The 71,811-nt window shown below is 48.6% G+C and overlaps 1 protein-coding gene across 1 annotated transcript; it reads left to right on the forward strand.

The window, feature by feature from the left end:
• Positions 1 to 14,531: 14,531 nt before the first annotated feature.
• Positions 14,532 to 57,519, forward strand: MUC5AC (mucin 5AC, oligomeric mucus/gel-forming). The gene is given in 47 exon segments (XM_074231622.1): positions 14,532 to 14,619; positions 16,902 to 16,967; positions 17,592 to 17,856; positions 18,378 to 18,492; positions 19,200 to 19,290; positions 19,646 to 19,755; positions 19,900 to 20,113; positions 20,229 to 20,354; positions 21,082 to 21,199; positions 21,734 to 21,872; positions 22,783 to 22,893; positions 23,349 to 23,418; positions 23,558 to 23,695; positions 23,783 to 23,947; positions 25,208 to 25,302; positions 26,471 to 26,597; positions 27,084 to 27,339; positions 27,537 to 27,589; positions 27,983 to 28,083; positions 29,183 to 29,334; positions 29,890 to 30,028; positions 30,554 to 30,667; positions 30,871 to 31,053; positions 31,845 to 32,084; positions 32,501 to 32,657; positions 33,076 to 33,204; positions 34,155 to 34,299; positions 35,058 to 35,101; positions 35,201 to 35,386; positions 36,136 to 37,255; positions 37,394 to 41,002; positions 41,152 to 45,980; positions 47,372 to 47,520; positions 48,236 to 48,485; positions 49,148 to 49,398; positions 49,937 to 50,120; positions 50,540 to 50,744; positions 51,288 to 51,466; positions 52,292 to 52,391; positions 52,634 to 52,746; positions 53,056 to 53,090; positions 54,225 to 54,347; positions 54,448 to 54,546; positions 55,280 to 55,399; positions 55,764 to 55,818; positions 56,109 to 56,226; positions 56,560 to 57,519. Coding segments are annotated over 47 exon segments (15,771 nt in total). The 3' UTR covers positions 56,855 to 57,519.
• Positions 57,520 to 71,811: the final 14,292 nt, after the last annotated feature.

Here is a 71,811-nt window from a genome sequence, read left to right on the forward strand (position 1 = left end):
TGGAGGGAGGGAGAGCTTCCCATCATCGAAGGACTTCAAGCAGAGGCTTGGGGACCATTTGTCCAGGGTGATATAGACAGACTTCTGGGGTCCCATCCAGATCAGAGATTCTCTTGAATCCTGGTCATGTCTCTACTTCCCAGAGCTGGTTGGGAGTTTGAGATTTTCTTGAGCTGAGGTCAGCTAATCTTCTCCCTGGTAGGGACTGTGTAGTGAGATCCCCGGTGAGATGATGACGGAGGGGAGGGGTGGAGTGCTGGATCCTTTGTTTGCACACACATTCCTTCTTTGGCTTTCTCAGGGCTGTGTGAGCATGTGTTAGAGAGTGGCATGGGGTGGGGGGAGTCTATTTGTCAAGGAGGGGCTCACGTCATTCGCTTCTCCTTTAACACCGTGACTTCCTGAAGCCTTCACACTTCACACCCTAAATGTGACTTGGGAAAAAGGAGGAGAGAAGGGCTTAGGGGTCAGGTCTAATCAACTCTCAGTACCATACTCTGTAATGGCTATTCAGTCATGGGGGCCCTCCCCTGGCAGGGAAGGGAGCCGCAACCACTGAGTTGGTTCAAATTCTTAACACTTCTCTGACTATACTCATAATACCCTCATAGGTGCCCTCCTTGCTTCTCAATCACCCATTCTAATATTCTTTGCTTAAGGCATGTCTGACTGCCTTATTTCCCTGCTCACAAGCCTTTCCTGGCTCTCTTAACATCTAGAATAAAATATGTCTTCCTCTACAATCTGCTTCTAGCCTGACTTTCCAGGCAGGTTCCATAGGACTCTGTTTTATGAATGTTGCATCCCCTTCCAACTTGTTTTGCTCTTCTCTTGATGTTCTCCATAAAGGGGCTCCATCTTCCACCTTCTACCTGACCCTGTAGCTCTTACCCTAAGGTTCTTTTCTCCTGATTGCCTAACCATTCCTCAACTCACCAGAGTTCACCTAAGCCACCTTCCTGCCCTGCTGTCTCTCTCCTTCCTGCTCCAGTTTCTTGTTCAAGAGTAGTAATCAAATTTACATTGTCATGGCTCCTAGGTAAGACCATGCTGATCAGGTGCCCATAGGCTCCACTCACATCTCAATGTCTTCCCAGACCAGACCATCCATCCCTCCTTGGCAATTCATCTATCCTGCCATCCACTCACACATCCACCCCTCCATCCATCCATCCATCTACCTACTTCTTCATCCATCATTTGCCCACCTACCTATTTATCCATGCATCCTTTTACTTACAATTAACTTATTCATCCACTCATTCACTCACTTACCCTTCCATCCATCCATCCATCCATCTGCCCACAATTCACCCATTTGGCATTCATTCATCCATCATTCTCCACCCACCCATTAACCCATACATCCATTTACTCACAACCCACCTATTCATGCACTCATTCACTCACTTATCCTTCCATCCATCCATTTATCATCCATCCATCCATTCTTCTATCCACCCTCCCATCCAACCACCCATCTACCTACAACTCACCTATCCAGCCAGCCAACCAGTCTTCCTTCCATCCATACCACAGAGTGTCCCTCATGCCAAGAATGCATTACCCTTTCAACTTGACACCTCTCAGAATTTCTAGCTAATTTGAAGCTCGGCTCAAATGCCATCTCCTCCCTAAGCTTTCTGTCTCAGGGTCCATAGCTCACTTAAGAATTAAATGATCTTATTTCTATTTTAGGAGTGCTAGTCTTGTTTCCATCATCTTGGCTGTGAGTTCCTCTTCCGCTCCTGTTCCTTTTTCTCACCCAACCTCCAGTACCAGGCTGAGCCTGCACAGGATTAGGGAAAGTCAGTGATTAATGATGGAGTCTGCTTCAGGGGATGGAGGAACTGATCTGAGGTTCCAGACTGTAATACTCTCTGCCCTGGCCAAACCATTGCTTTAGCCTTGAGCAGCCAAGGGTCTCCTAGTACCCAGAGCACCACACCAGGAGTCAGGGAAGACTTGAGTTCAAAAATGACCTCAGACACTTACTAGTAATTTGACTCTGGGCAAGATATTTCACCACTATCTACTTCACTTTCCTCATCTGTAAAATGGCAATAATAATAGCACCTACCTCCCAGGGTTGTTGTGACCTAGAATACAGTAGGTGCTTAATAAATGCATGCTCCTCTTCTCAACTTTATATTTTTTAAATTTTTTTTAGGTTTTTTGCAAGGCAAATGGGGTTAAGTGGCTTGCCCAAGGCCACACAGCTAGGTAATTATTAAGTGTCTGAGACCAGATTTGAACTCAGGTACTCCTGACTCCAGGGCTGGTGCTTTATCCACTGTGCCACCTAGCCGCCTGCATGCTCCTCTTCTCATCTGTGTTATGTGAGCACTGAATTAGAAGACTGTCTCTTCTAGAAGACCCCATCTCTGAGGGATCAGAAGAGTTTAGGAACTAAACAAAACACTCACTAGGCAGCCTACTTTGTGTCCAGTTCTAGGATAGGAAAAGGATAGAAGTATACAATCTAGTTGGGGTGGTGTCTTAAAAAAGCCTAAAGAGCCTCTTGGGACTTATGGGCAGAATTAAGGTTCAAGACAAGTACAGATAAGATTGGGAAGTCTCCTCAGTTATAAGTGAGGAGAATAGATTGCAAGGGTCCAAGGAGTGGAGACTTTCCAGGAAGGCTGAAGGGTGAAGGTAAGAGCAGTTAATTAGCATTTTATTAAGCACTTCTGCATTAAGGGCTGAGGATACAAAGAAAGGCAAAAAGATAGTCCTATTCTTGAGAAGCCCTCAGGCTGACAGGGAAAACCATGGGTAGATAAAAGCACTAGATTGGACAAATTGAAAAAAGAAAGCCAAATGCAGGTCTTCCCTGGCTGTTTCTCTGAGTATTTTCAAGTCACTGTCAAGGACACCATCCTCCACCAAGAAAGAAGGCTCTAAGATTAAGGAGGATGTGGGAGAGGATTTCTGGAGAAGGAGGGATTTCAGTTGAGATCATGAGGAAGCCAGGGAAACCAGGGGGCAGAGATGATGAGAGAGAGAGAGAGAATTTCAGTGTGGGAGATGGAAAATAAGAAGGCAGGAAACAGGAAGTGGCAGATGGTGAAGGGCTTTAAAAGTCAAATAAAAGATTTTATATTTTATCTTGGAGGTTATAAATTGTCACTGGAGTTTATGGACTAAGGAAGATGGTAGAAAGTCCTATTAAACAATTAAATGGAGAATAGATTGGAGTAGAGAGAGACCTGAGGCAGCTATTGCTATAGTCCAGGCATGAGGTGATGATGGTCTGCAATGGGTGGGGCAGTCTCAGAGGAAGGAAGGGGGCATTTGAGAGAGGCCGAGGAGGTGAGATCCACCAGAGAGGCTGGAGGAGAAATGGACAGAGAGGCCAGAGGAGAAACAGATAGAGAGGCCAGAGGAGAAACAGACAGAGAGGCCAGAGGAGAAAGGGACAGAGAGGCTGCAGAGGAGAAATGGACAGAGAGACTTTGGAAGAGAAACAGACAGAGAGGCCAGAGGAGAAATGGTCCAGAGATGTGCAGAGGTGAAATTGGCAGGCCTTGGTGCCATACTAGATCTGGGTGATGAGAGAATGAGGAATTCAGACTGACTCCTACATCGGGAGCTGAGGGACTTTGACGAGGCTGGTGTCCTTGACAGTAACTTGAAAATAGACTGGAAAACGACATGGGAAGACAGATAATGAGTCCTGTTTTATACACATTGAGTTTAAGTCTATAGGACATCCAGTTTTAGATGTCTATTGAGACAGATTATTTGAGGAAGGGTTCACAGTCTTGCAGCTGACTTAGACTAGGGAAGAAAGAAGTGGAAGATGCTACCAATAGGACTTTGAGAGGCCTTATCTTCCAGAGACATCTGGCCCAGTTGGGAAGGTTTGGATGCCTATATGGGAAACAGGTCAACCTACAGGAAGACTTTAACTAAGAACTCCTTGACTTGCAATGACCTGATGCTGAGCAAGATGAGCAGAATCAAAAAAACACTGTACACCCTAACAGCAACATGGGGGTGATGATGAACCTTGATGGACTTGCTCATTCCATCAGTGCAACAATCAGGGACAATTTTAGGGTATCTGCGACAGAGAGAATACCATCTGTATCCAGGGAAAGAACTGTGGAGTTTAAATAGAGACTAAAGACTGCTTCCTTCAATTTTTTTAAAACAAGTTTTCTTATGTACTACATAATTTTGCTATCTCTAATATTTTATTTTTTCCTCAAGGATATGATTTCTCTCTCAATACATTCAATTTTGATCAATATATAGCATGGAAATAATGTAAAGATGATCAGACTGCCTTCTGTGTGGGGGAGGGGGTTGAGGGGAGGGAAGGGAACTTGAGGGAAAAATTGTAAAATTCAAAACCTTACAGAAAAATGATAGGTAGAAACTACTATTGTATATAATTGGAAAATAAATAAAATATTTATTTAAAAAAAAAAGAATTCCGTGACATGGGGAAAGGGTCCATAGCAGAGAGCTGAATCTTGGGAGAAAGGTAATAAATTGGAATCAGAGAAGGCAGGCCAGGTAACTAGTAGCTAAATGGGTAAAATGAGTGATCAATAAAATATAGCAAGGAAAGTGTTATTGTCTGGATGTTGACAAGGAGTTGCTCTCTCTCCCTAGGGGCACAGGACAAGAGAGAAGTCATATCCACCACAACTAATAGTCTTGGGTACTAAGAAGGGTCCTGAGTAGGACCCAGCAGAGAATGGGAGCTCCCTGGTCATTTGTAGTCCTTTATTCTTTCCCATGAAGATGGCACAGGCCACCACCTTCACCGTGGGACTCACTGTTTTGTTTCTGGACAAGAGGCTGACACAGACTGAACCAGGCCCCAAAGTGATACAGATGGGAAGGCAGGAAGACACACTGGAGATGTTTCAGGAGATGGATCACTCTAGCATAACTTTACATAAAGAAAAGTTTTCACCACAGAGTTTAGAGAGCAAGAGAGTGGGTTTCCCAGGGTCTTGTGGCTTGTGTGACTTGAGGAGGTCACACCTCCAGGATCCAATTTCTGAATCCATTCCAGGCCTTGAAAGGAATTCTGTTTGCTATATGATTCAAAGAAAATACTTGCGTGTACAAGGGTGTTTCAAATCAGTGAGACCCCACCAGAAAGTTAAATTTACTCTATTTATTCTCCCTACACTGAAGCAAGGAGCCCAGTACTTTGGGAGATTCTGCATTAATCACCACACCTCCCTCCCCATGGCCGAGATCAAGACTGTCTTGTCCTAGACAGCTCTCCCTCTCCCTGGGCCCTGACCCCCTGATCCCTTAGTGACTCCCAGTAACCCTGTGGGGAACAATGGGGAAATATGAGCCACCTGTGTGTTTATCAAGGAAGTGGGTGAAGTGATAAGATCCACAGGCCAGTCCTGCCCCTTCTGTCAATATTAATCTGTGATAATTCCCGTGAGACTTGTCAGCCACACAATGCTGCTGTCCCCGTGGGACTTCATCTCCAGCCTCCAGCTATTTCCTTCTTTAGAACTGAGGATCATAGTGTGACTTCCATATGATGTTCAAATGTGCAAATTCACTGTTATTTTCAACAATGAAAACCTAGTCATCCCCAATATTGAATGATGGCTATAGAGGAGTGTGCTGGTCCTTGACAGACACATGGGCCCAAGTGGAATATTCTGCATAGTGAAGCAATGAGAACAGAGGGGCTCTTGGTCAGCAAGAGGTTAGCCTGGAGGGTTTTGTTCAATGAGTGGATCAAACCAAATCACAGCTTCTGTTCCTCAGCAGACTTTGTGGGCCTGGGACAATGGGGAGGGATGGCACCACTCCCAGCTTCCCCTTTTAAAGGAGAAGAATTGGAAGTGGCTGACTTCTGCCCTGCTCCACTCTGTCCTAGGGCTCTCCTGAAAAGCCATGGGCTTTCCTTCCCCTCTGATCATGCTGTCAGAGGCTGAGGACAGGGTGAGGGCTCAGCAATGCTCCCGGAAGAAGAGCTGGGTTTACATGGTCTAGACCAAAGTTGACACTGCCAACAAGGGTGGACCTTCAGAGGAGAGACATCAGGGCCAAATGTCTCTCCTTCCCAGCTGCCAGGAATGAAGCCAGGTTTGTGTGCCATCTCCAAATGTTTGCGTGTAAATGTGCATTTTCACCACTGACTCCTCTGAGAGATCTGGGCTAAAAGGGTTTTATTTAGGTCCCTGACCTGGCACAGCACCTTAGGAGGGGGGGAGCACCTGGTTGACTGAAGAACAGGATACCAAGAGTCTCCCCTGGTTTTAACTAGGGTCAGAGGTACACACTTGGGTCTCCCTCTTGATCTTTTGTAGTTACCAGACCTTCAGCCAGGAACTCATTTCCAATCTGAGACCCCCAAAGGCTGACGGCTTTTCCCAGAGTTTCCTGGGCTATGTCCAGAGCCAGCTCTCCCTCCTCTTCTTCCTTGCTCCAAAGATATATACACTTACACAAGCTTGCATGCACTATACGTGCTCTCCAATGCTCACACTTTCCCTTATACACCCATGTAGATTCCTTCACACGCAGACACACTCATTTATACATGGTCTAATCCATTCATCTGTTAGAAGATACAGTTCTTGAATAATCTGCAGAAGAAATGGAGACAAAGAAATTCATTAGTTCATGAATGTGGGTAGCAGAGCAGAGGAAGGGAAGAAGTCATCAACCCCAAGACTTGAACACAAGTCCCAATGGATTGATTCATCCCACTTGGGCCAAGGTAGGACAGTTTGCCTATGACCCATAGTCCTGGGTATGTAGCTGTTTTGTAAATAATCCTGGGCTAATTCCATTTTAAGAGAGAGTTGGAAGGAAGCAGGCCCTCCAGTTTCTGTCAAACAGATCCAGAGTTCCCCCTACCCTCTGCCATGGTGTCCTATCTTTCCAGCCCCAATATGTTCCTATAGAGAACATCCATAGCCCCCCATTAAATGCCTGGACATTAATCTCAGATCTAGAAACTGTTTAAATTCAGGAGAGGTGCTTCAGTCTGAAGAGGGTCTTGACTTCAGATGGGGCCCCTCTCTCCAACTACAACAGCAACTGACACTTTCTGAGTCAGATGGTTAAATTTTGAATGACTGGAAAGCAGGAGGGAGAGTGATGGTCAGAATGTAGTCTTTCTATTTTCCTTTGGACAAATTTTTCAGTGAATCTATTCAGGAGTCCTGGGAGCATGCAGACTGAAGGGTTAGGATGAACTCAGAATCGAGAGTGAGAAGACCCTGAGTTCAAATTCCAGTGTGGTTGCTTACTTCCTACTTCAGGTCCTCTCTGAGTCTCAGGATCCTCCTCAATACCATGAGAGAATTGTGATGAATTCTGAGCTCTTTTCAGCATTGTGTCAATCCCTGATCCTTTTAGGGTCACATTGGCAAGGAAAGGCCTGTTTGAACAAATGCCGAACACTTGATGGTTTCTCCAGATCACCATCAATCTCCAAGATAGCCAAAGAACAGAAATGAATGAATCAAAATAAGAACTCCATTCCCTAAGACATAAAGGTTCAAAGAGGAAATTTTCAAAAGAGGAAATGCAAGCGATCAACAGCCAAATGAAAAATGATCACATGTCACTAGTAAATGGAGAAATGCAAATTAAAGTCCCTCTGAGGATCCACTTCGCATTCATCCAACTGGCAAAGATTATGAAAGAGGAAATGCTGTATGTTGGAGAGGATATGGAAAGACAGGCACTTCATGGAGCTGTGTAGTGGTCTAGTTATTGTAGAAAACAATTCAGAACTAGGCCCCCAAAGGCTAATGCACCCTAAAACACACCTGATGGATTTGATTCCTGTGTCAGTACTGGGAAAAATCACAGAATATAGAACAAGATGTGACCTGGCTCAACCTCATCCTTTTACAGAGGGAGAAATTGAAATCAGGGAAAGGGAATGGGAAGGTCTGGGTTATAAAGGTGATAAATATAAGGAATAGTTGAAGGAACTATAGATAGTTTTGCCAGAGAAGAGGAGATAAGTAAGAGAGGAGAAGAGATGAAGATAGTGATATAAGGACACACACACACACACACACACACACACACACACACAGACAAAGAGAAAGAGACAGTGACACACACACACACACACACACACACACACACACACACAGAGAGAGAGAGAGAGAGAGAGAGAGAGAGAGAGAGAGAGAGAGAGAGTTCATTTTGCTTGGTGCTTAAAGAAGAATTTAAAAGAGGCAAATTTAGACTTAAGATCAGGAAAAAAACTGATCCAAACCCTAAAGCTGGCACTGTCCAAATATAGCGAGTGTGGACTCCCTCTTCCGGGTCTGAGTGGATGCTGTAAGGAACATCTGGCAGGGATATCTGGCAGGTCTGGGCTTCACTGGAGGCACAGGGCCAACATATGAAACCTGACCTCCTGATCCTCAGACCATTGTTCTGCCCTTTGCCCACTCTGCTTCCTAATTCCATGGTAACTTATTAACCTTGCCACCTTAGTCCATCCATTCAGGAGTCACAGGTCAGCTAGCCATAGTGTTGAGCATCTAGAGCTTGAAAAGGCTCCCTGAAGTCAGAACCCCTTCCTTGATCACAGTGCAAAAAGTGATAGCTCATGTTGTTGAAGCCTATCTAACCCAGATTCCCAAAGTTCCCTGGAGAAAGGGTGGGCTCTGTGGTCTAAGGCCCTGGGCTTGAATCTCAGATTTCCCCCTCTTTTCCTGGAAGTCAGACTCAGCCCCAGTAATTCTGGAATGTCACTGCTCAGTCTTGTTTGGCCTTGATCTCAGGCCCATTACACCACTTTCCAGTGATCTCCAGCCCCTGCAAGAACCTCCAATCCCTCCTTGCCCCACTTCACCCTTTCCCATCTCTGGTGAGATATGGTGTCTTCTGCCAGCAGAATGGGGCCCTTAGAAAACTGGAGCAGCTCTAATTCTGGACTTGTAGCCCTAGGGCTGTTGGCACATTTGTTCTATTATTTCAGCTATGTCCAACCCTCAGTGACCCTTTTTGAGGTTTTCTTGGCAGAGATTCTGGAGTCATTTGCCATTTTATTCTCTAGCTCATTTTACAGATGAGGGAACTGAGGCAAAGTCATACAACTAGGAAGTATCTGAAGCTGTATTTGAACTTAGGTCTTCATAACTCCAGGTCCAAAGGCACTTTATCCACTGTGGTGCCAACATGTAAGACCACCACCATCACCATGTACAGATGCATGTAAAAAATATATACATATATATGCAAATGTATATAGTGCATACAACATAGGTATCCACACAGCCATATCTAAGAAGCCAGGCCCAAGGAGAAGGGTGTGGTCCATAGGAATCCCTCAATTCAGGGTTTGTTTCCTTTTTTGTTAATTTTTCCATTTATTTGTCCATGGGCACGTGAGTGTTCCTGGGCCTCAGTTGCCCTGGGAGCACCCAGCAGACTCAGACCAGGGCAGGTCAGCCTCCAATGCTCTGATTCAGCAGTAACTTCTGGCATCCTAGACCCCCCAGAGCTGAATCGGGGGAAGAAGCCCCTGCTTGTGGGGTGGGAGGGTTGGAGCACCATGGGGCCCTGGCACAGGGCCTGACCCAGTCTTTCTGGCTCTGGTTTCTCCAACTGCTCATTATGTCCAGCCTCCTTCAGAGTCCCACTAGTGTCACCCTCCGCCAGCATTATGACCAGAAGCCACTGGTGGAGGATTGATGATGCCCTTCCACCCCAAGATGTCTTTGTTTTCCAACCAGAAAATTCTTGCCTCTTAACAGATATACCAGAATAAGTGATGGAGCCCTCGGAGCCCGGGGAAAGAGAATCACAGCAGTTTCTGGGACAATAATTAGTTATTCAATTAATCACCAAGAACTGATCTGTGCCAGGAAATAGGAATACAAAAATGAAGTCTTCCTGCTCATCCTGGAGTGGGGTGATGATCTGACCACAGGTAAGGAAAGAACAAACATCTGGAAGGCTGGGCTTCTTGGAGGAGGCATCACCTAAGCTGAGGCAGAAGAACAGGATCCTTTGAGGCAGAAATGTGGACTCCTCTGTGAAGTCTGGGAGGGGCCTCAGTGGCCATCAGCATCTATCTCTGCCTTGTGTTCTATCTCCAAGAGGGGTCTCTGCTGGACACTGCCCAGGGAGAGGGGAGGCAGCTCATTTTTCTGAGAGATATGATATGGTCCAGATGTCCGGAAGCTTTCCTGAGCAGCAGCTCCTGTTCTGCTCCCTGGCTCATGCCTCTCGCAGGTGACAGTCTGTCTCATTCCCCCTCCTCCCAAGTCTTCTCTTCTTCTCGGGTCCTGTAAACGAGCCTTGTGGGACATGGCCTCCTGATCATTGTCTTCCATGATATCCCTTCTCTGGAAACTCTTCAGGGTTTGCTAGAACTGAGTCTGCTCCTCCTTGGGTGACTAGATCAAGGCAAAGGACAATAGAACTGTTTCCTCCCAAGGGCTCTGTGGTTTCTCACTGCAGAACCATTCTGTATTAGATCCTCTGCATAGCATGGCCTCTGGTGGGCTTGCAGTCCCCTCCCCCTCCTCCATCTGTGGTCTGGCACACTGCCTTCTCCTTTGGGCATATGGGGCAGTTTCCTTTTTTGTCCAAGACTAAGACTTCCTATTGGTCCCTCTTCAGTTCCATCCCATTAGGTCCAGTTTGACAGACTGGCCCATCAAGATCTTTGTGGGTTACTCTCCCAGTCATCTCCAGTTTTAGCTCTGTTCCTCACATGGGGACATTCACAAATATGATGAACTGCCTTTATTTAGGAATTGATAAAATCACTTCCCAACCAGGGGCTGAGATCAGACCCTTAGCACTTCCTACTGGAGAGCTTTTCTTCCCACCACTGACTACTCTTTGACTGTGGCTGCTAAGCCAGGCTCAAATTCCCCCCAAGTGGATTGCCCTGTCCATCTTTTTCTGATGTTTTCACAAGAAGAATATTCATTTATTCATTGACAAATAATTTATTAAACACCTACTATGAATCAGTCACCTTGCTACTGTGGACAGAGACAAAAGCGAACCCTTCTGTAAGCTTTAGTAAATGTTTGGCTCCTATATGGGAAATCAATCAGGACACAAATGACCAAGCATTAATAAAGCACTTACTGTTTTCAAGGCAGCGGATGTAGGAAGAGAATAAAAAGAGAAAATAGAAGCAGTCCCTGCCCCATCAGAAGAGCTTCTGATGTAATGAGGAGATGGCATGCAAACATGGGGGGACATGGGGAAGGTAACCTCAGAGAGGAAGGCACTAGCAATTGGGGACCTGAAGGGCCTTCTGGGGAGGAAGGCTGGAGCTGAGCCTTGAAGGAGGCCAGAACGTGGAGGTGAAGAAGAGCATGGGGAGGGAGTGCCTGGAAATGAGCTGAGTCTTGACTGTTGCTTCTCTTTTCAACTGTTTGCTCACCATCCCTTTAGTCACACTTTGTCCACTTAGGAGGGAGCAGACACTTGGGGTTTTGGCACAATCCATTTTTCTCACCAACCAGGCTTTTGACAAGGGTTCATCTGGGAATGGTGTGTGTGTGTGTGGGGGGGTGTATGTGTGGAGTTAGACCTCATTGATGTGTCCCTGGTTGGCAAGATAGAAAAGTGGAAAGGCATTACTTTGGATAAATCCTTTCCTTACTATAATAGAGATTTGAATCCTGAATCACTGATCTTACCATGTGCTGAGCAAAGTCCTCTGGGGACCTCAGGATAGACCAGAAAGGACATCTTCTGGTTTAATGAATGTCAGGAAAAAACATGCAATTTCTCAGCCCCAGATTTTGAGACCTGTTGAATCAGAGGCTCAGGGACAGCCTCTGGCATCACTGGAATTGCCATTCCTTATGTCCCAGACCACAAGCAAAGGACCCTAAAAGGAAGATGGTTTCCCAGGGGGCCCAGAAAAGACCCTTCAGAGGAAAAGACTCATTCACTCATCTCTCAGAGACCTTTGGCTTTGGGACTGGAAGTCGCTCTGAGGATGATCGAGTTTGACATCTCTTGTATTGCTGAGGAAGCTGAAATCATCCAAGAAGAATTGGGCTTTGGTCAAAGTCTTGCAGAGAGTGCGTGGTGGAGCCAGGATGGGAACCCAGGTTTTCTGACTCCACGGTTATTTCTTTCTCCTTTGACCTTGGGCCACTCTCTGAACCTCCCCAAGGTCAGTCACCCTAGGTCTCCATGGCCCCTCCTCAAATGTTTGGTTGAAAACCTCTTGGCAATCTCGAGACTGGAGGACCCCTGCTCTTGGCAACCTGTGGACCGCCATGAAGGAGTCAAGCTTTCTTGGGCAGGCATCAGCCAAAGGGAAAGACGTTGTCTCAAGTAACAAGGGGGCGTTGCCTGGAGATTATCAGTGTTGCCCCAACTCTCCAGGGTTGTATCTACTCCCGTTCAACCCGGATCAAGCGGGCCCTGATAGTGACTCAGGGGCCAAGCCCCTGATCCCCATGGCATGGAGCCAGTGGGCCAGGGACACTTGGCAAGCCCCTTAGGTCTGTGTTGCACCCCTGCCAGGTAGCTCAACTGTGCAGCCTTGCAGTATTGAGTGCAGGGATAGAAAGGAGCCTCATGGGCCTCAAGTGGGGCCTAGACATGAGCTGAGCTATGGTCTCCTTTAGTTCCAAGAGCGTCTTCCCCCCATGTAGCCCATACCTCCATCTCCTGCACCTCTCCTGGTTCCCTGGGCAGGAAGTTGCTCTCCCTTGGAGTTGCTCCCCCATCAGAAATTCAGAGGGGCAGAAGAAGACCCCTCCCAGGATCCCTGGCAGGAGACATCCCAGGAAGCCTCTGGACCAGCATACCCTTGGCAACATCCCTCATAAAGACTCTCCAGAGCTGGAGAACTGAAGCCCTCCTAAGACAGCTAGTTATGGAGCCCTGGGAGGAAGGGTTCCCCATTATTCCATTGAAGAAAACCCCCCAAGTCTTCCCCTTATTCTCCTAACTCTCCACAGCCTGCATAGCTCTCATTCTGCCTGAGTCTAACAATGGCCTCCAATTCCTTCCACAGATCCTTATCTCCAGTCCTTTCTCCTGGCCAAGCTGCCCTCTTCAGGAAACTCAAATTTAGCCATTTCTTTCCTAATCTGTGGTGCCCAGAGTTGAGTCTGGTCCTCTAGAGGGAGTCTCCCTGGGAGTGTCCTTGGTCTTTGCTGCCTCTATGAATGCACCTTCTGATTCTATTCACTTCCGTAATAATCACTCCACTGATTTATCTTGAGTTTGTGGTCCACTACAGCCCCCAGATCCTCTTCTCCAGAACTATAGGGAGGATGTTTGGACTGAACCTCAGGTGAGAGCACATGTATCCCAGATTCCATTTGGTCCAAAATCAGAAAACTCATTGAAATAGGATGGACTACTTGGAGTGAAGGCAACGAGACAACAAAACCCCTTGACTTGGGTCAGAAAGCCACAGCTTTCACTCCTGCCCCATGGGGAAGTCTGGTCCCCCTCTGTGCCTCAGTGGTCTGGTGGACTTACTCTGCTGCCCTGGGCTAGTCCCTACTGACTGAGGTAAGATAGGTCATGTTATATAGGAATTCTCCCCCACTCCCACCCTCACCCCTACTGTGGAATGTGAGCTCTCTAGGGTCAAGAGAAGCCTATATCATCTTGGTATCCCTAGGTCTCAGCTCAGGGCCTGGCATCCAGAGGTGCCAGCTAAGTCTGTTTGTCCTCAAGGGATAGATAGCATGGAACCAGAGCAGACTGCCCAGGAATGAATGACTCAAGGGAGAGTTTGGGGGGATGGGAGGGGGAGCTGACTGAAGGCAGGGCTGCTTGGCTAACAGGAGGGTGGCTGGACTGGGGGGCTGGACTGTGACAGCTCCTAGAGGAGCAGCCTTGGCCAGGTGCCAAGCCTTTGTTTCCCTGATCATGGTGCTCACTACCACTTGGAGCCTCTTTCCTTGGCCTGATTCAAGGACAGACCAATTGAAGGCTTTATCTTTTTTTGTGGCTGGGCCTGTAGACACCCCAAACCAAGAATGGAGAGAGAGGAGCAGGAGTTGGGGTGGCCCAGTGAGGACAGATGGGCCCAGGGCTTACAGACTCCCTGCCAGGCCCTTGTCTTTCCTTGGGGCTGAGGTGTTGAAGGCAAGACCCTTTGCTGGAGAGTGGAAGGCGTTGCTGCCCCTTCTGAGGTCTCTCAGGCTTGCACTGGAGCAGTCAGCCACTGGGGTAACCCCCAGGCCCCCCAAGGCTGGTGCTTGGGTGTAGCCAGAATTGTTTCCAGGAGCTGAAGGGCCAGGGTGAGGGATTGGATGAGAGATGCTCCACCTGGGGGGAGTGAGGGAAGGGAAAATGGAGGGGGGAGCCCTTTCAGTCAGCTTTGGACCCTCCTCCCAGTATGCAAACATGCCTGGACACCCCCCTGCACCCCCCCCCAGCATCCACTGTTTGCTGGAGGGAGGGGCAGAGGGGCAGGCCCCACCTTCTCCTTGCCCTCCCAGTCCACGTGAACTGGGCTCAAGCCAGCAGGTGCTCCTGGGCCTACATAAGGTTCTTCCTGGGGCAGCCTCTGTTGCAGAGGCCAGTCCTTCTCACGGTGGTGGAGCTCAGCCACCATGGGTGCTGGCAGGTGGCAAGCTCTGCCCCTCTGGGCCCTCCTCCTGCTTGCCACCTCCTCCTCCGGGCAGCAGCATCCACAGACAGGTAGGGCTCTCCCCACCTGGGGCATCTCCTCCTGAGCCACCATTCACACAACCTTGAGGGATGTGGCTCCTTTGGGAGGTAGGCCAGTCCTCCACCCAGGTGATCCTTGTCAGTGCTCTCATGGTCTGGAGGTCCCGTGGCAAGCCTGGGTCCCAGAGCTGGGCGTGCCAAGCCTCCCAGGTCTCCTCAGATGACCTCAGGGACATGGCAGGCTGCTCCCGTCAGGATGGGGAGTATAGAGGATTGAGATGAGAAGCAGATGGAAGCCCCTCATTCCTCCACCCCAGCCAGAACTCTGCTCCATCCTGATGGTTGTGGGTAGGAACCAGGCCCCTGGAAAGTGGAAAGGTGGACCATCTAAGTCCCCTGATCCTTCTACTCCATTGATTGCATCTGTCCCTGGGAAGGGTCCAAGGCACCCAGATATTGGAGTCAGAAGGGGCCCTCCTGCCTCAGCTGAGCAGGCTCTTGTGCCACCTGTGTGACCGCCTGTGTGTGTGTGTATGTGTGTGTGTAGCCTTTCCCATCAGATGCAGACCCAGATCAGGGAGCTTTGGAGGTGGTGCAGCAGGTCAGACTTTGGGGGTCATGTCCCCCATCCCATCAGTGGCCCCTTCATGCCCTAGCCTAGGGACCTTCCTCCCTGGACTTGTTCTAGCCCAGTCCCCAGCCCTCTCCTCTCTGTCCAGCCCAGGGGACACCTGGCCAATCTAACTCATCCATCTCAGCTTGGTCACAACCCCAGCTTTCTCTGCTCTGGATGGAGACTCCAACCTCCCAGACTAAGCCCAAGGGAATGGTCCTCCCCAGCCTTGGGACACCAGAACTGCTCTGGCAATGACTGCCAACAGGCTGGAATGCTGGGCATTGCTCCTTACTGTCCCTCCTTTGGGACCTCAGCATCCTTTCATGGACTAGTTGGTAGGGTTTGGGGGGGTCATTCCTGGTCCAGGCACTGCCTCCCCTCCTGGATCAGAATCAGTCCTGACTCCAGGTCTGTACTAACCTCCTACCACTCCTGGAAAGGGGTGGCTAAGTGCCTCCTCTTCCCCAGGGCCCAGGTGGCAAATGTCCCAGACAGGTTTCTTAGCCTGGTCAGAAATGCGGTGGGACTGGGTCAATGAGACAGAAGGAGAAAGGCAGGGAGGGGCTCACACATCTGCTTGCTCTCATTCTCACAAGGTCAAAAGACCCCAGGGAGGCAAGGCTCAGTTTTTCCTTGTGAAACCAAGAAGGGGTTCTTGGCCTGGTGGGAGAAGGCCAGGGGCAGGAGCAGTGAAGTGAGGGTGAAGCTGCAGAATCATACTGTCCTAGCCTGGGAAGGTGGTGAGCTCCCCGTCTTTGGAGGGATTACCAGGCAAAGATTAGAAGATCTCCAGGAAGTAAGAGGATGTGGGATCTACAGCATTCTGGCTCACTTTCCATCTCGGAAAAATAGCAGGTTGCCCATGATGATTTGATTCTATAAAGTCCCCCACAGAGCTCTTGGAGTTGCCTGGGTTTCCCTGCATGTTGGGGAGTAGGCCCAGAGCCCCAGGACCCAAGAAGGTCAGAGGTCAGCCTGTGGAGCTTCCACTCTTCAGGTAGCCCATGGCACACCACCTCTCCATGGCTACTTTGGTGCTCCAGGGACCAGTCCATGGTGCTGCAGTGGCATCATGGCAGACTGGGGAGGGTGGTACTAAGCACTTGACAAATAGCTTCGCATCTGGTCTCCCTCTAAGGAAGGACTAGAACATAGAAGAGAGCCAGAGCTGGGAGAATATAAACCTAGAACAGAGAATGTCAGAGCTGAGAAGGACCTTAGAACAAAGAATCTAGGGAGGAGAAGGCCATCCAGGGGCATGTGGGCATCTAGCTCTACATCAGTCCTTGGTGGAGGCCCATGAGAGTCAGGATCCTGGCTCACGTGTTTCTAGGCTCTCGTTTTTCACAGAGCCAGGGCTCATGCCCTTTGAAGGAGCAGTGAGAAGGCTGGACAGGTCAGGCTTGCAGAGTGGCCTCTGCCCTCTTGGAGAGGGTCCTCACTGCATACTTGCGGCATGTGTTCTGGCTTGGGGGGAGGTAGTTATCTAGGCTATCCAGGCAGAGTTGGAGATGGGCTAGGAGGAGGGGGTAAAACCCAATCTTTATGACACATGTAATCTTGGCCAAATCACTCATGTCTTGGGTCAGTTTCCCCTCCAGAAGATGAGGGCATGAACTCCCAAGGACCCTCTGACTCTCTTTCCCCTCCCCCTGGAAACCCATTGAAGGAAAGTCCTCACCTCTTTGGGCTCTAGGGCAGGCTCAGTATGACACATCTGGAGTTCTGATTGACCCCCAGGCTGCTCTTCAGGAGCAGGATGGTGAATGACTGGGGGATCTCAACAGGCCATGTCCAGTGTCTGGCCCTGAAGACCCCCTCTCCTATCTCCACTGCTTGCTGCCTGGAGGAATGGGGGTTAAGGGAGGCCAGGAGGGAGGCAGTGGGGTCTCAGCTGTGTCATCTGGGAATGCCAGCTGACAGCTCCCCCAGAGATGCCTTCAGGGCCATCAGCTTGGCTGGACCCCTTTGCAGAGATAGCAAATTCAGGTCAACAAGTGTCCAGGATGAGTTGAGGGGGCCTGGGGAGACCCGATGACTGCCAGAGATGTCAGTAGAAGGTCCAGCTGTGTGGGAGTCACATGACAGGTGTGTGTGATGTATGGTGTGTGTGCCTGTGCACACAGGAGCCCATGGGGGCACCCAGGCAGACAGGAGTTCTCTCTCCCCAGCTTTCTCAAGTGGCCTGCACCAGATGACCACCATGCCACCTATAAAGGGTGAGTGGGGCCCTAGGGACAGGGTGGCTCACAAGGGTGGCTGAGGGTCCAGTTGGTGGGCTGGTCCTGGGTGTGGGCTAGACCCAGGGTGATGCAGGACAGATAAGGAGTGGGCAGTCAAGCATCTGGGCAGGGCCAGGGCCTCATGGTCTGTGTGGCCCCCACAGCTTACAACCATTCACACAATGGCCGAGTATGCAGTACGTGGGGTGATTTTCACTACAAGACTTTCGATGGAGACATCTTCCACTTTCCCGGCGTCTGCAACTACATCTTCTCCTCCCACTGCAAGTCGGCCTATGAAGACTTCAACATCCAGATCCGGCGCTCTGTGGGACCCAACGCCACCACAGCTGTGAACCACATCACCCTGAAGCTTGATGGCACTGTGGTGGAAATGAGCCCGGATGCCATTTTGGTCAATGGCAAACCGTGAGTGGTTGCCCATCTGGGGTGCTGTCTTATGACTCATGGGTGGAGACCAGGCTCCAACCTACCCTGAGAGCCCTGTGACTTTGGGCAAGCCCCTTGTCCCCCCAGCCTTGGCCTCTGGTTAGATCAGATGACCTTTAGGCTCATATACTCTTTCCCCTCTCTTGGCCTGTTTCCTCCTCTGTAAAAAACCAAGGTTAGGTTAGATGATCTCTAAGTCTTGGTCTACTCCCTGTAAAGGCAAATGAGGTTGGGGAGGGGGCAGATGCAGAGGAAGAGTTGATACCCACGATTTCCTGTAGGAGTGAAGGCTTTGTCTGCCCTGACTATGGGTCTGGGTTCAGGCAGCTCTTGCTGGCAGAGAGGCCCCTCCCCAGGACAGCTCCTGAAGAGGCTTCGACAGGGCTGCTTCTCCCTGGGAGTCTAATCCTTCCCCACCCCCTGCCCCCTATCCCCTGCCCCATGCTCCCTGCCCCCTGCCTCCTGCTCTCTGCCTCCTGTAGCTGATGGTTTCTCGACAGGGTTCGGCTGCCTTTCAGCCAAGCAGGTATCCTGGTGGAGAAGAGTAGCACCTACGTGAAAATCATAGCCAAGCTGGGCCTGGTGTTCATGTGGAATCAAGATGACGGGCTCCTGGTAAGGGCTACTCTGCTGGTCCCAAGACCCCTCCTCACAGGGGTGCCCCTTATCTTCCTCCACTACCTCCCCATTCAGTTTAGTGAAGGGCTGTTCCCCAGAAAGGGCAGGAATGCTTCCCTTGGGAATGTGTAGGGACATGAGATGAGCTGGGATGCTCAAAGAAGGGCTCCTCTGTTTTGGGGAAGGGTCTGCCCTGGGAGGACATGTTGGAGGCCCTGGGGAGGCTAAACCTGGAAAAGAGAAGACTAGGGCAGGCATGGAGAGAGATTATCCTTACATTGCTTGGTCTCACTGGGTAGAACCATGGCCAGGCTGAAAAGGGCCCAAGAAGCCTAGATTGGACCTGTAGAGGCAGACTCTTCAGGTACAGAGAGCTAGCTGTCTCTGAAGTTGGGGGGGGGGCGCTGCCTGAGTGGGGTGGTGGTGGGAAGCTCTCCTTAGGAGGCTTTCCCATGGAGGGGCAGGTGCCCACCTGTCAGGGAGAGTGGGGAGGGCATTGAGTATGAGAGGCATTCTCAGGTCAGGACCAGAGACAGAGCCCAGGCTCTGGTCCTCCCTGAGGAAGTCTAGTCCCAGCCCTTTGGTCAGCCTCCACTCTCTCTTCCCACCCTGGGCCGCGGGCCTCTCTGGCTTCCTCTCTGAGGCAGGACCAAGGCAGGATGCCTGTCAGCCTCAACCACATCCTCCTACTCCCTTTGTTGTAGCTGGAACTAGATGCCAAGTATGCCAATCAGACCTGTGGCCTTTGCGGGGACTTCAACGGCATTCCCACCTACAATGAGTTCTTTTCCAACAGTAAGAGAGTCTCTGGCCCCAAGGCCTCTGTCACAGGGAGGACTGGGAAGGAAGGGGCTGCATCTTTGCTCCAAAAAAGCAGGGCGAGAAGGACCATCCCAAGCTAACACCCAGCCATGTATATGGGTCTGGGTCTGGGTATGGGGGTGAGTGTGTGCGATCCCACCTGAGAAATGGGCAGACAGGGCCCAGTGTCCTGGCCTGCTGAGCATCTCATAGGTGCCTTATGTGGCCTGGAGAACATTATAGGTGATGGCTATTTTGTCTGGGGGATTGGCCTGGGTGGCCAGTACCTCAGCATTGCTCAGAACACTCCTTGCAGAAATTGAAGCTGAGCTTTGTTTTCTTCTCGCAGATGTCAAACTAACAGCATACCAGTATGGGACCATGCAGAAGATGGATGGGCCCACGGAACAATGCCAGGACCCCTTGCCCACAGTCAGGAACAACTGTACAGCAGCCTTTGTAAGCACCATACCCACCCTCTGGGGCCTGCCTGGCTCCTGTGGGTCAGATGAGGGAGGGGGGGGCCACAAGATGGGACTGACTGATGAACAGAGCAGCAAAGGATGGGGCTCTCACCAGGGGGGTGGACTTCCTGTTCCCCAGGATATCTGTGAGAAAGTCCTCAACAGCGCCCCCTTCTTCGCCTGCCATGCCCTGGTAGATGTCAGCAGCTACGTGGAGGCCTGCCGACAGGACTTGTGCCTCTGCCAGGAAGCGCACCAAGCCTCCTGTGTCTGTAGCACCTTTGCGGAGTATTCCCGTCAGTGTGCCCATGCCGGTGGGCTGCCCACCAACTGGAGGGCCCCAGACTTGTGCCGTGAGTATCTCTCCCCCCGGCCCTGGGGTCCCAAGGTCTCATGCTTAACTGTTCCTGCCCCTCAGGAAGAGGGGTCAGCTGAGAAACTTCTGACTCTTTCTCCATCTTGCTCCAGCCAAGACCTGCCAATGGAATATGCAATACCATGAATGTGGCTCCCCTTGCATGGACACATGCTCCAATCCTGAGCAGTCACCGATCTGTGAAGAACATTGTATGGATGGCTGCTTCTGCCCCCAAGGTGAGGCCCACCCCGAGGACACCAGCGAAGCCCTCTGTTTCCTGCACCCAGCAAGGTCTGGGGCTGCTCCACAGTGTCTTGGCAAGAACCAGAGTTGGCTGTGGTCTGTGGGGTCCTTTGCTCAGGCCAGGCCCCAGGAGAGTAATGCCTCTTCAGGAAGAAGCTGAAGTTGGACCCTCTCCTGACCACTGTTTGGGCAGTTTTTGCTTGGAGACCTCCAAGATGGGAGCCCACCACCTCCTGAGGCAGTCCATCCTATGCTGGGAGAGCTCTGTTTGTGGGGAAATTTTCCCTGATGTTTGATTCATTTTACCTTTGTTTAGGAGTGAGATCCTGAAAGAGTCAGAGACACTAAGAGAGAGACAAGGAGACATACAGAGACAGGGATATGCAGACATGGGCACAGACATAGACATGGAGATAGAGAGAGACAGAGAGAACACCTTGATCCAGGGCTTGATACAGAGTGTTAGTCACCTTCCTGATGGCCTACTCTGGATGGGTCAGTGGTTGCACTGAATTGAATCCAAGGATGGATGCTGTGGGAACCTGGCCTCGTGTAGAGGACAGGGTGATGGAGGTTGGCTGGATGTGTTTGGGTCCATTAGGAACCAAGTGGCCTGGCCTGATGCCAGCTCCAGACACTGGCCCAGGAAGAGTGGAAGCCAGAGGGCCAGGCAGCAGGGTCCAAGGGTTCCCAAAACATCACTCTCTTGGATGTTTTTAGGAACCATCTTTGACGACATCAGTGACCAAGGCTGTGTCCCGGTGAATGAATGCTTCTGTACATACAATGGACAATCTTATGCCCCTGGAACTTTCTACTCCACTGATTGCACCAAATGGTGAGGGAATGAATGCATCCCATGGCCACACCAGAGTTCACTAAAGTGGAAGTTGAGCCTCAAGTTCAAACCCCACTACAGACGCTGACCAGCCATGTAACCATAGTCTCAGTATCTCCTTGGATTCAGAGATAATAGGGCCTCCAAGGCATTTAGCTCAGCCCCATCCTTTGACAAAGGGGACCACTAGAGTCAAGCTTCAACCTGGGGCCCTTTGATCCATGCCCCTGTCTTGTCTCTGCTTCCCCATCTATCAAATGAGCACCTTGAAGGACCCTGGAGATGAACATGCTCAGTGAACTTTTGAGTGCCTTGGACCTGGAAGGTGGGACTGTTTCCTAGTCCCCCATCCTTGTTGGGATCACTGCGACCCATGGCAAGTTCTCAGAAGTTCCAAGGCTGTGACTTTCAGGCTGCTTGACTCCTCACAGAAGGTCCTGGGGGGGGGAGGGGATTGGCCTCTTGTGGGGAGCTGGCAAGGGTGCCTCTCCTCAGGATGCATTGGGATCCTGAAAATCTCTCTTGTCTTTTTAGCACCTGCTCTGGAGGCCAGTGGAACTGCCAGGATCTCCCTTGCCCGGGCACCTGCTCTGTGACTGGTGGCTCTCACTTCTCCACCTTTGATGAGAAGCATTACACAGTCCATGGGGACTGCAACTATGTTCTGGTCAAGGTAAATGCCCTTGGGGGTAGACACCAGGAGCGTCAGGGCATGGAGGAAGTACCCTTGGCCCAAACCAGAGGGCCTGGCAGGAAAGTGCTGGGTAGAGCTTGAGGCACTGCAGAAATGTGGGCTCTTGTAGTTGGATGAATCCCTTCATCTCTCTGAGTCTCAGTTTCCTCACTAGCATAATGAAGGACTCAGACTGGTTTCTAGAACTATCTCACATCCTGGGCTTCTGTAAGGGAGTGGCATTAGGAAAGATGGTCAGCTTGTCAAAAATGATAATGACAATGAACTGGGAGGACTAGTTAAAATGTGGGGCAACTAAGTCAGGGTCCCCAAAGATCTGAGCAAGCTCCAGCCTGGGCTGAAATGTGGAAAGGTGAAATCCACTAGGGAGAAATGTAAAGTCTGACATTTGGGTTCAAGTAATCAGTCCCACAAGATCTAGGTAGCCAGTATCTGAGGAGCATCTTGGACAATAGTGAATCCTTTGAGCTTCACCTTGACACCCAACCTGGGACAAACTCAAAGGAAGGGTCCCACAATGCATGGGCAGCTTGCACTTCCCCCCTCTATGGTGCTCTTCCTTGGGAGGCAGTCAGGCAAGCTTCCTTAAGCCCACATTGGCTATTCCCAAGAATAGCTCTTTTCTCCTGCAACTTTGGTCTTAGGCAAGTTGAAGTCCATTTTGTCTAAGGTGTAAGAGTTGGGTCAAGCAACATTGGAGGACCTGGGATGGTTTCTGCTCAGAAACCTCATAAAGTGGTGCTGATGTGGGGCATGAGGCATCCCCTGGGGTTAGCTGGGGTTGGGAAAGTGAGACTCAGAGGCTAGCCAGGAGGGTCAGCTTTGTTGCTCAGGGCTTGAGTCCAGAAAGGTTTTCATGGGCTGTTCTGGGGACCTTTCCATCCTGCAGCCCTGTGATGACAAGGCCTTTACCGTTGTGACGGAGCTACGCAAGTGTGGATTGACTGACAGTGAGACCTGTCTCAAGAGTGTGTCCCTCAGTGTTGGTAATGGACAGACAGTAAGTGCACCCCAAGTCTAGGAGAGATGAGGGGGGAGGATGAGGAAGGAAGTGTGGGTGCACCTACTCTGGGGAAGATGAGGGGAAAGGATGATGAGGGAGACACTCCTATTCTAGAGAAGGCAAGGAGGAAGGAGGTGCAGATGCACCTAGTCTGGAGGAGTGAGTCCCCCAAGCCGGCTCTCCTCTTTAACCTTCATTCCTACAGCATTGATTGCCTGAAGGTTAACTACTCCTGCCATGATCCATTTAATTAGTCAACCATCAGCATTTCTTAATCCAACCAATGTGCTGAGAGGTTGACTGGCAGGTCCCTGGAGAGAGAGGGTTCTTGTGATCTGGGGAGGTATCCATCTGAAGGGATCTATCAGAACCCCATGCAGAGGACCAAATGTCTGCCTGTGGACCTCATGGTCAGCCCTCAGCACCGCATCCCTGCTTCCTCTCCTGCCCAGGTGATTGTGGTCAAGTCCACTGGGGAGGTGTTTGTGAACTGGATTTATACCCAGCTGCCTGTCTCAGCAGGTGAGTAAGGTTTCCTTCTCTGAGCTGTCTTGGCAGCTTCTCAGGAGACCCACCCATGACTGTCATGGCATAGGAGAACGTGGGCTGGGTGGTAGGTGAGGAGACTTTCCTCCATTTCAATCATGTTCTCTGTCCACAGGCAATGTCACCCTCTTCAGGCCTTCCTCCTCCTTCATCATTGCTCAGACTAACCTAGGTCTCCAGCTGACCATCCAACTCAGCCCCACCATGCAAGTTTTTGTAAGACTGGATCCATCGCTGCGGGGGCAGACCTGCGGTAGGTGGAGGGCCCTCTCCTCTGAATCCTTCTGGTTGCTCTGGCAGATGGATGGCCTCATGCTCACTAGATAGCTGCTTCCTTCAGGTCTCTGTGGGAATTTCAACAATATCCAGTCCGATGACTTCAAGACCAGGAGTGGAGTGGTGGAAGGTACAGCTGCTGCCTTTATCAACACCTACAAGACGCAAGCTGACTGTCCCAACATCAAGAATCACTTTGAGGACCCATGCATGCTCAGTGTGGAGAATGGTAAGTGGAGGGTGGGAGGAACTCACAGACCTCACACTGAAGAGCAGGTGGGGAATGGGCAAAATTGGGAGCTGCCAGGTCAGGAAAGACCCCTTCTCAATGTGGGTTGGCACATTCTTGATGAGGGCCCGTCATTGCCTTGCCCTGCATGAGTCAGAGGAAGGGCTTGAGCCTGCCTCTTCCTGGCACCAACATCAGTCTTCTGTCCTTATACTAGACTGCTTCTCCATGAAATAAATTAATTTCTGAAAAGCTACCAAGCTATCCTTCATCCCCACATTGAGGCCTGGGGGAGGGTGGGGGCCGGTGATTTCACTAAGCCACCAACTCTCAGGACAAGTGAGGTCCAAGTTCCTCCTTATCACCTCTCTGGAAAGGAGTGTACTGAGGCAGCCCAACGAGGGAAGAGACTGAATTAGGGCTACATGGTGAGGCAATGGGGAATTGGAACAAGAGCCCAGCCCAGAGCCTTTTCTTTTACACCACTGCCCTTTGGTTTAGTTGGTTTGTAAGGCTGGGGTCCTAAACGATGAGCATGTGATGTACACATCTGAATCTCCCTGAGCTTAGCATGTGCACATAAAATTGAGAGGGCTGGGTCAAGAAAGTGTCCAGGGTCCAGGAACAAAGATCTCTTTAAAAATTCCAAAAATCAAGTCGGGAGAAAGGTATGCCTTATACTTGGGTTAAAGTATTTAATTCCACAAATATAAGACTAGGAATGAATAAGTAGATGACAGCTCAGCTGAAAGAGATCTGGGGGACAGTAGACCACAATTCACCCTCTTGGGCTGTGCCTGAGGAGTAGAGCTTAGTCTAATTGGGAGGTGGCAGACCCTCTGTCCTCTGCCTGGACTGGACCCTAGATTTTGTACACAAGTGTAAGGATTAGCACTTCTGATACCAAGTTTGTGAATCTCAAGGAATCTTTATGCTTAATCTTTGGTCACATCAGCCCCCTCATCTGAAGGTCTGTATCCAGCTCTATGGACTGCCCAGTGATGGGCTGGACAAAGACTGGGAGTGACCATGGTGTGGAAGGATTTCCCCCAGGACAAAGGGGGAAGCCATAAGATGATGTCAGAATAGATTGCCCAAGTGGTAAAGGTGGCCCAGCATGGAAAGAGTTTCCTTGGAGGGGTCTCACTTGAGTCCATGGGGAGGACAATAAGAAGGCTGCCTGAGAAATCCAGGATAGATCCAGGATAGAAGTTTGCAGGGGCTCGGAAATCAAAAGTCCCCTGTCCTTTTTATCTGCAGAGAAGTATGCACAGCACTGGTGTGGCCTGCTCACTGACCCACAGGGACCATTTGCTCAGTGTCATTCAGTGGTCCGCCCAGCTCTACACTATTCGGTAACTACCTGCCAGTCATTGATGGGCAAAGTCCTGTGCTAGGGCGGGGGGGGGCATGGGCATAAGGAGAGCAGCCAAAACCCCTCATGTCCTCCCCAACCCCTTGAAAAGCTCCTTGACTTTCACCAAAGCTCAGTGAGGGAAGGGCTTTGGATCCTTTCAGACTCCATCACATCTGAGGACATGATGGGCAAGACTAGTACCCATCAGAGGTAAAGGGATCTAGAGAGGTCCAAGGACCTAGGGCTATCAAGTATTTAAGCTGAGTCTTCAGATCTCAAACTCAGAACTTCCCATTGGATCAGATGGCAATGATGCAGAGACAAAGTACCAGAGAGCAGGCCAGCGCGCTGTGGGATGGGTCCCCCTTATGTGCGTTCCTGAATGTCCACTTGGTGTGCATTTAGGGTCAGAGTCAATGGAGTCTCTCCAAACTGAGCCTGATGTCTCTCCTAGGGGATCAGATTTCTCGACTATGTCTAAGGAGCCATTCAAGGTCCCTCCACCCTCCTCTCCCTATCTTAGTTCCAGCTGTATAACCTATCCCTGTCCCTGGTCCTGATCTTCTCTCTCTGCCTCTGTCCCTGGTCCTGATCCTGGTCCTGATCCTGCTCTTGGCCCTGGTTTGGCCGTAGTTCTAGTCCTAGACTTGTCCTTGTCCCTGCGCTGTCCCTGGTCCTGGTCCCAGTCTGGTCCTGACTCTGACCCTGGCCCTAGTCTGGTTCCTGTGTCTGTGTCCGTGACTGTCCCTGGTCCCGATCCCAGTCTGGTCCTGACTCTGACCCTGGCCCTAGTCTGGTTCCTGTGTCTGTGTCCGTGACTGTCCTGGTCCTGGTCCCAGCCCAGGTGCCTGCCCTATACCTGAAACCTGACCCTGGAACCCTCTCATGGTCTCTTAGAGCTGATAATAAGGAATCAAAGTTTAGAATCAAATCAATTGAAAGCCCCCAACTGTGAGTGGTTAAGAGTGACCTTTTTCATTCAACCTCGAAATGAACTCCTTTTGCCTGCAATCTTGGAGTGGCTCCTGGTCCAGTCTCAGGTCTCTGGGTGCCTGTGGGGAGAGACTTTGGCCTGAAGGATTCCTGGGGTCACACAGGGCAGAATTTTCATCCCCAAGAACAGCCTGAGGGGCTCCGGAGGTCACTGAGGTCTTTTTTGCCCCCAGAACTGCATGTTTGATGTGTGCAATTGTGAGAAGAGCGAGGACTGTCTGTGCGCGGCTCTATCTTCCTATGTGCAAGACTGTGCTGCCCAGGGCGTGCTGCTGGGTGACTGGAGGACTGGGGTCTGCAGTAAGTGAGCAGGGGACTTGACTCAGGCAACACAGAGAGGGAATGATGGAGGGGAGGGGGGCAGTCCTGTGTTGGAGATGCTGATGAAACTGAGGTAGACAAAAATGCAGTGATTTGTCCAAAGTAAAATAGCTAGTTTGTGTCTGAGATTGGATTTAGATTCAGGTCCTCCTGACTCCATGCCCACTGCCCCTACATGAGAATAGTCAGTGAGGCCAGAGGACTGGAAGGGAGGGGCAGTGGTCTTTGATCCTACCAGCACACCACTCATATTCTTTTTTTTGTTTTTATTTATTTATTTTTTGGCAAATCAATGGGATTAAGTGGCTTGCCCAAGGCCACACAGCTAGGTAATTATTAAGTGTCTGAGGCCGGATTTGAACTCAGGTACTCCTGACTCCAGGGCCAGTGCTCTATCCACTGTGCCACCTAGCCACCCCACACCACCCATATTCTGACTGCCTTTGGTGCCTTCATTATTTACAGCGAAGCCTACGACCTCATGCCCCAAGACCCTGACGTACCGCTACAACATCACCACTTGCCAGCCCACCTGCCGCTCACTTAGTGAGCCTGATGTCACCTGCAGTATCAAGTTTGTGCCTGTGGAGGGCTGTGTCTGCCCAGAAGGCACCTTTATGAATGATGCTGGCAAATGTGTGCCCGCAACCAGTTGCCCCTGTTACTACCAAGGAACTCCTCTTCCCAATGGAGAGTCTATCCATGACAATGGGGCCATATGGTAAGGACATCCTCCTCCCCTCCCCTCCCCTCCCGGGACCATCCTCTGTCTGAAGCAGCCTTCTCACCCTCTCCTAAGACTGGCCCCTCCACCATCCTCTCAGGACTATCTCTCTCCCCCTCCTCCCCTTCCCCCGACCTGTAGTCGGGGGAGAGGGGAGGCCCCAGAGAAGGCTTAGCTGGCTTCTTCCTTTCCAGCACCTGTACCCAGGGCAGACTGGACTGCATCGGAGGCCATCCTCCGAAGCCAGGTAAACCTCCCTACTGCTAGGGATTTCTCTTCAAGTGAGCAAGCTGCCAGAGGGATCAAGAACAGTGGGCACCCATCAGGAAGCGGCTTTGATTAGGGGTCTGGGTTGAACTGGAAGGGGCCCTAGAACCCACTGAGGGTCATCTCATTTAAGAGAGGAGGAGGAGCCTGAGGCTCAGCTGGGGAAGGGACTCCACTAAGATCACCTAACTCATCAGGGGTGGGACATCCCCCCTTCCCGCAGTGGGCTGGTGACCTTTGTACATCTGTTCCCTTAGTGCATTTTGATCTGTCTGCCTGGGTACAAACTAAGGTGAGATCTTGGAGCACAGAACAGGGTTCCTCACATGGTTCCCAGACCTGCTCACAGTTCCCCTTCCCCCTTCTCTTCCAGCCTGTGCTGCCCCAATGGTCTACTTTGACTGCAGCAAGGCCTTGCCAGGAGCAACCGGAGCTGAGTGTCAAAAAAGCTGCCAAACCCTGGACATGACCTGTGTGAGTGTCCCATGATACCCAGTCACCCCTCCCCCTTCTACAGAGTGCACAGCCCCCATGGCCATCCCAGGAAGGAGACCTATGTCCCCCGCCCTGCTACACCAATACCTAGTATATGCAGACAGGAGGGAGAAGTAGGATCAGGATGGCAGAAAGAAAGTTTGTGCCCTTGCCCATGGGCACAAGCATGTTCACATCTCACACGCCCCTTCATAAGACCTGCCTGGTCACAAGGCCAGCCCCAACCCCCTTCTCAGTCCTTGCCTGCTTTGGACAGGCCTGGCACACCTCATCATGACAGTACCATGAATGAGGTGGGCAGACAGAGAGCTGATCTTTCTCTCCCTACCTTCTCTCCATTTGTGCTACTGGCCACTTCTCCCCCTGTGGTAGCCAAGCCACTCAGAAAGCCTCGGAGTAGCCCAGAGGACAAAGCTCAGACTCCTATCTGCAGAACTCACAGTGGCTCCCATGTACTCCTGACAGCTGCTAGGCTCGTCATCATGTACTGGGAGGGGAAGCCCCTGAGATTTAGTGCCTGGGTCTCTGGCTCCAAAGGCAGCTGGGTCCTTTCTACCTCCTCTTGTTCTCACCTTTAGCTTACATTGCTCCTTGCCATCTGGCTCAGCAGTATACTATCTCATGGGGAAGCTGGGTGGAGCAGTGGGGAGAGCAATGGCCCTGGAGTCAGGAGGAGGGAAGTTTGAATCCAACCTCAGACACTTGATACTTACTAGCTTGTGACCTTGGGCAAGTCACTTGCAAGTCACTTCACCCCGATTGCCTCACATCCAGGCCTTTCTCTTGTCCTGATCCGTATCTGGTCACTGGACCCAGCTGGTCCTGGAGGAAAAAGTGAAGCTGGTGGCTTAGCACAGTCCTTCCTTCCTCCCTCCAATCCAAGTCATGTCATAGCATCACCTCCCTGGTGTCATCATCTTCTTCCAGAATGAAGGACAAATATCCCTAACAGTCTGTCTACCTGGCTGCCTGTTGGCTGTTTGCCTGTCCATCTGCCTGCCTGCTTGCCAGGCGCCACACCTGCCTCCCAGCTGCCTCTGTTAGGCCTTTAATGTGAGTCTTCTCTCTCCCACCATAGTACAGCAGTCAATGTGTCTCTGGTTGCGTGTGCCCAGATGGGCTGGTGTCTGATGGAGAAGGAGGCTGCATCCATGAGGATCAGTGCCCATGTGTCCACAATGAGGCCAACTACAAGGCTGGGGAGACCATTCAGGTGGAGTGCAACACCTGGTAGGTGCCCTCAGTTGCTATGGACCTTGGCTTCATCTTCTGGAAGGCTTTCTGGGCAGGGAATTCAAAGCAAGAGTCAGGGAAGAGCAGTGGAGGGCAGCTAGGTGATGCATGGACAGAGCACTGGCCATGGAGTCAGGAGGACCTGAGTTCAAATATGATGTCAGATAACAATTAATCTAGTTGTGTGGCCTTGGGCAAGTCACCCCATTGCCTTACCAAGAAAAAGTCAGGGAAGGTTTTCCCTGGAGGAGAGATGGAGCCAGATTTCCAACTCACATCTTTCAGGACTTTCTGGTGCTTTGCTGACCCATAAGAACTTTTCTGCTGATGCTTAGAGGAGTCAGGAAGGGTCTCTCCTAACTTTGAGGCCAGTGCTCTGCCAGCTTGCTACAGCCACAAGAAAGACCTGGAGGCATGCTGCCCAGAAAGGAGGAGGCCCTGGCCTAATCACCACTCTCTACCTGCAGTGACCTCCCTTTATAGCTACTTCCTGCCTGGTTCACATGGACCTAAAAGACAACCCCATCCCCCTTTCTTTCCTTCTCCCCTCAGTACCTGCAAGAATCGAATGTGGCAGTGCACTGACAAGTCCTGCTTGGCCACATGTGCTGTGTATGGTGATGGTCACTACATCACCTTTGATGGCCAGCGCTATAGCTTCAGTGGTGATTGCGAGTACATACTGGCCCAGGTAAGAGAAAGGGTCGGGCTGGCCATGTCTCCCTCCTTCTACCCTCTCAGGACATTTAGAAATCCCCACCCTTGGAGGGTTCCCCCCAATGTTTTCCTACCTGTGAAGCTGACTCCAAGGAAGACTGTGGCCACTCCTATTGATAGGGTTGGGGGCTGAGAATTGACTGGGGTCCTAACCGGGGGACTGGGAATCGACTGGTCCTGACTTGGGTAGGAAAGGGTATGGATTGTATAATATTGGGGGAGGTAGCCAGCCCCAGGTCCCTTTTGAAGTGGTAGGGATGTTATCTGTGTTGGAGGTTCTGGAGTCTAGAACACACTCTGAGATTTCTGGGCTTTACATCATAAGGGCAATCCGAATTCCTCCACCTTTCAAGTCCTTGAAGCCCTTCCCAGACAGGGAGGACCTGAGGGAGTCACTGATTTAGGGAGGGTGGACTGGGATGAGAGTCCAGGTCCTTGGCCACAGTCCCTTCCCATGGTCCTGTAGTCCCTGCCACTGATAGAGCCTTTCCCTCGGCAGGACCACTGTGGGAAGAACAGCAGTGCCAAGGGGACTTTCCGAGTCATCACAGAGAACATCCCCTGTGGGACCACAGGCACCACCTGCTCCAAAGCCATCAAGATCTTCTTGGGGGTAGGCTTCTAACTGGAGGAAAAATGCCTCTGGGGAGTCTGGGGCAGGGGCATGGCCAGGGGCTGGAGGCTGGGGCCAGTCTGAGCTAGACAGGACCTCCAGCAAAGCAAGGAGAAGGGGGCACATGACTCCCTGGAAGGCCACCACCAGGGGCTGCCCCGATACCCTTATGAGTCTGACAACCTTTGACCTTCTTATTCCAGAGCTATGAGCTGAAACTCAGTGAAGGGAAGGTAGAAGTGATGGAGAAGGAAGGTGCTCAGGGGGAGCCACCTTACAGCATCCGCCAGATGGGCATTTACCTGATTGTGGACACCAAGAGTGGCTTGGTGTTCCTGTGGGACAAAAAGACCAGCATCTTCATTGAACTCAGCCCTGACTTCAAGGTATCATGGCTATGAAGCCAATTGTGACCTGAAGAGGTCTTGGTGGAGGCCAGGCTCCTGCTGAAAAAACAGATACCTCTGTGTGTGTGTGTGTGTGTGTGTGTGTGTGTGTGTGTGTGTGCGCGTGTGCGCGTGTGTGCATGCCTGGGTCATATTATACATGCACATGTGTGCTTGTGCATGGCCATACATGGTTGTGAACTGTGTGTGCATAGTCATGTATTGTGTACACATGGTTGTATGTTGCATGCATGTGCATGCATGTGCATGGGGTGTATGCATGTGTGCACATTGGGTATATTCATGGATGTGTGTATGTGTGCATTGCAGGTGTGCATGGGCATGAATGTGCACTTAAGGGTGCCCACATGGGGACCACAGGGGAGCCAATGTCCAGCAGAGGGAGCCAGCATCCCAGAGGACCCTAGTTCTGGGTAGATCATGGGGCCAGAGTCAGCAGCTTGCCAGCAGGGGGCCAGGCCAGGCAGGGTCTGGCTGCCAACCAAGTCCCTAAGGGAGAAGAGGGAGATCCTCATGTGAGTGATGAGGATTGGGAAGCTTTCCCTCTTTGTTAAGGGGAAGGGTGCTGGGAACCTCTCCCCAGGATTTGGATGGTAGAGAATGGGCCCTCCTGGCAAAGGAGAGAGGCGACCAGTGGGCCCGGCTCATGACAGGAGATGGTTGGAAGGTGAGGTAGCACCCTCCCTCCCGTGGCCGCAGGGTTCATATTGGTGTCTGGGCAGATGGGGCACATTCTTCCACCTTCCTGACCTCATCCTTCCTTTGGACAGGGGAAGGTCTGTGGCCTCTGCGGGAACTACGACGGCAACATTGTCAATGACTTCACCACCAGGAGCTTCTCAGTGGTGAGCGATGTGAAGCAGTTTGGCAACAGCTGGAAGATCACCCCTACCTGCCCAGATGCTGGCCCCACCAGGGACCCCTGCACCGCCAACCCCTACCGCAAGGCCTGGGCCCAGAAGCAGTGCAGCATTATCAACAGTGATGTCTTTGCCTCCTGCCACTCTCATGTAAGGCAGAGCCCAGGGGCTGTCCTGGGTGGGGCATGCCTACTTTTCCTTTGGGCTGGTTGCTCACTAGTATTCCAGAGCACACCAGAGCCCAAGATCCTCTATCAGCCTATCTGTGGCATCACCTTCCTATTGTAAAAAGAAAGCATGAGGGGCGGTTAGATGGTGCAGTGGAGAGAGCACCGGCCCTGGAGTCAGGAAGACCTGAGTTCAAATCCAGCCTCAGACACTTAGTAATTGCCTAGCTGTGTGGCCTTGGGCAAGCCACTTAACCCCATTGCCTTGCAAAAAAAAAAAAAAAACTATAAAAAAAAAAGAAAGAAAGCATGAGATGTAGCCCTGGCTAATGTGTGTGTGGGGTCAACCAGGTCCTGCTGGGGAGCAAGAAACCTGAAGGCCAACTTTCCTGTCCATAGGTTGACCCCACCAAGTACTATGAGGCTTGTGTGTCAGACGCGTGTGCCTGTGACACGGGAGGAGACTGTGAATGTTTCTGCACAGCGGTGGCCGCCTATGCCCAAGCCTGCAATGAGATTAATGTCTGCATCTCCTGGAGGACACCTAGTGTCTGCCGTGAGTCTCTGAGCTCCAGAGGTGGAGCTACCAGGTCCAGGCAGGCTTGGTCTGCAGATCTGCTTATCCCCAAGGACTGAGCAAGGGAGGAGAAGCCGAATGCTCTCCCTAGACTCTGGGTTTCCAATTCCAGACCATGCCAGGGTTGGGTTGGGTCCACACCCAGTGTGCTACCCAGTTCACCATTCTATCTCTTTCCCAGAGGTCCCCCAAGCTCTGGATCTGTGGTAGAGACCTCTCTGCTCTTTACATTGGATGGAACCTTTGGGTTCCATCAGAGGTGACCCATTCTTGCTCAAGAAATTACCCCTAAGGTCAGGTGGACATAGGAAGAGGGGTGATGCTAAACTGTAGCCTAGTCACACAGTTTGGCTCCCTTGTAAAAATTGATGCATCTGACCCATCTTCTCCCTTTCAGCTCTTTTCTGTGACTACTACAACCCCAATGGCTCCTGTGAGTGGCACTACCAGCCGTGTGGTGCCCCCTGCATGAAGACCTGCCACAACCCAAGTGGGAAGTGCTCACACAACATCCGAGGACTGGAAGGTAAAGGAATGGAACCCCACCTCCACCCCCACCCACAAGGAGTTCAAAGAGTTCCCCAGAACTTGGGTGCCTCGCCATGGCCAAGTCAGGGCCTAACATCACTTTCTGCCTTTGGCCTTGCTGTTACCAAAGCACATGGGCCAAGTGCTTTTTCTGAGATCATACACTGGTAGAGGGAGAGGAGGGGGGAGCAAGAAGAGGATGGTGAGGAAGGAGGGTAGGGGAGAAAGGAGGGAGATTCCAAAGTCTCTCTGGTCTATTATCTGCCAGGAGTCTTTACTTTGGTGTCCTGTGCCTCTCCTTCAAGCTGTCCCTTCCCAAGGAAGCTAGGAAGAACCCAGAATTGACTCTGACCTCCCTCACAATCTGTGCATCATCTCTCTCCTTCACTCACCATACCAGTTAGGAGACACTAGCAGCCAGGTTCCTCCAGGGCTCCTGGGCTCCCCATTTACCCTTGCAAATACTGAGCCACAATGCCTACTCATTGAAATCCCAACCAGGACAAGTCCTTCCCTAGACATCTCCCTCTTTCTTGCTCAATCATCCCCAAAGCAGACTCACTGCACCACTCATCCTTCCAGGTCAGTGATGTCTCCCAGACCAAGGAGCTAGACAAGTCCATCCCACCTGCTTCCCCTTGCAGCCTTCTGGCACACACACATGATTCTCTTTCCCCATTCATTTCCCCCAGAAGCTTCCCAGCACACATGACTCTGTTTCTCCATCCCTGGAGGTACACAGCTACCCAAGTTCCAGACAGTAACTCTCCAAGCAGTGCCTGGGTAGGATTCAGCCATCAAATTCTATAGCTCAAGTCCCAAAATCTGTTGCTCCAGAAAGTCACCTGGAGGGTGTAGTCATCTGGCTGTGCACTTTAGTCAGAGGAGAAGCTAGAGAAGAGTTTGTCCAACCTAATTTGAGAGTAAGCACTCTCCTTGGCCCTACAGGCTGCTACCCCAAATGCCCTCCAAAGACCCCCATCTTTGATGAGGATAAGATGGAGTGTGTCCAGAGCTGTGCCCCCTGCTACATCAAAGGAAGGTATTACCCGCCAGGATCTCCAGTACCCTTGGACAAGAACTGCCACTCATGGTAAGAGCTCATTTACTCTAGAGTGGGGAGGAAATGGCATCTGCCCCACTCAATTTGGCTGTGATTGGGAACCTCCAAGCCCAACAACCCTTACTCCCAACCCTGGCTTGCTCCATGTGATCTTAATGACGGCCAGTATGCTGGTGAGTACAGACCAGTGACAAATCCATGTCTTCAAGCAGTCTGTGCATGGACAGACTAGATCGATGGTAATTATCCCTCTCCAGATATAAATGGGAGAGGTTTTTAATGACTAATTCTAATTCTTCAGAGGCAAATGAATCCCTCCTAAGAGAGGTGCCACTAGTCTGTAGACTTCCCCCTAAAATTCATGGAAAAGGACACAAGGGGGAACCTTGGCCATCATTGGTGGGGAGTCCATTCCTAGAGGAGGGCTCATGAAAACTATAGCAGAGCTGCCAGGTGACTGTTCAAACAGGTGATCACTCCTACAGAACGAACTCAGCCCTTTGTTTCTCTGGCTCAGTGGCTAGCATCCTGTCTTTGCCTGTTCTAGGCAAATCCAAGCCCAGTCCTGAGAAAACAATTCCTGGCTGGGCGGTGGGGTGGGGGCTGGAGGAGGGGAAGGCTATCCTTTAATACAAAATTGGAGAAATGGAAAGCAGACCTGATGCTGAATGACCAAATGGACTTGTGATTGTGACTGGCTGACTTGGTCCCTTGAGAGATGCTATGGTGCTAGCTCTGGTCCAGTCAGCTCTGGCTCCTTTCCCCATGCTTCTTCTCTCTGTTCTCAGCTCATGTACTGAAGCAGGCATCAAGTGCAGTTATGACTCAAGTGGTAAGTGATGGGATGGTTTTTTGTGGGTGGCCCCCTGGGGTGGGGCTGACTGAGTGATACATCAGATGTTTGATGAGGACTCTCTCTTCTGGTTGCCAGCATGCATCTGCACCTATGAAGGAAAACGTTTTCACGCTGGGGAGATCATTTACCACACCACAGATGGTACTGGGGGCTGCATCACTGCCACCTGCAGCACCAATGGTACTATAGAAGGCAAGGTGTATGACTGTGACTTCACCACTCCAACACCCTCAGCCCCCTTCTCCTTCTCCACCACACAAGGTAAGGCCACAGCCAAGTCTGCAGTTAATCCATGATCATTTGGTCACGTTTGGACACTCTTGTGCTACCTACAGAATGTGGAGACTGAAGGGACATTGTCTCTGCCCTAAGAAACTTCTTTTTCGATGAACACAGAAGCAGACACAAAGTGATTTCAGGGCATGGAAAGTACTACTAGTGCCTCTGGGGCAAGGGGCTGGGGCAGGGGACTGGAAAGTTCTCTGGCTCCCAGACTCTGGGGGGAAAACCTGGTTTCTTTTGCTACTTCCAGTGTTTTTGAAGGATCTGAAGTAAGCAGCACCTTCCTCACCTTTTTGGGGCAATCTTAGCAGCATGGTTCCCCCTGATGTCTTCTACATTTCCTCTAGCACATGAGGAAACTCCTTTAATTTCTTTTCCCAACATGAAGACACCAATGTACATACTTGGGGCTAGACATCTAAGCTGATCCTGACCAGAGTCAAAACATCCTAAATGCTGATGCTTCCTTAGGATTCTAGCCTTGCAGTCAATATCCACCTCTGCAAAGCTAGTACCACATCATGCAGAATGAATGTCATTCAGAGAATGCCCTGAGATTAGCATCAATGAGACAGGACAAGTGGTAGAGTGGAACTCTGACTTTGGAGTTATCTGCAGGAACAAAGTAGGTTGGGGAGGGGAGGAGATCTCATTACTCAACTCTCCACTTTCTTTCAAAATTCTAGGTCATCATTCTACAGGTCGAGGACACAAAACTTCACCAACAGTGCCACCTGTAGTTGGCTTCACAACAGAAACTTTCATGACTTCTTTGACTGTAACTGGGGTGAACACAAAACCCACAGACACCAGTATCTCCCCAAGAACTCCCTTTGAAAATGTCAGCACACCCAGTGGGAAATCTAAAACCACCGAATGTGTTATGGAAGTTTGCACTTGGTCTCCTTGGTTGGATGTCAGCCACCCAGGGACGGGAGCCAACAGTGGAGATTTTGATACATTAGAGAACATCAGAGCACAGGGTTATCGAGTCTGCAGATCCCCGGAGGCAGTGGAGTGTAGGGCTGCAGAGTTCCCAGCCTTGCCATGGCAGGAGATCAACCAAACTGTGGAGTGCAGCAGAACACAGGGACTGATCTGTCATAATAAGGATCAGGTGTCTGGCAAATGTTACAACTACGAGATCCGAATTTTGTGTTGCACTTCTCAGCGGTGTGAGTCTCCCACAACAGAAGCACAATTCACAAGCACGATTACTCATTCCATATCAAGTTCAAGCCCCCAGACAACACCAGTGTCCAAAGGAATTTCAGAGAGTCATTCCACCACATCCACACCCTTTCAATCAACAAAGACAAGCACAGAGAAACATGCAACCAGCAGTCACTCTTCTGAGGTGACAACTAGGCCGGTGAATACGGAAACAATCACGACTTCATGTCTTCAAGAAATCTGTGAATGGACAGACTGGATTGATGGGAGTTATCCTAGCCCAGATATAGATGGGGGAGATTTTGATACCTTTAAGAATTTAAGATCAGAAGGATACCAGGTCTGTGATGTCCCTAGAGAAGTGGAATGCAGAGCGCAAAGTTTCCCGAACACGCCGTTGAATGAACTGGAGCAGAATGTGACTTGTAGCAAGACTGAGGGACTGGTGTGCCTGAACAAGGATCAGCTCCCACCAATATGTTACAACTACGAGATCCGGATCCAGTGCTGTAGAGAGGAAAATCGCTGTGAGAAAGAGACGTCTACTCAAATCACACCAGTGGCGAGAAGCACTGAAACATCATCGACACAGACACCAAGATCACATGGAGAGTCCACAGTTACCCCAATTACTACATCTTCCATCACTCCCACAACCACATCAGTCAGCACAAAGTCACATCCTGAGACAACAACCCATTTGGTGTCTACCACAAGCCCCTCAATTCCATCTTCACCCACAACCACAACAACTGTTTCTACTCCACCTAAAACAACAGAGCCATCTTCACCACACACAACTACAACCCCTAGCACATCTACCCATCCACCACATTCCACCTGTGAGCCCCAGTGCTCATGGACCAAGTGGTTTGATGTGGACTTCCCATCATCTGGACGTGATGGTGGAGATGAGGAAACTTACAAGAACATCATGGCACGAGGAGAGAAAATCTGCCGCAAACCTGAGTACATCACCCAGCTTGAATGTCGTTCAGAGACTCACCCTGAGGTTAGCATCAATGAGACAGGACAGGTGGTGGAGTGTAACCCTGACTATGGGCTCATCTGCAGGAACCAGGATCAGACCGGGAAATTCAAGATGTGTTTCAACTATGAGATTCGTGTCCTCTGCTGTGAACCCATGGAGGGCTGCACCCCCACCACTACTACATCTCCCATCACTCCCACAACCACATCAGTCAGCACAAAGTCACATCCTGAGACAACAACCCATTTGGTGTCTACCACAAGCCCCTCAATTCCATCTTCACCCACAACCACAACAACTTTTTCTACTCCACCTAAAACAACAGAGCCATCTTCAACTCACACAACTACAACCCCTAGAACATCTACCCATCCACCACATTCCACCTGTGAGCCCCAGTGCTCATGGACCACGTGGTTTGATGTGGACTTCCCATCATCTGGACCCGATGGTGGAGATGAGGAAACTTACAAGAACATCATGGCACGAGGAGAGAAAATCTGCCGCAAGCCTGAATACATCACCCAGCTTGAATGTCGTTCAGAGACTCACCCTGAGGTTAGCATTAATGAGACAGGACAGGTGGTGGAGTGTAAACCTGACTATGGGCTCATCTGCAGGAACCAGGATCAGACCGGGAAATTCAAGATGTGTTTCAACTATGAGATTCGTGTCCTCTGCTGTGAACCCATGGAGAGCTGCACCCCCACCACTGCTACATCTCCCATCACTCCCACAACCACATCAGTCAGCACAAAGTCACATCCTGAGACAACGACCCATTTGGTGTCTACCACAAGCCCCCCAATTCCATCTTCACCCACAACCACAACAACTGTTTCTACTCCACCTAAAACAACAGAGCCATCTTCACCTCACACAACTACAACCCCTAGAACATCTACTCATCCACCACATTCCACCTGTGAGCCCCAGTGCTCATGGACCAAGTGGTTTGATGTGGACTTCCCATCATCTGGACCCGATGGTGGAGATGAGGAAACTTACAAGAACATCTTGGCAAGAGGAGAGAAAATCTGCCACAAGCCTGAATACATCACCCAGCTTGAATGTCGTTCAGAGACTCACCCTGAGGTTAGCATTAATGAGACAGGACAGGTGGTGGAGTGTAACCCTGACTATGGGCTCATCTGCAGGAACCAGGATCAGACCGGGAAATTCAAGATGTGTTTCAACTATGAGATTCGTGTCCTCTGCTGTGAACCCATGGAGAGCTGCACCCCCACCACTGCTACATCTCCCATCACTCCCACAACCACATCAGTCAGCACAAAGTCACATCCTGAGACAACGACCCATTTGGTGTCTACCACAAGCCCCCCAATTCCATCTTCACCCACAACCACAACAACTGTTTCTACTCCACCTAAAACAACAGAGCCATCTTCACCTCACACAACTACAACCCCTAGAACATCTACCCATCCACCACATTCCACCTGTGAGCCCCAGTGCTCATGGACCACGTGGTTTGATGTGGACTTCCCATCATCTGGACCCGATGGTGGAGATGAGGAAACTTACAAGAACATCATGGCACGAGGAGAGAAAATCTGCCACAAACCTGAATACATCACCCAGCTTGAATGTCGTTCAGAGACTCACCCTGAGGTTAGCATTAATGAGACAGGACAGGTGGTGGAGTGTAACCCTGACTATGGGCTCATCTGCAGGAACCAGGATCAGACCGGGAAATTCAAGATGTGTTTCAACTATGAGATTCGTGTCCTCTGCTGTGAACCCATGGAGAGCTGCACCCCCACCACTGCTACATCTCCCATCACTCCCACAACCACATCAGTCAGCACAAAGTCACATCCTGAGACAACGACCCATTTGGTGTCTACCACAAGCACCTCAATTCCATCATCACTCACAACCACAACAACTGTTTCTCTTCCAACTGATAAAACAAAATCATCTGCATCTCAACGCACTACAACCCCTAGCACATCTACTCACCCACCACACCCCACCTGTGAGCCCCAGTGCTCATGGACCAAGTGGTTTGATGTGGACTTCCCATCATCTGGACGTGATGGTGGAGATGAGGAAACTTACAAGAACATCATGGCACGAGGAGAGAAAATCTGCCGCAAGCCTGAATACATCACCCAGCTTGAATGTCGTTCAGAGACTCACCCTGAGGTTAGCATCAATGAGACAGGACAGGTGGTGGAGTGTAACCCTGACTATGGGCTCATCTGCAGGAACCAGGATCAGAGCGGGAAATTCAAGATGTGTTTCAACTATGAGATTCGTGTCCTCTGCTGTGAACCCATGGAGAGCTGCACCCCCACCACTGCTACATCTCCCATCACTCCCACAACCACATCAGTCAGCACAAAGTCACATCCTGAGACAACGACCCATTTGGTGTCTACCACAAGCCCCCCAATTCCATCTTCACCCACAACCACAACTGTTTCTACTCCACCTAAAACAACAGAGCCATCTTCACCTCACACAACTACAACCCCTAGCACATCTACCCATCCACCACATTCCACCTGTGAGCCCCAGTGCTCATGGACCAAGTGGTTTGATGTGGACTTCCCATCATCTGGACCCGATGGTGGAGATGAGGAAACTTACAAGAACATCTTGGCAAGAGGAGAGAAAATCTGCCACAAGCCTGAATACATCACCCAGCTTGAATGTCGTTCAGAGACTCACCCTGAGGTTAGCATTAATGAGACAGGACAGGTGGTGGAGTGTAACCCTGACTATGGGCTCATCTGCAGGAACCAGGATCAGACCGGGAAATTCAAGATGTGTTTCAACTATGAGATTCGTGTCCTCTGCTGTGAACCCATGGAGAGCTGCACCCCCACCACTGCTACATCTCCCATCACTCCCACAACCACATCAGTCAGCACAAAGTCACATCCTGAGACAACGACCCATTTGGTGTCTACCACAAGCCCCCCAATTCCATCTTCACCCACAACCACAACAACTGTTTCTACTCCACCTAAAACAACAGAGCCATCTTCACCTCACACAACTACAACCCCTAGAACATCTACCCATCCACCACATTCCACCTGTGAGCCCCAGTGCTCATGGACCAAGTGGTTTGATGTGGACTTCCCATCATCTGGACCCGATGGTGGAGATGAGGAAACTTACAAGAACATCATGGCACGAGGAGAGAAAATCTGCCGCAAACCTGAATACATCACCCAGCTAGAATGTCGTTCAGAGACTCACCCTGAGGTTAGCATTAATGAGACAGGACAGGTGGTGGAGTGTAACCCTGACTATGGGCTCATCTGCAGGAACCAGGATCAGACCGGGAAATTCAAGATGTGTTTCAACTATGAGATTCGTGTCCTCTGCTGTGAACCCATGGAGAGCTGCACCCCCCCACCACTGCTACATCTCCCATCACTCCCACAACCACATCAGTCAGCACAAAGTCACATCCTGAGACAACGACCCATTTGGTGTCTACCACAAGCACCTCAATTCCATCATCACTCACAACCACAACAACTGTTTCTCTTCCAACTGATAAAACAAAATCATCTGCATCTCAACCCACTACAACCCCTAGCACATCTACTCACCCACCACACCCCACCTGTGAGCCCCAGTGCTCATGGACCAAGTGGTTTGATGTGGACTTCCCATCATCTGGACGTGATGGTGGAGATGAGGAAACTTACAAGAACATCATGGCACGAGGAGAGAAAATCTGCCGCAAGCCTGAATACATCACCCAGCTTGAATGTCGTTCAGAGACTCACCCTGAGGTTAGCATCAATGAGACAGGACAGGTGGTGGAGTGTAACCCTGACTATGGGCTCATCTGCAGGAACCAGGATCAGACCGGGAAATTCAAGATGTGTTTCAACTATGAGATTCGTGTCCTCTGCTGTGAACCCATGGAGAGCTGCACCCCCACCACTGCTACATCTCCCATCACTCCCACAACCACATCAGTCAGCACAAAGTCACATCCTGAGACAACGACCCATTTGGTGTCTACCACAAGCACCTCAATTCCATCATCACTCACAACCACAACAACTGTTTCTCTTCCAACTGATAAAACAAAATCATCTGCATCTCAACCCACTACAACCCCTAGCACATCTACTCACCCACCACACCCCACCTGTGAGCCCCAGTGCTCATGGACCAAGTGGTTTGATGTGGACTTCCCATCATCTGGACCCGATGGTGGAGATGAGGAAACTTACAAGAACATCATGGCACGAGGAGAGAAAATCTGCCGCAAGCCTGAATACATCACCCAGCTTGAATGTCGTTCAGAGACTCACCCTGAGGTTAGCATCAATGAGACAGGACAGGTGGTGGAGTGTAACCCTGACTATGGGCTCATCTGCAGGAACCAGGATCAGACCGGGAAATTCAAGATGTGTTTCAACTATGAGATTCGTGTCCTCTGCTGTGAACCCATGGAGAGCTGCACCCCCACCACTGCTACATCTCCCATCACTCCCACAACCACATCAGTCAGCACAAAGTCACATCCTGAGACAACGACCCATTTGGTGTCTACCACAAGCCCCCCAATTCCATCTTCACCCACAACCACAACAACTGTTTCTACTCCACCTAAAACAACAGAGCCATCTTCACCTCACACAACTACAACCCCTAGAACATCTACCCATCCACCACATTCCACCTGTGAGCCCCAGTGCTCATGGACCAAGTGGTTTGATGTGGACTTCCCATCATCTGGACCCGATGGTGGAGATGAGGAAACTTACAAGAACATCATGGCACAAGGAGAGAAAATCTGCCGCAAACCTGAATACATCACCCAGCTTGAATGTCGTTCAGAGACTCACCCTGAGGTTAGCATTAATGAGACAGGACAGGTGGTGGAGTGTAACCCTGACTATGGGCTCATCTGCAGGAACCAGGATCAGACCGGGAAATTCAAGATGTGTTTCAACTATGAGATTCGTGTCCTCTGCTGTGAACCCATGGAGAGCTGCACCCCCACCACTGCTACATCTCCCATCACTCCCACAACCACATCAGTCAGCACAAAGTCACATCCTGAGACAACGACCCATTTGGTGTCTACCACAAGCACCTCAATTCCATCATCACTCACAACCACAACAACTGTTTCTCTTCCAACTGATAAAACAAAATCATCTGCATCTCAACCCGCTACAACCCCTAGCACATCTACTCACCCACCACACCCCACCTGTGAGCCCCAGTGCTCATGGACCAAGTGGTTTGATGTGGACTTCCCATCATCTGGACGTGATGGTGGAGATGAGGAAACTTACAAGAACATCATGGCACGAGGAGAGAAAATCTGCCGCAAGCCTGAATACATCACCCAGCTTGAATGTCGTTCAGAGACTCACCCTGAGGTTAGCATCAATGAGACAGGACAGGTGGTGGAGTGTAACCCTGACTATGGGCTCATCTGCAGGAACCAGGATCAGACCGGGAAATTCAAGATGTGTTTCAACTATGAGATTCGTGTCCTCTGCTGTGAACCCATGGAGAGCTGCACCCCCACCACTGCTACATCTCCCATCACTCCCACAACCACATCAGTCAGCACAAAGTCACATCCTGAGACAACGACCCATTTGGTGTCTACCACAAGCCCCCCAATTCCATCTTCACCCACAACCACAACAACTGTTTCTACTCCACCTAAAACAACAGAGCCATCTTCACCTCACACAACTACAACCCCTAGCACATCTACCCATCCACCACATTCCACCTGTGAGCCCCAGTGCTCATGGACCAAGTGGTTTGATGTGGACTTCCCATCATCTGGACCCGATGGTGGAGATGAGGAAACTTACAAGAACATCATGGCACGAGGAGAGAAAATCTGCCGCAAACCTGAATACATCACCCAGCTTGAATGTCGTTCAGAGACTCACCCTGAGGTTAGCATTAATGAGACAGGACAGGTGGTGGAGTGTAACCCTGACTATGGGCTCATCTGCAGGAACCAGGATCAGACCGGGAAATTCAAGATGTGTTTCAACTATGAGATTCGTGTCCTCTGCTGTGAACCCATGGAGAGCTGCACCCCCACCACTGCTACATCTCCCATCACTCCCACAACCACATCAGTCAGCACAAAATCACATCCTGAGACAACGACCCATTTGGTGTCTACCACAAGCACCTCAATTCCATCATCACTCACAACCACAACAACTGTTTCTCTTCCAACTGATAAAACAAAATCATCTGCATCTCAACCCACTACAACCCCTAGCACATCTACTCACCCACCACACCCCACCTGTGAGCCCCAGTGCTCATGGACCAAGTGGTTTGATGTGGACTTCCCATCATCTGGACCCGATGGTGGAGATGAGGAAACTTACAAGAACATCATGGCACGAGGAGAGAAAATCTGCCGCAAGCCTCAATACATCACCCAGCTTGAATGTCGTTCAGAGACTCACCCTGAGGTTAGCATCAATGAGACAGGACAGGTGGTGGAGTGTAACCCTGACTATGGGCTCATCTGCAGGAACCAGGATCAGACCGGGAAATTCAAGATGTGTTTCAACTATGAGATTCGTGTCCTCTGCTGTGAACCCATGGAGAGCTGCACCCCCACCACTGCTACATCTCCCATCACTCCCACAACCACATCAGTCAGCACAAAGTCACATCCTGAGACAACGACCCATTTGGTGTCTACCACAAGCCCCCCAATTCCATCTTCACCCACAACCACAACAACTGTTTCTACTCCACCTAAAACAACAGAGCCATCTTCACCTCACACAACTACAACCCCTAGAACATCTACCCATCCACCACATTCCACCTGTGAGCCCCAGTGCTCATGGACCAAGTGGTTTGATGTGGACTTCCCATCATCTGGACCCGATGGTGGAGATGAGGAAACTTACAAGAACATCATGGCACGAGGAGAGAAAATCTGCCGCAAACCTGAATACATCACCCAGCTTGAATGTCGTTCAGAGACTCACCCTGAGGTTAGCATTAATGAGACAGGACAGGTGGTGGAGTGTAACCCTGACTATGGGCTCATCTGCAGGAACCAGGATCAGACCGGGAAATTCAAGATGTGTTTCAACTATGAGATTCGTGTCCTCTGCTGTGAACCCATGGAGAGCTGCACCCCCACCGCTACTACATCTCCCATCACTCCCACAACCACATCAGTCAGCACAAAGTCAAGTCCTGAGACAAGCACCCCCTTTATGTCTACTACAACCACCTCAATTATATATACACCCAGAACCACAAAAACTGTTTCTACTCCACCTAAAACAAGAAAGCCATCTTTACCTCATACAACTACAACCCCTACAAGATCTACCCATCTACCACATTCCATCTGTGAGCCACAGTGTTCATGGACCAAGTGGTTTGATGTGGATTTTCCATCATCTAGACCCAATGGTGGAGATGTTGAAACTTATAACAACATCATCAGAAGAGGAGAGAAAATCTGCCAGAAGTCTGATTATATCACACGGCTAGAATGTCGAGCACAGAACCATCCCCATGTTAATATTGAGAAAATAGGACAGGTGTTAGAGTGTAACCCTGATTATGGGCTCATCTGCAGGAACCAGGATCAGACCGGGAAATTCAAGATGTGTTTCAACTATGAGATTCGTGTCCTCTGCTGTGAACCTATGGAGAACTGCACCACTACCAGTTCTACATCTCCAACTACTCCCACTCCCCCAACCACATCAGTCAGCACCAAGTCAAATACTGAGACAGCTTCCCACTTTGTATCTACCTCTATCACCTCAATGTCATCTTCATCCACAGTTACAGTTCCATCCATTTCCACTCCACCTGAAACAACAAAACCATCTTCACCTCATGAAATTGCATCACTTAGCACATCCACTCATCCCCCATACTCTACCTGTCAGCCCCAGTGCTCATGGACCAAGTGGTTTGATGTGGACTTCCCAACATCTGGACCCAATGGTGGAGATGAGGAAACCTACAAGAACATCATGGCTAGAGGAGAGAAAATCTGCCACAAGCCTGAATCCATCACCCAGCTTGAATGTCGTTCAGAGACTCACCCTGAGGTTAGCATTAATGAAATAGGACAGGTGGTAGAGTGTAACCCTGACTATGGGCTCATCTGCAGGAACCAAGATCAGACTGGGAAATTCAAGATGTGTTTCAACTATGAGATTCGTGTCCTCTGCTGTCAGCCTGTGATGGAAAATTGTTCTTCAACAGTGTCTAGCTCAAGTTTTCCAACAACTATTTTCATGAATACATCAGCCACAACCTCCTCTCTATCTAGTGTGACCCCACCAGTGTACCTTTCTTCAACCTTCACCACTTTGACTCCTCATTCAACTTCATCTTGTTACTGTTTCTTGTCTGGAAAATTCTATCAGTCTGGTAAGTACCTTTTTATATGATCCTCACTTTCACTTCTTTTTACTTTTTTACATACTCCCTAATCCTGGGGGTTCCATTCCTCTCATTCACTGAAGTCTCAGGATTCTTCTTTTTGAACTGCTTTCCCTCCAAGCTTTCTCCTTAGAGTTGCAAAATAAATTTGAATGGTCATAGAACCCTTTGCCAGCTCATGGATGGGCTATGATTCGTTTCTTTTCCTCTCTTTGCTGGTGTTTTTGCTCTAACAGTTGCCACATCATGAAACAAACAACTAAGCAACGACAAAATAAATTCTCACTCCTCTCTTTTCCCCTCTATTGTAATAGGTCTTTGGGACTCTTCTTGTGATATAATCCTTTTTATAATGCTTTAAAATTTTCATATCATTCCATTAAAACCAATTTATTGCCAAAGCTTCTAAATATCCTGTTTTAATATGTATTTAATTCTCAAATATTGTAAGTATCATTCTCCCATGTAGGGATATAACCAGTTTAATTTTATTGAATTACATTTTTTTATTCCTTTGTTTATACTTTTATTTCCTTTTGAAATTCAAATATTTGAAGACCGAATTTTCTGTTCTTCTCAGGTATTTTCATCAGGGAGGTTGGGAAGTCTCCTATTTCATTTAAATGAGTTTGCTCAGTTTTGCTGGATGGTTAACTCTTGATTGTTATCCAATCTCTTTTGCCCTTCAGAATATCATATTCCAGTCCCTTGGATCCTTTAATGTTGATGCTGTCAAGTTTTTTCATAATTCTGGTTGTGGCTCCTTGGTTTGAATAGTTTTTTTTCTGGCTGCCTGCTGTATTTTCTTCTTGACCCAATAATTATAGAATTTGGTTACAATATTCCTTGGCATTTCCATTTTGGATCCTTTTCAGGAGGCACTCAGTTTTTTCTTTCAATGACTATTTTAACCTTGGTTCTAAGATATCAGGACAGTTTTCCTTGATGATTCTTTGAAAGAAGTTGCCCAGGCTTTTTTATTTTTTATCATGATTTTCCGGGTAGTTCAATAATTCTTAAATTATCTCTTCTGGATCTATTTTCTAGGTCAGTTTTTTTCCCAAGGAGGTAATTTTATATTTTCCTCTAATTTTTAATTTTTTAAAAAATTTGCTTGATTTATTCTTTATATCTCATAGAGTCATTCACTTTGATTTGCCCAATTCTATTTTTCAAGAAATTATTTCTTCAGTTAATTTTTGCATCTCCTTTTCCATTTGGTCAATTCTATTTTTAACGGAGTTGTTTCTTTTTCCTTTAGCCCAATTGTATTTTTGAAGGAGTCAACAACAACAAAATCAGGCACAATGAATTTACCCCTGAATTCTGCTGCTTTTTTCAAGTATGCCTTCATTTACAACATGATTTTTTTCTCACAGGAACTGTCATATACAACCAGACAGACAATGCAGGACGTTGCTACTCTGCCATTTGCAACAAAGACTGTAATGTGGAGAGGAAAGTCGAAATGTGTTCCACTTCAGTTCCTCCTTCAGTCCCAACCACATCAATGTCTACAACTACACAAGTATCCACAACTGTATTAGCATCCACAACTGCATCAGCATCCACAACCACAGCCATAGTCACATCACCATTCATCTCAAACCACACTGGTTGTCTGAGTACAGTACCACCCAGGAAAGTTAGTTGGATTCTTATGTCTTCTTTTTCCTTGTTATAGCAGGGTATGATTTTTTGGGGGGACAGAGTGGAATGCAGGAATTTTTCAAAGTTCTTTTAAATTATTCAATTCTTTTAAGTTGGAGTTTCTGGGAATATCATTACAAGAAATAGAGAATGGTCAGGGCAATTTGACTTTGTGGAAAATAGTAATTTTTCAATATACTGAGTTAGAAGTAATGGGTGAACAGTGATCTTTAGGAGGAAGACCAGGGCCACAGATAAAGGTGTGGGGATTATATCAGAAGGAAGATTGGAATTGGAAAGGCTGTTAGTCATAACTTGTAGTTAAACAAAGATAATAAAACAAACACTAGAGGCAGACTTATTCCAGAAGACCATTCTGATCCACATGAAGAGTTTTATTCTTCTCTTAGAATACAAGAAATGCTTTACTAGTGGACTTTGTCCCCTGACTTTTAGAGGGCTTTAGATACTCAGTGATTTTGCCTTATGTGCCTTCTCTGTAGCAGAAACATGAGGAAAAGTTTAGTGATTTCCTTTTTGAACATGGGACTAAAGAAGAGTCCTGATACTGATCACCTCAAGAAATGATAGAGAATACTCCTCCCACCCCAATTCTGGCCTTCACTGGAGCTTCAAGACACTCATCTATGTCCTTTCCTTCTTAGAAAGGAGAGAGCTGGTTCATGCACAAGTGTAAGAAAGCCACCTGCGAGGGTGATGATGTGATCACACTAACACCTGTGAGCTGCCCTGCGGTAAAAGAAGTGTCCTGTGCTAACGGCTACCCTCCTGTGAAAGTCTATGATGACAGTGATCACTGCTGCTTCCATTATGAATGTCAATGTGAGTGGCTAACTGTGAGCATGGAGCTCAAGCCGATGGCTCCCCATGGAGTTGGGGGCAATTGAGGGTGTGTCCAGGGTGCTGAATTGAGGTTGCTATCAGCAACATGCAGACAGCAGAGCTTAGCATCTAATTAGCCAGAAAAACTAATCAAAGAGTAAGCTAGTCTCTCACTATACCTCACCCCCCCCAATGCCCTACTGCCTCTTCCCTTGTAGTAGCTGTGTGCAGAGAGAGTGCCTCCCCACTCTTCCTCAAACAGGGCATGCCTGGTATTGTTTGTGTCAAAAACAGATCCTGGGTTCAAAAATCCATTCTTGCTGTGTCTGACATGAAGGGCAAGGTGTCTGAATCTTAGAAGGATTCAAGGAAAAGGGACCTGTTGCTTATTTTGGGCCCACTGGTCCTCAGCATAACTACATTTGTGAACAGGACTTGGCTATCATGAGAGTGACAGATAGGTAGTGGCTGGGTTTGGGGCAGGCCAGCTTCTCACTCTGCAGACCAGAACACTCTGAACACTCAGCCAGCCAAGGCCAAGGGCAGAATTGCCTACTTTATCCTTCAAGCCCCAGAGAATCTGGACATGGTCCCACTTCATTAATGGTCACTGGATGATTCCATGCTGTTCACTGATCTCGTTCCCTCTCTTTCTCTTACAGGTGTGTGTAGTGGCTGGGGAGATCCTCACTATATCACCTTTGACGGTGTCTACTATACTTTCTTGGACAACTGTACCTATGTGCTAGTGCAGCAAATCCACCCCATCTACGACCACTTCCGGGTGCTCATTGATAACTATTTCTGTGATGCCCGGGATGGCCTGTCCTGCCCTCGGTCCATCACTGTCGAGTACAAAGACAATCGCATTGTACTCATCCGGACTCTGGTCCGTGGAGTGATGGAGAATGAGGTGGGAAGAATGAACACCCTCTGCCTCATTTGCTTTTTAGTGTCCTGGAGTCTAGATGGCGTGGGGGAGGGGGTGGGAGGACAGGTCCCAATAAAGAATGAGGCTATCATCCTATTCAGCAAGCAGGATTGCCACTGAAGGCACCTGCCAGGCAACATGGCAGAAACAATTAAGGGAAGAACAAGGAACAAATGGTGGTTCATTCTCATCCTCCCTCCCTCTCCTTATTGATGGAGCTGACCCTAGGCCCCTGAAGGCTCTGACAGTACAGGAATGTGAATAGTTCTAAGGATGCTCCATGTGGGACTGTGGACTTAGGCCTACACAGATCCCTGGTGGGTTCCCAAAGATAGGGGTAGCATAACTGAGTAGCTCACATGTACTGACTCTGATCCAGCTCCTTTTCCTAGGATATATTAAGAAGTAGAGGAGCAATGGCTAGGAGCCATGTTCAGTGGGAGGCAGGATTGGGGACAGCTATCACAGAGTTCTGTTCCCTCTGACTCATTGTTTATCATTAACTGTGCCTCTACCCCAGATTATCTTCAACAATCAGACTGTCAGCGCAGGGTTCAAGAAAGATGGCATTGTGATCTCCACCCTGGGCATTAAGATGTTTGTCACTATCCCAGAGCTTGGGGTTCAGGTCATGTTTAGCGGGTTGCTCTTCTCAGTTGAAGTGCCCTTCACCAAGTTTGCCAACAACACAGAAGGACAGTGTGGTAAGTGGCTGGGCTCTTGTGACTTCATCCATGTCATGGGGCATCTCTGCCAATGAGTTGTCCCTGATTGGACTTGGGTAACCAGACCAGGTAGAGCACTGGATGGACTTGAGAGAAGACTCCTGAGGTCTCAGGTCCTCCCCTTCCCAAGAAAATCTCAGAGAATCACTACTTGAAGACTTTGAGAGAATGTTATCCTGATTTTTTTCTAGACTCAGATAAAACAGGGTAAGGGAGGCAGGGTGACTTGCTTCATGCTTGTGGTGGCATTGAGTGAGGGCCCAGGCTCTATCCCAGGACTCCTTTTAGGCTCTGCTGCCTCAGACAGCTAGTCTGGGTCTCAGAAGAAAGGCTTTGCCATCTCCATTTCTCCTGGGTTCTTGATGCCGTTCTTGGTGACATCATATATTCTCCTGCAGGGACATGTACCAATGATAAGAGAGACGAGTGCCTCCTGCCTAGTGGGAAAATTGCATCCTCCTGCTCTGAAATGTCTGGTTCCTGGAAGTATCATGTGCCCAACCAGCCTTACTGTTCTGGACCACCGCCCAGCCACACGACGCCTTCCCCCCTAACACCCAAGCCATGCCCACCTTCTCTTCTCTGCTTGCTGATCATGAGCCCGTAAGAAGTTACAAGCACAGAAATGAATTTGGAGACTGAAGTTAGAGTTAGGAGCAGGGTGTCCAAGTTCAGTTCTCTTGAGAAACCGGGGCTCCCCAAAGTGGGATTTGTCTGGTGAGGTAGTAAACCCCCTTCAGAGCAGTCTTGGAAGCTGTAGAATATTTCAGAGGGGAATGGCAAGTGGCTGGGGATCCCTGAGATTACCTGCATCTCATTGTCTCAGATTCTATGATGCTTTACTTACAAAAGAGGGACCTCAACCAGGTGTTCATGTGAGATGGGGAGGGGTATTGAGACTGAAGAGGATCAGTGGAAGGTGAATCGGAGCTGTGACAATCCCAAGAAAATGCTTAGAAAGAACAGAACAGGGAAGAGACTGAAGTATGCTACTGGAAAGTTCTACAGTTCTAACCCTGGAATGAAGTGAATACAAAGGAACCAAGGCAGAGACATTGGTTGCAAGAAGGCTCCCTCTGTATGGCTGGGGTCAGGACAGCCCTGGAACACCATCGGTTGCTGACTTCTGGCTTCTATCTTTTCCAGGGTCTTTGAAGCATGTCATCATATCATCCCACCAGAGGCCTTCTTTGAGGGTTGTGTATATGATCAGTGTCACATCACTGAGGTCAGCGTCTGGTGCTCAAGCTTGGAACTCTATGCATCCCTCTGTGCATCTCAAGGCGTGTGTATTGACTGGAGAGGCAAGACCCAGGGTCAATGTGGTGAGTGATCCTGCTTTGTTCCTTTCTGCCAGCCCCTCCAGTTCAACACAGGATATGAGATAGGTTGATCTGGGGCCCTGAGAAGAGGTGGAAACTTGAGGAAGTTCATTCCATTCATTGGATACAAAGGGAAAGGAACTCTAAAGGTTGTTGGATCCAATCTCCTCCATTTAGAGATAAGGGAAGGGATTTGCCTAAGGGACTAGGCTAGGCTCAAAATCAGATTGCCTGCCTCATTCCACACCTGCAGCCTCCCCATCTCTCAGTCCTTTCATACCAGACATCTCCCCAGGACATGATAATAAAACACAAAGATGTGTAAGGGGCAACTATCACAACAGAAAATGTGCTTATGTCTTGTTGTTGCTGTCCTTTAGTCTAGAAGATGACCATGAGTTCAAATAAACGATGGCCTGACATGAATGGAATTTGGATTAAAGTGGGGGGGGGTGGGTCCAGAAACATCTGAACCCAGTGGCTTGCTATAGGATGGGGTGATAAGATCCAGATCAGAAATCAGAGTCCAACCCTCTCATTTTAAAGATGGCAGAAACCCATGGTCAAGGACTCATGGCTAGGAAGCGTTAGGCCAACACTTCTCTGACTGAGTCTGATGTATCGGAGGAGTGGGGGAAGAGGAAAATGGCAGAAGTTTGCAGCTAGAGTTCTGGTGTTGGGGATTGGTGTAGAGCATTGTCTTCTAGGAAGAGAGCAGGATGGGCAGAGGGCAAATAGGGCATGGACTTGGAAGGAGCCAGGCTCAGCTCTTGAGGGAGTGAGTACTCCAAGACTTTGGCACATCTCAAGCATCCCCTTCTCCTATAGCTCTCACCTGTTCTGATGACCAAGTATACCAGGCATGTGGCCCAATCTACCCACCCACTTGCCAAAGTCCTCAAGGAAGCATCAACACCACCAGCCTGATGTAAGTAGCTGATTTAGGCCCATGGGCATCTGACTCTCCCCTGGTTCTTCCACAGACACCCTCACCTTCTCTGCCTTGCTTCCCCGTTTAGAGCTTGTCATAAGATGAGCAACCTCTGTCTCCTTCCCTTGCTACCCTCTCCCTCCAATGAGAATCCAGATAGGCTGTGGGTTTCCCCCTTAGCCATGGGATGGAACCAGGACCGAGTGGGATTCACCACAATCTGATCTCTTTGCCCCTAGCCTTGCTGAGGATATCAGCCTAATTACAGAAGGATGCTTCTGCCCCAGTGGCACCACTCTCTTCAGTTCCAGCTCCAATGTCTGTGTGTCAGCCACACCAGATGAGTGTAAATGTAAGTGACACATTTGCACTCCCCTGGCATAATCCTGGAACTCCAACCAGATGGGGCTCAAGAGGGCTTCTAGACTAGCTCTCAAGCTGGGGACCCCCAGAGAAGCTGGAAGGGTGGGTCTGGGGGCATGGGGGCCAACAAGTTCCTCCTCAGCCAGGAGCTGAGGGCAGTCAGCTAGTCATGGTGTTTGGAGCTTCTGCCATGAAGTTTTGCTCCCCCATGCATCACAACCCAGTGGGCATCTGAAAGTCTGGAGGATCAAGGTTTGGCTTCTGAGAGCTTGCAGCCCACCTCTCTTCTTTCTTTTAGACTGGTGCATGGGTCCCAATGGAGAACCAGTGGAGGTGAGTATTTCTGGGCCCTTCTCTGGATAGGAGAGCAGAAAGGAGGAAAGTTGGGGAAAGCTTTCTGCCCTGGAGCTGCTGGGTGCCCACCTAGCCATGCTCTGCCCCAGTCTCCTCTGCCACTCCACAGTGGAGTGGCCATCACTGGCCCACTCTTGGGCAACTCTTCCCCTTGTTCTTGCTCTGGATTTTGTGGCTCAGAGGTCACATTGAAGGCATTTCTGGGGGTCCATAGCCTGTGCAGAAGAGGTTGATCCCCTCTTCTTCAATCTACCCTAGGACTCTCCTAGCAGCAATCTAGAAGGTGCTGCCTTAGCAGGCAGCCAGCTTGGTCCATGGACTCTTTCAGTTCTGAGGCAGGAATCTGGGCATGTCTCTGAGTCCAGCCAAATCACCAAGTGCCTCCTATGTGCCAGACTTAGCCCACAGAAAGACAGTTTTCCCCCAGGGAGTTTCCATTCTAAATGACAGCTGAGGAGTGGCAAGGGGAGAGGTACCTGTGTGGGAAAGTGGAGAGGAAGGAATGGGGAACAGAGAAGAATAAGAGGGGAATGGCCTGGATCTTCTTCAAGGTCTGGGAGGGTCAGCAGTGGATGAAGGGCCCACAGAGGTGGAAGGGTGCACCAGGGTGAGGCCACAGCTTTCATTGGATTGACCCAGAGAACACAAACTGGAGCCATGCTGGAGAGGGAGAGCCATTCCAACATGGCAGGGGCTGCCTCAGAAGGCAGTGGGCTCCCTTTGCTGGAGGTTCTCAGGCAAAGCTCACAGTCAGTCGTCAGACAGGATCCAGGGCTGGGGGGCTGCCTCAGAGTCCTCTGAGGTTTCTTGAAAAAGATGGGGAGGAAAGTAGAGAACCCACCCCTGAGCTCCTGCCTGACCATGTTCATTTGGGGACCCTCCAAGGAAGGAAGTAGGCTACCTGCCTCCAATGTGACCTTTCAGGCTGGCCATTGCCCCATTTCATCTGCTGTCCTCTTTGAGAATGAGGGCCGTGCCCCTGCTTTGCCATTCTGCAGAACAGTTGGGCAGCCTGGTTAAGGATTATTGTGATTCTGTAGTAGCCCCGGGGTGGTCTGCCCCTGTCTGCACCCAGACAGTAACCCTGGCCCTGCCTCTTGCCTCCTCTCCTAGCCTGGAGCTGTGGTGTCCTCAGACCCTTGTGAAACATGCATGTGCGTCCTTGACAGCCGCCCAGGAGCCACGATGTATGTCATCAAATGTGAGAGCCAAGTCTGTGACACCCACTGCCCAGTGGTGAGTCTCTTGTTGCCCCTGTGTCTCCTCTGGTGGGTCGGGGAGTCTGACCCCAACCTGGGGAACCTCACCTTGACTCTCCTGCCCTCCATGTCCCTAGGGCTCCAAGTACTATAAGAAGCCTGGCCAGTGTTGTGGGGAGTGTGTACAGGTAGCCTGCGTGGTACAGACCAATGACAGCTCAGTACAGCTGGTTCAGGTAAAACACCAGGCCCACTTGAGTCCTGCCTCTATACCCTGTCCCAACCACAGACTCAGCAAACCTCTTCTCTGTGGGAAAAAGTGCCCTCCTCTGCCAGGTTTCCACAGGTGGGCAGATCAAGTCTGAGCTCAGAGACAGAAGCCCACCTGCCAGGCATGCAGGGAACAGACTCCTGTTGGGGACCTCCTGTAGGCAGAGCTCTGAGCATTGGAGCACCTGGCCACTGAACACCATCTTAGGGGAGGGAAACAGGACACAGATGGAGAGGGCTCTGATCTTCCACCAACCACAAGGGCCTGAGAGACCAGTGGCTCTGATGGCAAGAGAGAAGGAATCCCCCTTTGTCATCACTCACAGGGAGACTTTTCCAACTGTGGGGTAGGCAACAGTTTCTGTGGGGATCACCCCCCCCCCCCATGTAGGGACTGTCTTCAGTGGCTCTCTGCAGCTGTGGTCCTGGAAATCTAGCCTCAGACAGAGGCCTCATGTGACACCCGAGGTCAGGACTTGTCTGTCCCCACAGTCTCTCCCTACCATGTTGTGCCAGCCAGTCAGGGGCTCTGTAGGGCCAGGCCCCAGAGGACTGCCCAAGGGGTGGGGGAGGGCAGAGCAGCTGCCCACAGAGGGGGGAAGCTGAGCCCACAGGCAGTACTTCCCAGAGAGAAGCTTACTGACTAGGTAATGATGGGTATGGCCAATCTGAATTGTACCCTTCTCTTGACCCCTTCAGCCAGGGAAAAGCTGGTCCAGTCCAGGGGATAAATGTGTCCAGTATGAGTGTGAGGAGGTCCAGGGTCAGCTCATTTTGGTGACTGTGAAGAAGGCCTGTCCCCCTACCCTCTGCTCCCTGGTAAGTTCATGGGAGTGGGGAGAGGGCTCACTTCCTTTATTTCCAAGGAGGGTCTGTGGACAATAATGGCCAGGGTCTCCCCCCATGACCCAGGCCCCATGATCTGTCATGGCTGAGTGAGGAAAGGGGCTCTAGAGTTGGGTGCTGTGAGAATCCTCCTTCCTTTGGGTCTTGTTTGGGTCTCTGCTGGACCCTTGTGGTATCTCCCCTCCTTTCCTCACCCCTAAATCTCTAGAGAGCCAAAGGAAGTCCTATTATGGCCAAGACTTTGGGTAAGAGGAGGGCAGAGGAGGCTGGGTAGAAGGTAAGACCACTCTGTTCCCATCTGCTGGGCAAGGCTGCAAATGACTTTTGTCTCCCATAGGACCAACTCAGGAAGAGTGAGGATGGCTGCTGCCTCGTGTGCCCTCCACCACCCCGTAAGTGAGGCTTCCCTTCTCAACTGCCCACTCTGCCAGTGTGTCTTCCCAAAGGATAGGTTGAGGCAGGGGGTGGGGAGGGAAGGCAGGGGGGCAAAGGTCACCCTGGAGAAGCTGGATGAGAATGCTCTGCATACCCTGACCCAGGAGCCTGGGAACAAAGTCCTGCCCAACCCCCTTGATTCCCTTCCTCCCCACCCATCAGGTCCCTCTCTCTAACACCATAGCCCATTGCTTGGCCCTATCTGCTCCCAGAAGATTGTGATCTTGAATATTCATTTCTCCCTCAGAGGTTTACCCTTGTGCTGTGGGCCGCCACACACAAGTCATCTGGAAGGATGGCTGCAGATCCACCACCCCCCTGGAAGTGACCTATTGTCAGGGCAACTGCGGTGACACAATGTCCATGTGAGTGTCCCTGTGGCCCACATTCCATTTGGGGGAGGAGGTGATATCCAGGAACCTTGATGGCAGAACCCCCAGGGATGGGGAAAGAATAGATGGGCTTCAGGCCTTCAGGATATTAGCTATGTATGTATGCATGTATGTGTAAGTGTGTGGGTGTGAGTGTGTGAGTGGGTGTCTGCGTGTGAATGTATAAATGCATGTGTGTATGTGTATGGGAGCAGCCCAAGGGCCTGCAGAGGGTGCAGACACCTCGATGTGAGCAGGCTCTGCTGTGGCCCATCCAGGGGCCTCGTGGCCCCCATTCACCCCTCACCCGGCCTCGCTCCTCCATAGCTACTCCTTTGAGACCAACTCGGTGGAGCACAAGTGCCGCTGCTGCCGAGAGCTGAGGACCAGTCAGAGGAACGTGTCGCTGAGCTGCCCCAATGGGTCCAGTCTGGCCTTCGCCTTCACCCAGGTGGAGGAATGTGGCTGCCAGCACTTGCGATGTGACCACCTGGACAGCGACAGCAGTGAGAGCCAGAGCAGTGAAAGCGAGGACGAGGTTGCCCGGATCCAGGAGCTGGGGCCTCAAGTCAGCCACAAGCAGGCGCCCCCTGCTCCACAGGAGGAGCAGACCCTACGCTAGAAAAGAGCTGCCCCTGGCTCTGGACCCCGGAGATAAAAGAGCCCTAGGACCACTCTGGACCCAACCCCCCCCATGTTCCCTCCTCATTTCAACTTCCATTACTGTTCCAACTTAAGCCTCTTTGGGGTACTTCCCTCTCTGTGCCAGTTGCATCTGGTTCTGTGCCACCAGAGCCCCAGGTGGCTGGCAGGTTGCCATGGCAGGTCCTGGAGTTTCCTGGGCAGCTAGCTGAGGAAACTGACTTTCTCTGGGGGGTCTGGAGCTAACCAGCACCCTCCCTGCTATCCTGGGATGCCCTATGGTGGGCCAGTTGGATGTCCATTCATCTATCACCAGGCCCAGCAGCACTGACAGTCAAGAACTGATCACCTCCCTCCCCAGCCCCTCGACCTCCCTTGCCCAGCAGCTGCTGCCCAGCTGCCCCCCCAAACCCCAGCACACCTCAATAGGCCACCCTTGCTTCTTGAGTGGCCAGCCAGCATCTGCCTTGTCAAAGGCTTCAAGTGAAGGATGTTCTGAGAATATCAAGGGGAAGGAGCAAAGAGGTCTCCTGATGGAATTTGAGAGGCCTTCAGTGGAGCTGGCCCTGGACTATCTCCTCAAGGGAGTGGGTGTCTGGCCCAGATGAGGCTCCAATGGGGGCAGGCTCCTTTCTCGGCCCTACTGGCCTTCTCATTGAAAAATGTTCACTTGATTGATTAGAAATAAACCTTCAGCCTTTTGCAGTCTGGCTCCCGTCGAGATCTATCTGTTGTCAGGGAGTAACCCACTTGGGTGTCTGTGGCTCCCACGGCCATGCTCCTCCCACATTGCCCCATTTCTCCCCCAGTAGCAACAAGGAGAGAGCCCTTCAATTCTTTTCCCCTTGAGGTCTCAAGGTATCCCAAGACTCATCTTAGAACAGTTGGGAAGCAAGCTTAACCAGAGCTGAGCAGGCTGAGGGCAGGCTTCCATACTGACATGCTTCAGCCAGATATTAGTCCTGGGCACCCCAGGAGAGAAGAGAGGGGCTTCTGGAGCCCACTGAGGGCCACCCTTCTAATGACTTCCCTGATGGAAGCTGACTCTTTTACCATTACTTTCTGAAAGAAATTGGTCCTGAAGGGACTTTAGAAGTGGGAGGCAGATAGACAGGAAATGAGAGAGAGAGAGAGAGAGAGAGAGAGAGAGAGAGAGAGAGAGAGAGAGAGAGAGAGAGAGAGAGAAGAGTATCCTTGCAGAACAAAGAGAGAATTTTGGAGCTGGAAGGGCATTGGAGGTCAAATAGCCCCACCTTCCTTCCCAAGGGAATCCCCTGGCAGAGTTCACCTAGACTGTGTCTGCACATTGCCAAAGACAGGGAGCTCACTACCTCACTAAATCATCTATTTGGGCAGTGCTCTGAGTGTCAGAGAGCTCTTCCTTCAACTGAGGAGGAATGATGTCCTCACAAAGTAGGCTCAGACAAGGAGAAGGGTCACCTCCAGGTCCCCCAGCAGCTGCAAGGAGATGCAGGACTCCCAGTCTCCAGCTGCCTTCTCTCTCCCTATACCACCCTGACCACCCTGTTCATGCCAACTCTGCCTTCTGTGGCTCCCTGACCCTCTGCAGAGCAGGTTTCAGAGGTCTGTGTAGGCCAGACTACCCAGTCTTTCAATTCAGTGCCCCATGGGGAGAGGAAAAGAGCTGAGGCAGATTTGGAGACAAAGTCTGGAAGAATTCTCAGAAGGGGTTTGGTCCCTAGGAGGTGGTGAGAGCCAGGTAGGGCAGTATCCAGATGTCTGCAGGGTTCCCATTGGCCAGTAGAGGGCATTGATTCCTCAGTTAATACACTCACCCTAAGGCCTGGGCAGACTTGGCTTCTTTACTTTGGTCCTCTCTGGGGTCATGGGGACCCCATTAGACTGGGAGTCTGAGACCTGGGGGGAGGGATGAAGGTAGGGAGGAGGATACAGAACCAGGCTTTAGAAACTTTCCTTGGCTTGGGGGGGGAGGGGTGCAGGGTAGCCGGAAAGGCCAGGACAAAGTCTAGGCTAGGACTCCAGTGACAGCAAATCTCTGCCTGGTCAGCTGCTGTGGCAGGGGGGTGGGGTCAGTAAGAGCTCCAATGAGAGGGCAGGAATAGAGTGCCCACTTGTAGCTGCCACTTCTAGTCTGTCTTGGACAGGGTAGCATGATAGGTAAAAAAAGTTGTCAATAGGCTCTGAGAAAAGGCTCTTTTGAATCACATTCATGCCTTCTCCCACCGTCCCCAAGGATTCCTGACTAGTTATGTTGGCTTGGGCTAGTCCCTCCCCCATTTCAAGCCCCATCTGTAAACTGAAGTTGTTAGATCTGGTCCTGAAGCCCATGAAATCTTGAGACCCTAAAGGTCTTTCATTTATTTCCGTCTCCTGGCTAGATCAGGATATGCAGGCAATATAGATAGAATGAATCATTCAGGACCCCTCAGGCCTGGCCCTGAGGAGCTCAAGTTCTGGGGGCGTAGTTGGCAATGGACTGTGGTCCTGAGTCTGCTGGCCATCTCAGTACACTGGGGTCATCTGAGGGCAGTAATCTCTACCTTGGGGGAAAGCCTGGCTGCTTCCCATACCCTAGGAGCAAGGCAGCTGAAGCTTAGGCCAGGGCAGTTAGACTTACCCCCTTCTGGGAGTCTACCTCCCCCCGAGAAGGGCTAGAGTGGCTCTATGGACAGGCAACCTGCAATTAGTTGGGACAGGAGGCCTTTGGGTGATAGGCACTTCGTGCCAGGGCTGGGCAGGAGGGTCCAGGTAATTTCCCTCCTCCCTGCCCCAAGCCTGGCCCCATGCAGAGGTGATTCAGTTTTATCCTGAAGCTGTCACCTCTTCTGTCTCCCCAGAACATGGGCAGAGTAGGAGCGGAGGGGCAGAGTCATGCACACCCCTGTGATCTGATAGCAGGATGTGACAAAGAGCCTGTGCCAAGGTGGCACCCACCCTAGGAGGACATGGCTGGGGGGAGGGGTGCTGCCAGAGGCCCGGGCCCCCTTCTGCTATTTGCATTGGCCTTTTGTCAGCTGGGAAGAGTTGGGCCCAGCCCGGGGCCCACACAAAGACCTGATTGATCAGGGAGTAACTGGATCGAGGTAATTCCTTTAGAGAGCCCCTGCAGGCCCCCCAGGTCACCTCTGCCTGCCAGCCCAGGGTTACGCAAGTTGGGCTTGTGGGAAACAGGGACAAATCTGGTGGCCCCCACCCCCACCCCATCCATAAAGCTTTAGCTCTACCACGGGAAACCTGGCTCCCTCCCCCTCCATGTCAAAGGCTCCATAGGTCAGTCAAAGGGGCAGCCTCAACAAAGGCCATGTGGCCTCTGCCTGCCTCTCCCCCCAACAATCTGCCTCTCAGGTCTTCCCTGGGATTTCACAATAAAGCTGTTCCTGGAGTTGAACTACTACTGTCTCTAGAAGGCCCTGTTAAAATATGCCTGTAGCCGGCTCTGGGATGGGGTTTGGTATGAAGGCAGACCTGGAGGAATGAGTGCCAGGGCATTAATCCAGGGTGGGGCTTTAGTCTGCTTCTGACAGGGGGTGAGACTCCCATCTTCAATTCGGTGCTTTGTATGCCAACAAGATGGGAACAGTGAAAGGGCAGCCTAAGTGGGTCCTCCTAGGGATTGGTCTGGACACCTGACTGTGGGAGAAGGTGGCCCAGCGACTTAGCCAAGGCAAGTTTCCTGTTTGAGAACCAGGGCAGAGCATCAGAACTGAAAGGGAGCAACCATGGAAGACAATCAAGTCCAACTGTTCCTCACTTTACAGATGGAGAAACTGAAACCTAGAGGTTACAGGGTCAGGTAGCAACAGGAGAACTAGAACTTCTGCCTGCTGATTCCCTTGGCCTCAGCTCCATTCAACCAGGGCTGGGGGTGTAGGGGAGAGGGGAAGGTAGCTTCAGGAAGTGGCTGTCTTGCCACAGCCTGTCACTATGCTGGGGCCCTCCTGTTCCCCCACCCCAATACATCCACTCTCAGTCAGCTCCCAGGCTCTTTTGGACAGACCAGTCAGAGTCCAGAAAGCACAGACCTTCCTACTGGCCTCCCTTGAGGGCTTAGCAGGTGGTCTACCATACTGCCCTAAGGCCTCTGCCCTCCTCATGGCCCAGGTGAGCCAGGAAATAATTCCACAAACTCATCACCTCTCCTGGAGCAAGAGGCAGGAAGTGAAAAAAGAGACCCAGTGGGTTTGTTCAGAAATGGAAAGATGATCTGGGCTCACGCTCTCTTCTCCTGACCCCTAAGGCTGGGCAGCTGGCCCAAGCCCTGCCAAGGAGGATTACCTGAAAGGTTAGCCACAATGATTACCTCTGAGTCACAAAGGGACCCATGGAACAGTGTCCCAGATTGAGTCACCAAGGAATTGGAGGGGAAGTGGGGGAGGGGTCTCCTTTCAGGGAAGGGAGAGAGGAGCAAGAAGGATGAATTTCTCTAAAGGCAACAGCTCAGCTCAGAAAGATGGAGTGGAGAAGTGCCAGGGAGATCTCTTGGTATCTGTAGCAGTCAGGGGACAAATTGGCAGCTCAATGAGACAGTCTGGCCCCAGGGAACAGTCTTAGTCCAAGGGAGCCTGGGCTAGGAGCAAAGAAATGATGTCTTGGGCATGGGCACTTCTAAAATCTCATACCAAAGATGATTTCTGCAGAGACTATCCATCTCTCCATCCATTTCTCTTTCCCTTTGTTCCTTCATCCATCTGTCTGTCCTTTCCTTCACCCATTCCATTCTCTTTCCCTCCCTCAATTCACTCCTCTCTTCTTTTTCCTTATCCAGCCATACTTCCATCTCTCCCTCTATCCATTCATCCAAATATCTCTGCTTCCATTCCAACTATCTGCCCATCCATCTAGCCATGTATACCTCTCTGTCCATATCTCTTCCCCTCTATCTATCCCTAATTTCACCCATCTTAACTGTCATCCTTCCCTCTTGCCCTCCATGTTTACCCCATAACCCCTTCCCTTTAACCCTCTGATTTTCTCTTATGTCCTTCTCTTTCTGTCCACCCATCTGTCCAGTTATCTCCATATATTCATCCTCTATCTATATATAACTCTCCATCTCTTCCTCCAGTTATCTATTTCCTCCATCCATCTTGGGCTAATCCTCCCATCTATCAATCCTTTTATCTATCCACCCTCCCTCCTTCCTTGCATTACTTCAACTATCTATCCCTCCACTAATCCACTTATCTATCTATCTCTCTTCCTTCCCTCCAATCAACACTTACTACTTCCTTCCATCTTTATCTTCCGTCCTCCAACCATTCATTCCTCCATTCATATGTCCATACACATGCACCTCTCTATATCTGTCTACCCTCCTTTCCTCCAACACTTTTTACTCCCTCTCACTCCCTCCATCCATTAATCCCTTCCACCTTCTATCCAGCTGTTCAACTTTTCCATCCCTCCCTCCCTCATCAATGCATCTCTCTTTTATCTATCCCTCCAACTTTCCATATATCATTTACTTGCATATCTCCATTACTTCCTGTCTGTCCATGTCTCAGTTTGTCCTTCCATCATCTTCCCTCTGTCCATTGCATTTTTCCCTTTATCGCCCTCTTTCTACCTATCTTTCCATCCATCCATCTATTCCTCTTCCATCTTCTCCTGCTGCTACTGAGGAGGAGGAGGACCATGAAGAAGAAGATATTAGGTCATTTATATAATGCTTTGAAGCTTAGAAATCACAGCATGGCATGCCCTCATCAGAGAGGGTGCTCTGCTCTATGAGCAAGGCAAAATCAGAGCAGCTCAAAGGAAATGTGAGATATGTAAGTTTGGACTAACCAGTCTAGGTGTTCCCATGGATTATCTGTGTCTGACCCATGGCAGAGCATTCCGAGCTCATATTGGTCTAATCAGTCATAGTCGGACATACTGCAACTCATCTCTAACATAGATATCATTTTGTCTTCTTCCATAATGAAGGACAAGAACTAAGAACCAATCAACAAATCACTGTGAGATGTATGATCCCTACTCATCTTCACAAAATGTGAATGCTATGATTCTCATTTTAGAAATGAGGAAATGACTGAAGGCCTTGCCTAGGGTCATTTAGCTAGGAGATTTCTGAGGAGGGCCTGGAATTCATGGGTTCTTGTTTCTAAATCCAGCACCCGGTATCCCATCAGCACCACTGCCTCACTCCTTTCAACTGTCTCCTCCATTAGATTGGAAATTCCTTGAAGGCAGGGATTTCCTTTGGCTCTTTTGGAAATGCCAGTATTTATCACAGTGGCTGGCACATGGTTGTTGCTCAATAAATATCTACCGATTGAATGATCTGTCTTGTTAAATCTACTTTGACTTAGTTGATTGATTAATTGATTGCTTGAGCTGTCTCTCCAAATGTCCATACTTCCATGGCATGCCAAGATGGTCCTTCCATCCACCTCTCTATCCATCCCATCCCCCTTCTCTCCATCCATCCATTCATTTGCCCCCTTGTTCAATGATTCAGCACACACCTACTGAACGCTTAGTATGTCCAAGCCCCTGAGCTGGACTAGAGTCACCCACATCCCTGTTCTCTTGGATCTCATTCCAGAAGAGAGGGTCACTTGTCTATAGAGAGTTAACAGGAGGAGTTATGGGAGCTCAGAGTGAGAGCTCACTGGAGGCAGCAGAAAAGGAAAGTGGAGTCAGCACAGGGCAGAGAGAGGGACACATCCCTGCTTGGGCCTCTCCCAATCTTATGTGGGGCCTCAGCAAATGAGTTTCCCCTAGCCATTGCTGAGGGCTGGTTCACAGCCCAAGAATGGAAAGGGCCCTTGAAGACCAACAAGTTCAGTCCCTCATTTGTCAGAAGAGAAAGGTGAGGTGCAGAACTTCAAAAGGTGTATCACCTCATCAAAGCCTTGGGAGTCAACAGCTAGGAAGACTACCATCACTGTTGTTGTCCTTTGTAATTGAAAAAGACCCTGACATCAAATGAATGATGACATGACTTAATGGTGGTTATAGGGAAGAGAATGTTGTACAAAGACATCCTTCTCAAAGCTGTCTCTTCCAGAACCATCATGACCCAGATTTAGTAGGACTTCTGGTGATGGCCTGGAGGCTGTGGGAGTCCTTGGCCTTTAGGATGGGTTGCCCTCATGGTACCTTGGGTAGCAATGCCAAGCAGGCTGCTAGGATGGTGACTTTTTGGCAACAACTTTGCGACAGCACAATTTAGCTAACATGTCTTGGTGTCAAAATTGTAAATGTACCATGCTGACAGAGGGCAGGGTCTTAATCAATGCAAATTTATGACCTGCATATCCTCCCTTCCTTCATGAGAACAATTACAATCCCCAATCCCCATTATGAATGTACTTCAGTGGTTACCCACATCTTGCTGGCATAGGGTAGGCTCCCTCTGAGCCAGTCAATGTAGCATGAGGGCAGCCTCGGAAATGAAAGGGCCTCACAGACTTGTTATTGCTCAGTCTTCGGTCGTTGAATGCCACTTGTCCCTCCAAGAAGTTGGGACACTGTCAAGAGACACAGAACTAGTTAGCAGCAGATGGCCGTTCTTAGTTGGTGGAGTGATTTGTCTGGTTAATGCCTCTGGTAAGAAGACTGGGGAAACAGGCTCACATGTGCCATGTGTTAGCTGTGATCACATGAAGAGGAGTTGTTGAAAAAGAGGATTCAATCCCAGACCTCTCTGCACTCTCAGTGATTTTCTCATAATACACGTGTAATCTTGAGCAAGGTCTTCTTTTTCTAGAAGCCTCAGCTTCTCCATCATTAAGATGAGGAAACTTATCCCTGTCCCCACTTGCTCCTTCTATTTTTAGGACTCTTCAGGGCAAAACCTTGTGTCTAACAGCTCCCAAAAGTAAGGTAGGGCAGCCCCTCCAGGTAGCAGGATCTGAGGCCACTCCCACCATCCCATGGGACCCCATGCTAGAGAGGGTCTGAGAAGGGCACCCTGGATCTCCCAAGCCTAAATTACCAACATCCTGGAGTTTAATGAATTTAATGATATAATCAAAGAGAAACCAGTCAGCCAGTCCTGCAGTCAGGGCTCAGTATCCAGGGTCAAACGAAGTTCTCATTTTCACTGCGGTTTCCCTGTGGGATGGCAACAGGAAGTCTAGGGGGTAAGAGGGAGTTCAGGAAATGCAGAGAAGAGGCAAGAGTAGAATTGTAAGAGTCCAGAGAACTTAGACTTGTCTAGCCCCACCCTTCCATCTTTCTCATGGGGAGGTGGGGGTTGGAGTAGGATATATGTGACCTAGATCATACAGCTGAGCTGGGATTTGAGTTCAGGTCCACTGACTCCTGGGTGAGCTATTCTTATAATTGCAGAGCCAATACCACCCAGAAACCTTGTGCTTGACCAGACCAGGAGAGACATAAGGAAGAGACAGATTGGTGAAAGAAAGGCAGTGTGTGTGTTGACTGACTGACCCAGGATAAGATAGCTGGCAATTGCCCAAACTTGCTCTACTAGAAAATGGGGCCTCCCCCCTCCTCAGAATGAGGGAGCTCTGGGACACTGTTCTGATTTCTTTACCAGGTTTTATTTACTGTCCTCCACTGCGGGGAGCATCCTCTGGGAGGGGACTTGAAGAAACATGCTCAGGCTGGAGTCCCTGGTCCTCAGGCCCCCTGCTTCTCAATCCTGAAGCCCCACAATCCCTCGGTCCCATAGTAGGGTTGTCATTATTCCTCTTGGATCTCTGCCATTGTCTCTGTCTGTCTGCTTCCCTCCAGAGGGCTTGTGGAAGTCCCATTTTTCCTCCTACAGTGAAGCCCTTGGTTTGCTTCAAGTCATCTTCCCTTCTCTGCTCTTACCGCCCCAGGAACTCTCTTAGCCCTAGGTTCCAGTTTCTTACTTGGCTATTACAAACCAAAGGGATGTGGTGTGTGTGTGTGTGTGTGTGTGTGTGTGTGTGTGTGTTCAAGGAAAATTTTATATAGGTGACATATGACAAGAGAGAAAAATAACCCCAATTTTCATTGAAAAAATTCAAAATATTATAATTGTCTATCAAAGGGAAGAAGGGATTTCCTTGGGGGGATGATATTTCACTTACTTGGGGTTCAAAGTCTCCTAATACCAACATCACTCACAAACGTTTATTTGTTAATGCTTTACCCCAGCAACAGAGGTCAACTTTGAAGTTCAAAGTCAACAAATAGACTGGGAAAATGAGCAAACAGCATAAAAGAGAACTTGGCCATAGCAAGTTACTATGGTGACAGGAGGGGTCAAGACATAAACTCAGAAGAACTCAACAAAGTTTCTGTTTTTTAAAAAGTACATACAAAGCTTCAAAGAAAAATGTAAATGTTTTCTGTTTGCCAACAAATCTGACAATAGATGTGAAATAGATAAATATTTACAAAAATATAAACTCCTAGATTAATGGATTAACAGAAGAGGAAATAAAATATTTAAATAATCTCAGCTTCCAAAAAAGAAATTGAAGAAACCACCAACAAACTCTCTAAGGAAAGAATCTCCAAGGCCAGAACAATTCATTCCAATTCCATATAAACTATGTAAAAAATGGATGAAGAAGGAGTTCTGTTAAATCCCTTTTATGACAGCAACATAGTGCTGATATTGAAATCATAACAAAGAAAATTAGAGATCAATCTCCTTCATGAATATTGATGCAAAAAAGATTTTTAAAAATTTAGTAAGGAGATTACAGCCAGTTATTATTAGGATAATACGTTATGATCAGGTAGGATTTGTACCAGGTTGGCAGGGATAGTTCAGTCTTAGAAAACAGCAAGCATGATTGACTAAATTAATAAAATTAAAAGAAATCATGATTACCTCAATAGATGCTGAAAAAGCCTTTGACAAAGTACAAACACCCATTCTTATTAAAAACCCTAGAAAGTGTAAGAATAAATAAAGTAATAAGCAGCATCTGTCTAAAACCATCAGCAAGCATTATATGTAATGGGGGGAAACTAGAAGCATTTTCTTCTTCTTCTTTTTTTTTTTTTTGGTAGTCCACAAGATAACTTTTTTTTTTTTTAAATGAAGGTATTAGACTTTGGTCTTTGTTTAAACTCCACAGTTCTTTCTCTGGATACAGATGGGATTCTCTGTTGTAGGTACTCTAAAATTGTCCTTGATTGTTGCATTGATGAAATGAACAAGTCTGTTAAGGTTGATCTTCTGGTTTTGTTCATCTTGCTCAGCGTCAGTTTACGCAAGTTTTTCTAGGCTTCTTGGAAATCCCATCTCTCTTGGCTTCTAATAGAACAACAGTGTTCCATAACGTACATACCACAGTTTGTTCAGCTGTTCCCCAATTGATGGACATTACTCGATTTCTAATTCTTCACTACCACAAACAAGGCTACTATGAATATTTTTGAACAGGTCATGTTTTTACCCTTTTTCATGATCTCTTCAGGGTATAGACCCTGTAGTGGTATTGCTAGATCAAAGGGTATACACATTTTTATTGCCCTTTGGGCATAGTTCCAAATTGCTCTCCAGAAAGCTTCGATGAGTTCAACTCCACCAACAATGTATTAGTGTCCCAGATTTCCAATATCTCTTCCAACATTGAATGTTGTCCTTACTGGTCATATTGGCCACTCTGATAGGTGTGAGATGGTACCTCAGAAATGTTTGATTTGCATTTCTCTAATCAGTAATGATTTAGAACAATTTTTCATGCCTTTACACATCCTTTGACAATTTGTCAATTGGAGAATGGCTTGTTTATTTTTTATAAATTGACTCAGTTCTCTATATATTTTAGAAATGAGTCCCTTATCAGAAACACTAGTTGTAAAAATTCTTTCCCAATTTGCTACATTTCTTGTGGTCTTGGTTATGGTGGTTTTATTTGTGTAAAAGCTTTTTAATTTAATGTAACCAAAATTATCTAATTTGTTTTTAGTCATGTTCTCCATCTCTTCCTTAGTCATAAACTGTTTCCCTTTCCATACATCTGACAGGTAAACTATTCCTTGATCTTCTAGTTTGCATGTAATATTGTCTTTTATGTCTAGATCCTGTACTCACTTTGATCTTATCTTGGTATAGGGTGTGAGGTGTTGGTCTAATCCAAGTTTCTGCCATACTAACTTCCAATTTTCCCAGTTATTTTTTTTTTTATCAAAGAGGGAGTTTGTATCCCAATGACTGAACTCTTTGGGTTTATCAAACAGCATATTACTATAATCGTCTCCTGCTTTTACACCTAGTCTATTCCACTGGTCCACCACTCTTTCTTAGCTAATACCAAACAGTTTTGATGACTGATGCTTTATAATAAAATTTTAGATCTGGTAAAGTTAAGCCACCTTCTTTTGCAGTCTTTTTCCATTGAGTCCCTGGATATTCTTGACTTTTTGTTTCTCCATATGAATTTAATTACAATTTTTTTCCAGCTCATTGAAGTAATTTTTGGGAAGTTTGGTTGGTAAGACACTAGATAAGTAGTTTAATTTAGGTAGAATTGTCATTTTTATTAAATTAGCTCAGCCTATCCACGAGCAGTTGATATTTGCCCCAGTTATTTAAATCTGATTTTATTTGTGTGAAAAGTGTTTTAGAGTTGTTTTCTTAAGAGTTTCTGGGTCTGCCTTGGCAGGTTGACTCCCAAGTATTTTATATTGTCTGAAGTTACTTTAAATGGTATTTCTCTTTCTAGTTCTTGATGCTGTATCTTCATTTAGTCATATTTTTAATAAGATCAGGGTGAAACAAAGGTTATCACCACTAAGATTCAATATTGCATTATTCGATATTGTGTTAGCTTTAGCAATAAGAAAAGGAAATTGAAGGAATTAGAATACGAAATGAGGAAACAAAACTTTGACTCTTTGCAGATAATATGATAGTACTGAAAGTTTTATTTCCTTATTGCCTATTCTAAACCTAGAAAATCTACAAAAAACCTAGAAAAACCAAAAAAAATATTTGAAGTAATTAATAATTTTAGCAAAACAGCAGGATATAAAAATAAATCCACATGGATCATGAGCATTTCTATATATAAGCAACAAAGTCCAACAGTAAGATATAGAAAGAGAAATTCCATTTAAAATAACTGTAGACAGCATAAAACACATGGAAGTCTACCTGCAAAAATCAAAACACTTTTCAGGCAAATAAAGTCAGATCTAAACAACTGAGAAAATGTCAATTGCCCATGATAAAGCCAAGTTAAGGGGAAGGCTAGGTGGTGCAGTGGATAGAGCATTGGCCCTGGAGTCAGGAGGACCTGAGTTCAAATCTGGCCCCAGACACTTAATAATGACCTAGCTGTGTGGCCTTGGGCAAGCCACTTAACCCCATTGCCTTGTAAAAACTTAAAAAAAAAAGCCAGGTTAATATAATAAAAATGACAATTCTACCTAAATTAAATTACTTATTCAGGGTCATATCAATCAAACTACCAACAACCTATTTTATATAGAGCTAGAAAAAATAGTAAAATAAAACCTAATCCACAGCAACAAAAAGTCAAGCATAGCGAGGGAATTAATGAAAAAACTGCAAAGGAAGGCATTCTAGTTGTGCCAGATCTAAAACAATGTTACAAACTGACAGTCATCAAAACTATCTGGTTCTAGCTAAGAAATAGAGAAGAAACAGATCAGTGGAATAGCGGTATCAAAAACTCCAGTAGTGAATGACTACGGTAATCTACTATTGATAAACTCAAAGACTCTAATTTCTGGGATAAGAAATCACTTTTTGACAAAAACTACTGGGGAAACTAGAAAATAGTTTGTAAAAATTAGGCATAGACACATATCTCATAACCTGTACTAAAATAAGGTTAAAATAGGTACAGGATTTAGATATAAATGATGATAATATAGACTACTTAAGAAAATAAGAAATAGTTATCTGTCAGATCTATGAAGAGGGAGAAATTTATGGCCAAACAAGAGACAAAGAACATTATAAATTGAAAAATGGATGAGTTTGACTACATTAAATTAAAAAGAGTTTGCTCAAATAAATCCAATGCAGTCAAGATTAGAAAGAATGCAAAAAGAAGGAAAATAATTTTCACAGCTAGTGTTTTTGATAAAGGAGTCATTTCTAAAATATATAGAGAAGTGAGTCAAACATAAGAATACAAGTCATTCTCCAGTTGTTAATTTGGAGACAAAGAACATGTATAGGCAGTTTTTAGATGAAGAAATTAAAGATATCCATAATCATATGAAAAAATGCTCCACATCATTATTGATGAAAGAAATGCAAATTAAAACAATTCTGTGGTACCACCTCACACCTATCAGATTGGTTAAGTTGACAAAAATGGAAAATAATCACTATTGGAAAGAATGTGGGAAAACTGGAATATTAATACACAGTTAGTGGAGTTGTCAGCTGATCCAGTCATTCTGGAGAGCAATTTGGAACTATGTAACTATGTGAAAAGGGCAATAGAACTTTGCATACTCTTTGATCCAGTAGCACCATTACTAGGTCTATATCCCAAAGAAAACATAAAAAGGAAAAATATTTGTAGAAACTCTTTTTTGTAGTGGCAAAGAATTGGAAACGGAGGGGATGTCCATTGATTGGAGAATGGCTGAAGAAGGTATGGTTTATGAATGTTATGGAGTACTATTGTTCCATAAAACATTATGAGTGTGAGTGAAGCAGGTAGAACCAGAACAACAATGTACACATTAACAGCAATATTGTGAGTTGATCAACTATTATGGAAGCAGTTCAGAAATCTAGGCCAACCCTGGGAGATATGTTAAAGACAATACCATCCCTATCCAGATGGGATAAAAAACAGAACCACAGAATCTGAATGGATATTATGATCACTTATAAGGAAAAAAAAACTTCTTTTATGTTCTCTTACAGTTTTATTTTCCCTTAGTCCTAATTCCTTATACACAAAATGACTAATATGTAAACATGTTAAACACAAATGTATATGAATAACATTCACCAGACTGTTCACCACTGAGGGGAGAAAGATGGTAAGGGAGGGTGGTAGAAAAATGTGTAACTTATAAATATGTGAGATGAATGCTGAAAAACTTCCATAATATGTAATTGAAAAAAAAATATCATTTAAAAAAAGAAAAACAAATCATGAGTGGCCAGACTTTAGAAAAGGCTGGAAAGACTTGCATGAAATGATATAGAGTGAAATAAGTAGAATTTATACACATTAAATTGTAGATTTGTATATGTATAAATAGAGTATATATATATATATATATATATATAAATAAAATTTATATATGTATAAATAGAATTTATATACATGAGAACTTTATATACATTAGCAGCAACATTGATGGTTACAGCTCCTCTCAAGAATTCAGTGATCAAGACAACCCTAAGGGATATGTTATGGAAAATGATATCCACATCCAAAAAAAAATAAGAAACAAAAAACTATGGAGTCTGAATATAGAGTAAAATATGCTCGCTTTTAAAATTTTCTTTTATGGTTTTTCCTTTCTTTCTCATGGTTTTCCCCCTTTAGCTTTAATTCCTCTTTCACAACATGACTCATGGAAAAATGTTAAACACAGTTCTACAAGAAAAACCTAAATACCATTGTTCATTGTTATATGGAGAGGGGAAGGGAAGAGAAGGTGGTAGAAAAATGTGGAATTCATAAACTTGTGAATGGTTGAATGTTGAAAACTATCTTTGCATGTTACTGGGAAAAAAATTAAATTAAAAATTTTTAAAAGCTACATGTAAAACTTCAAAGAAAAATGGGAATTGGTCACAGCCCTTCCCTCCCAATTCCTGGAAGAGGTCAAAAAAGATGTTAAAAATAAAAAAATAAGACCTGTAGAGGAAAATTTGGGGAAAGACATGAAAGTGACAGGAAAAAAGTTATGCTTTACCAAGTTAGTTTGGTAAAGGAGACACAAAAATACTTAAGAAAATAACATCTTAAAAATGGCATTGGCCAAATGATTTTTTTTTAAAAAAGCACAAAAATTTACTGAAGAAAACTCCTTAAAAAGCAGAATAGA

Source organism: Macrotis lagotis, chromosome 3, assembly GCF_037893015.1.
Source record: "Macrotis lagotis isolate mMagLag1 chromosome 3, bilby.v1.9.chrom.fasta, whole genome shotgun sequence".
Lineage (NCBI taxonomy): Eukaryota > Metazoa > Chordata > Mammalia > Peramelemorphia > Peramelidae > Macrotis > Macrotis lagotis.